Genomic DNA, 60,948 nt, shown 5'->3' with positions numbered 1-60,948 from the left:
GTATCTCAAGAACAGGAACCCATATGTGTCCAAAGACTGAATGTAGAGCGGCAGCACATACACTTATCTCTCCATTCTCTTCTATGGGAATTATGAAAATGGTTAAAGAGGAGCTTTCATGAGTTGGGGCACAGGCAGTTTTATATACTGCTAGAAAGCCGACAGTGCGCTGAATTCAGCACACTGTCGGCTTTCACGATCTGTGCCCCGGGTGAAGAGCTAAAACAAGAAAGAGAGAGAGCAGCACCGAGCCGTATCTAGTGTAGTATTTTGGTTGAGAAACAACACATTGGAGGTAAGTAAAACTCTCACCTGGAGAAGTTGTGAGAAATTCACAACTACTTCTAGCGCCCAGGAACTGATCACAGGGGGTTCCCTCCCTGGGTGGAAAGCAGCGGCAGATTTCCCGTCACCGGTGGTGAGAAAAAAACAATGCAAAGACCAAAGAACGATCTGCACTTCAACCGTTCAATAAATTTCAATCTTTTATTAGTTCGGACACACAATGCGTTTTGGTCACAGGTTTGCCCTTTCCCACGTGTAATGAACTGGAGTTGCTTCAAATAACACACAGCAAAAAAACTTAATTTATACATATTCCGTAGCAATATAACAATACATAAAATAGTTGTAAAGTGCAGTGTAATGGTTCATGGAATAGTAAATATAAATTATATTTACTATTCCATGAACCATTATACTGCACTTTACAACTATTTTATGTATTTTTATATTGCTACGGAATATGTATATATTACAGTTCATTACACTTGAGAAAGGGCAAACCTGTGCCAGAAACGCGTTGTGTGACCGAACTAATAGAAGATTGAAATTTATTGAACGGGTGAAGCGCAGATCGTTCTTTGGTTCCACCCGGTGAAGAGCTATCGGTGCCGGTACCGTAGCTCTTCACTGTCAGTAGAGCGTTCCTGACAGTGTACTGTACTGTGACAACGGTGACAAACGCATCCTCCCTATCCGCACAGTACTCATCCATAGACGAGCACTATCACTCATGTCTCCCCTCCCAGTACCCACCCACATGCTCCTAAGCCATAACCCCCGCCTTCTCCCAGCATCTCTAATGGGAGTTGGGGGTGCGCACGGAATGAGAGAGAAGAGGAACGAGAAGAACGGGGAGCGGCAGCGCTTCTGTGCAGGTAAGTTGAGCGATCGGGATTGGAATTCCGTTCCCGATCTTATTTAGGCAGGTTCAGAACCCGATCGCGAAATTTACTCGATCGCCGATCGGGATTCGATCTTTTCCGATCCTGATGGCTCAACCCTACTACCAGATCAGCAAAACAGTGTCAGAGGGAATATTTAAAGGAATTTGGAGGGAGAAACTCGCCTACCTTCAAAACAATCACAAAATTAGCCAAAAAGTTGTAGGCAAACATCAAACGTGAAATCGCTGCTATCGACAGTGACATGTTGCAGACGACATTCTCAAATATGAAGCGTTGCGTTCCCTTGTGCGCAGATGTTGGGCGAGGACATTTACAACACCTTTTGTAATGTGGATTTGTTCTCCACTAAATACAGGTATGTTCAGTTCTCACAGCTCGCCTTTACGTTCACGCGTTCGCAATTAATTTGAATTTTAATTTGTACTCCCGAATAGGACACCCTGTGGTTGGATACTTTAGGTAAGTAAGTAAGTAAGTAAATAAGACATGGACTTTGGAGACTGGGCTTTGGAAAGCAACAGTCTTACAAGAACGCATTACACCATTCTTTCAGACAGATATAGCAATCCTGTGATTGTTTTGCGTTGGCTCCACAGATGTCTTTCAACCATTCTTTAACCGGTTAAGGACCAGGCCCAAAAGTATGTTAAAGACCAGGCCTCTTTTTTCAAAACTGACATGTGTCACTTTAAATGGCAATAACTTTGAGACGCTTTAACTTACACAAATGAATTTGAGATGGTTTTCTCGTAACACATTATACTTCATGTTAGTGGTAAACACTAATCAATATTTTTGCATTTATTTATAAAAAAACTAGGAAATTTGATGGAAATTTGAAAAAAATTGCAATTTTCAAAATGTGAAATTCTCTGCTTTTCAGGCGGATAGTCATACCACCCAAATACATGAATAAATATTATCTCCCATATCTCTGCTTTATATTGGCATCATCTTTTGATTGTATTTTAATTTATTTTGGACGTCACAAGGCTTACAAGTGTAACAGCAATTTTCCAGATTTACAAGAAAATTCTCCAAACCAATTTTTTAGGGACCACTTCAGTTCTGAAAGTAATTATAAAGGCCTGTATAATAGAAACCCCCATAAATCACCCCATTTTCAAAACTGCACCCCTCAAATTATTCAAAACAGCATTTGGGATGTTTGTTAACCCTTTAAGCATTTCATAAGAATAAAAATAATATGGCAGTGAAATTTAGACATTTCATTTTTTTTCACTAATACATTCATTTAGACCCAAAATTAACACATTCACAAAGGGTTGAAGGAGAAAATGCATCTGACAGTTTATTGTGCAATTTCTCCCGTGCACAGAAATACCCCACATGTGGGTGTAAACTGATTTTTGGGCACACAGCAGTGCATGGAAGGGAAGGAGCGACACTGGGTGTTTGAACAGCAGATTTTGCTGGAATAATTTTCAGCGCCATGCCTTATTTGCAGAGACCCTAGAGTACCAAAACAATGGAAACCCCCCAAAAGTGACCCCATTTTAGAATCCACACCCCTCACAGAATTCATCAAGGGGTATAGTCAGCATTTAGACCCTACAGTTGTTTCACAGATTTTACTAACATTGGGATGTGTAAATGAAAAATTACTAAAATGTCACTTTATCTCCAAAGTTTTCATTTTCACAAAGGGTTAAAGGAGTAAAAGCCCCCCACAGTTTGTTAAACAATTTCTCCTGAACACGGCAATACCCCATATGTGGCCATATTCTGCTGTATGGGAACATGGCGGGGCTCAGAATGGAAGGAGCGCTATTTGGCTTTTGGATGGCAGATTTTGCTGGAATAATTTTAGGTGCCATGTCGCATTAGCAGAGCCCCTAGAGTACCAATACAGTGGAAACCCCCTAAAAGTGACCCCATTTGGGAAACTATACCCCCCACAGAACATATTAAAGGGTAGAGTGAGCATTTTGACCCTACAGCTGTTTCACAGATTTTATTAACATTGGGCCATGAAAATGAAAAATTACTTTTTTTTCAACAAACTGTCAATTTAGCCCCAAATTTTTAATTTTCACAAGAGGATAAAGGAGAAAAAGCTCCATAAAGTTCGTTACACAAATTCTGCTGAACACAGAAATGCCCCATATGTGGTCATAATCTGCTGTATGGGAACATGGCGGGGCTCAGAATGGAAAGAGGGCTATTTGGCTTTTGGAGGGCAGATTTTGCTGGAATATTTTTCAGGTCCCATGTCGCATTTGCAGAGCCCCTAAAGTACCAATACAGTGGAAACCCCCTATAAGTGACCCCATTTTGGAAACTACACCCCTCATAGAATTTGTCTAGGGGTAGAGTGAGTATTTTGGCCTCACAGGTGTTTCACAGATTTTATTAACATTGGGACGTGAAAATGAAAAATTACTTTTTTTCCCAATAAATTGTCCATTTAGCGCCATAGTTTTAATTTTGCAAATAGTTTAAGAATTAAAAGCCCCCCACAGTTTGTTACACAATTTCTTCTGAACACGGCAATACCCCATATGTGGCCAAAATCTGCTGTATGGGTACATGCTGGGGCTCAGAATGGAAAGAGCGCTATTTGGATTTTGGAGGGCAGATGTTGCTGGAATAGTTTTCAGGTGCCATGTCGCATTTGCTGAGCCCCTAAAGTATCAATACAATGGAAACCCCTCAAAAGTGACCCCATTTTAGAAACTACACCTGTCAAGGAATGTATCAAGGGGTATTATCATTTTGAGCCTAAAATGCTTCCCAAAAATTAATGTACAAAATGAAAATTGAAATTTTTAAAAATATGCCATTTCGGTGCCCAATACGTTGCACCCACTTTGTGTTGTCAGAGACCTGCACTCCTAAAACTATTAAGTGGGCCATCCCGGGGGTCAAAAAATTATATATGTGGGTGTAAACTGCTGCTTGGGCACACAGCAGGGCTCAGAAGGGAAGGACCACTGTGCGTTTTAGCTTTTGGGATACAGATTTAGAGGGACCCTCTGGGCGCCATGATGTTTTTGCAGAGCCCTGGAGGTTCCAGTAAACTGGAATTCACCAAGAAGTGACCCCATTTTGTAGGGGCAATTTTAGGGTCTCTGCAAATGTGACGTGGTGTCCAAAAACGAAGAATCTAAATCTGCACTCCAAAAGCACATATTGCTCCTTCACATCTGCACCCTGCTGGGTACCCAAATAGCAGTGTATGCCCACATGTATGACACTGGTGTACCCCGGATAACGGACTTAATGCCATATGTGGGTAGAATCGGCTGTTTGGGCACAACCGGGGACAGAAGGGAAGGAGCGCTATTTTGGTTTTTGGAGCACAGTTTGGTTTTTTTTGCCACTTTTGCAAAGCCCCTGAATTGCCAATAAAGTGGAATCCGCAGACATGTCACCCTATTTTGGACACTAGCCCACTGATGGGATTTATCAAGTGGTGTAGCGAGAATTTTTAACCCTTGAGTGTTGCATTTATTTAGTTTCCAGAAATGAAATCGCAACTGATAGAGAAGTTAAAAATGAAAATTTTACAGATTTGCCATTTCAGTGTGCAACATGTTGTGCCCGACATGTCAGCAGAGACACTCCAAAAACTGTTAAACGGGTATCCCAGGCACAACAGCTTTTAGAGCGTTCATCTCTGATACAAGTCGGGCACAATATATTAGGCACTGGAAAAATGGTCATTTTCACCTCTCACAATCCACTACAGTTATAGTTATATATATAAAGTTATAGCAACACTTGGGGGTTAAAAATGCTGTCTGTACCCCTGGATAAATCCTTCAGGGGTGTAGTTTCCAAAATAAGGTAATTTATCAGGGGATTCCAAATTACTGGCGTTTCAGCTCTACAAAAGTGTCATGGCATCCAAAAACCAAACCGTCTGTGCTCCAAAAACCAAATGACCCTTCTTCCCTTCTGTGTCCGGCTGTGCCCTAGTATCAGTTTATACCCACATATGACATTATGTCCGTTATCCGGGGGTACACCAGTGTCATACATGTGTCATACATGTGTCATAAACTGCAGTTTGGACGTACAGCAGGGTGCAGAAGGGAAGGAGCGCTATGCGGCTTTTGGAGCACAGATTCAGATGTTTGGTATCTGGACGCCATGTCATGTTTGTAGAGCCTGTAAGGTACCAGAAAAGTGGATTCCATGGGGTACCAGGAGTGACCCCATTTTGAAAACTGCACCCCTCAAAGAATTTATCAGGGGGTGTAGTGAGTATTAGTATCCCGGACGTGACTGCACAGCGGATGGCGAAGAGGGAATGTATAAGCTGTGCGGAGGACATTGCAAACACCAAATTCCCTACTATGTCCCCATAGCTCCTATGATTGGGGGAGTCACTCTGGGGGTCACTTTAGGGGTCACTTCTGGTGTCTGTTCCCTCATAAGCTGTAAATCTGGGGTGTCCCCTGATATCCGCTCACACAGCTTATATATTCCCTACATGACGCACCCAGTTGTGTTCTAATAATTTGGCGATTTTTGAGGGTTTTTGTCTTCACATTGTGAGATGCTATATTTTCTTTATGTTTCTGGTGACGCGGCCATATAAGGGCTTATTCTTTGCGGGATGAGATGCATTTCGTAATGACACCATTTTTGGGTGTCTACATCTTATTGAATACATTTTATTAACCCTTTTTTGCTGGATTTAAAAAAAAAAATTGAGTTTTACTTTTTTAATTTTGCGCCATGCAGCGTACAGTATAAGTAACATGTTCCCTTTATTCTGCGGGTCGGTACGGTTACGGCGATACCTCATTTATAGTATTTTTTTATGTGTTACTAGTTCTGCAGAGGAAAAACACATTTGGGGACATAAATCAATGTTTTTTGCATCGCATCTTCTAAGAGGCGTAACATTTTTATTTTTCGGTTGACAGAGTTGGTTGAGGGCTTATTTTTTGCGGGACAACCTGCGCTTTTTATTGGTACTGTTGTCGGATGCATATGACTTTTTGATCACTTTTTATAGCATATTTTGTATGGTGAGATGGCGAAAAATCATTACTTCCGGCGAGTTTTTTCCGTTTTTTTTTTCCGGCGTTCGCCGTGTACATTAAATATTATTTCAGTTTTATTGTACAGATTGTTACGGACGCGACAATACCAAATATGCATTGTTTTTATTACTTTTTAGTTCTTTTTTTATATAATTCATTTTCTATTGAGAAAAAGGGATTTTTGGGCTTTATAACTTTATTAATTTTTTTCATACACTTCATTTTATTTTTTTTACATTTTTTTTTACTTTTTCATGTCTCCATTTAGGACACTTCAATCAGCAATACTTTGCTGATATAGAATGCCATGTGAGACACAGCCTGCAGGTGTCCCACATGGCATTCCGTAGCAGGATGTCAGGCTGTGTAGACGCACAGCCTGACATCAGAAGGTCCTGGCAGGATCACCAGGTATGTGGGGGCTTCGGGCAGTCTGGGGTCACTGGCCAGACCCCAGACTACCTTTTACTGCTATCGGCACCCTCCGATCTCGCCGCGGGGGGTGCCGATCTGATTCAATTGTCGGCGGATGCCTTTCGATCGCGCCGTGATGTTTCACGGCGCGATCGAAAGGGTTAAAACGTCCAGTCGGACTCAGTTCCGACTGGACGTTATTGAGGAAGGGGTTAGGTGTTAGTAACACCTAACCCCCGTCCTCCCCGCACCCATCCCCCCGCGAAATAGGTACCTAAAGACAGGACGTATTTTTACAATAGTCCGGTCTTTAGGTACCTGGACCGCAGGCCGTAATTTTACGTACGGCGGTCCTTAACCGGTTAAAAAGATCTTCATTTTTCTTTAGTACAAGGAACTGACCCAAGACAACATAGGCCTAGAAAACAAAGAAATAGTGCGTTAAGACAAAACATAGCTTTCATGATTAATTCTATCTGTATGGTACCTGCCGGGATTCTGAATCTGCCCAGCCCTGAGATATCCTGAACAGAGCAGCTGTAATAATATGTTTATGGATGAGAATACATGTGCTGCAAAATTTCAATCTTTCCTAAATAGACTTCAAGCGATGGACCCAGGCTATGTCTGTGTTTATGATCTATACATTGCATAGTTTGATCTCCCATTTGGGCTGTAGGTGGAGAAACATAACTTATATCTAGTTATATCATTGCCTGGAGATCACACGTCGTCCTCAAACCATGACAAATACACAGTCCAGTCACACTGACGTGACCACCTGTCAAAATCCAGAATAACCACCTTTTGCAGAGCGGACCGCAGTGAGACGTGCAGGAAGAGAGGGGCTGTGGTGATGATGTTCATTGGGATGTTGAGCCATGCCGATTCCAGTGCTGTGGACAGTTGCGCTAGGTTACACAGTTGAGCATCCATGGCGTGAACAACCTGATCGAGGTGGTCCCAAAGATTCTCAATTGGGTTAAAGTCCGGGGAATTTGCTGGCCAAGGGAGTACGGTAAACTCATCCTGATGCTCCTCCAACCATGCACGTACACTGACACTGTGAGTTTTATGACATATCGCATTGTCCTGCCGGTAGTGCCATCATCCTGAGGAAAAACAATTCACATGTAGGGGTGAACATGGTCTGCAAGGATAGATGCATACTTGTGCTGATCCATCGTGCCTTCCACAATGATGAGTGCACCCAGATGGCTGACGACACGTGCCTTCTGCGATTGGTTATTTAACGTTGACGTCAAAAGTAGGCGGTGGTCACATTAATATGACCGGACTGTGTATAAAAGTCAAGTTACAGACCAAGTGAAAAAGGCTTTAAACAACATTAGGCCAAGTTCATAAATGTTAAATAATAACATTTAGATTCTGTGTCTAAATCCTGAAACTCAGCAGTCTGTAAACTGGGCACCTGGCAGAAACAAACACATTTACTCCCCCTGTAACACTCAACATGCTGCACACAGTGAATAAAATCTTACCTTCTCAAAGCCCTTATCTTCAAGTCTTCCACCACGGACATCACCAATGCCGGGTAAAGCCTTCACAGACTTCTCACTCATGGGCTCTGACACAAAATCTCGATGTTTCTGAGATGTGGTAGGTTTATCTGCTGGCTACATATAAGGAGAGCAAGAAAAGTCTTCAAATATCAGGCGTGCACACAACCAAACATGTATAAGCAAGAACAATAAAAAAAAATAATATAACAATCATAAAAAGATTTTTTTTCTTTCCTAGATAAGAATGTCAGTTTCTCATGTGTAGGACCTGTGAACTATAGGATTACAACAGATGATAGAATGGGATGAGCAAGGATGACATCATAACATATTAAATCCCTTCCAAATACCTTCTGCCTCCACACTTCCTCTTCCTCTGCAAGGGTCCATTCACACAAATACAAGAAATACACGAATAAAGAATACACGAGTAACAATAAGACTCCCATTGACTTCAATGATATTTTACACGTGTATCTTGACGTGTTTTTCAACATGTTTTTTTACATGTGTAAAAAAATGCCATTGAAGTGAATGGGAGTCTTATTTTTTACACGTGTATTTTGCCAAAATGAGCCCGTGTTTACTCCGCTCATGTGATAGTTACACTCTTCCTATGGCTGAATGAGTTTCAATACATTAACATGAGACTCTCATACAGATGAGATCTGGACATAGAGGTTCCTTTTTGAGATGAGCGAACACTAAAATGTTCGAGGTTCTAACTCCGATTCGAACAGCCGCTCACTGTTCGACTGTTCGAACGGGTTTCGAACCCCATTATAGTCTATGGGGAACAGATACTCGTTAAAGGGGAAACCCAAATCCGTGTCTGGAGGGTCACCAAGTCCACTATGACACCCCAGGAAATGATGCCAACACCTCTGGAATGACACTGGGACAGCAGGGGAAGCATGTCTGGGGGCATCTAACACACCAAAGACCCTCTATTACCCCAACATCACAGCCTAACAACTACACACTTTACACATTCCAAAAAACCTCTATCAAAGTGGGAAAAGACCTGGAAACCTTCTTTACTCCCCAAATGGATGGACACAAACCCCAATTTAAGCTCAACAAACAGTAACAACCACCCCTTTAAATCACATTCCCCATGACAACCACAGATGGAATAGACAATGGGAAATCCTTCAGTCCCCACCCTGAACTGTCATTGTGGATGTGTGTGTGTGTGATGTGGTAAGACCTTCCAAAATTCACTTTTATGGCTCTTAACATGAGCCCTTCCAAACAAAGTTACAGGACCTTAAGCTGAGCTACCAGCAGAGATTGAGGCCCTTGGCATGAGTAGAGCCTTGCACCAGCAGTGTTTTTGGCCCTTGGAGTGAGTAAAGCCTTGCACCAGCAGAGTGTTAGCCCCTTTAAAACTCTTTGCCCCTAAAACAGTGGTTCCAGAACCATCACTCTCATTGTGTTGGATTGATGCAGTGGATTGGACTGAGGACCCAGATATTGACCTTGATTTTGATTGGGAAATTGATAACATTTTGGCATCAAGTCCTGGGGGTAACTTTTATTTAGAGGACCGCAAAGGTGGAGAATTGGCTGCAACTATTACTAGCGGTAATGGTCCTCTAATATCGGACTCTACATTACCTATACAGGGTTCTGATTAGGTGTTAATAGTCCAAACAGCATGCTCCAGTACTTTAGATGTAGATCAGAAACCACTTTCCCTTCCAACACCAGAGTTAACCAAGCTTCACCATCATCATCCTGCTGAGATGGAGCCACTAAAGGAAACCTTGCCTTCAAAGGCATGTTCTGGAGCTGCGACTGAGCCAAATCTAAACACAGAGTCCTTTTGAACTGAACAAAATTCACCAGCAGTGTTTTTGGCCCTTAGGGTGAGTTGAGCCTTGCACCAGCATGTGTCCCGTAACATCAGGTGGGCCCTAAGTTCTGTGCTTTGCACAAAAGTTCCACTTGACCACCGACGCGTGGATAAGTGCATACGGCCAGGGACGCTACATCTCAATCACGGCACACTGGCTGAATGTAGTTGAGGCTGAGACCGGGTCGCAAACTGTGGCGGCCTGCCTTCTCTCCCCGCCCATTATTCGTGGCAGGAGTGCTGAAACACCACCCTCCTCTTCCTCCGCCGTTAAATGGACCCCAGCTACGAGCTGGAAACGCTGCAACACTGGCGTGAGGAGATGTCAGCAGGCCGTGCTGAAGCTCATCAGCTTGGGGGACAGACAGCACACTGCCTCTGAGGTCAGGGATGCCATCGTGGATGAGATGGCTATTTGTTTTTCCCTGCTGCCCCTGGGGCCAGGCTTTTTTGTCTTGTCGGAGGGCTCTGGAGCTTGCCAGCCTCCAACACGTTCCATGCCTGGCCCACATGTTCAATGTAGTGGTGCAACAGTTTTTAAAATCATACCCCAAATTAGTGGAGCTAAGGGTGAAAGTGCGGCGCTTGGCCACCCACTTTCACAAGTCTACACTACCCGCTGCTAGCCTCAAAACACTCCAGCAAGGCCTACATCTGCCCGAACACCGGCTGTTGTTCGTCGTCCACACACGCTGAAACCCTACATACCATATCTTGACCAGGGTGTGTGAGCTGCACAGACCTTTGATGGAGTTCCATCTACAAAACCCAAGTGTTCCTCAAAGTCAGCTCCCTCAGTTTCTGCACCATGAGTTTCCATGGGTGGCAGAGTTATGGCTAGAGGCAGAGGCATGCATAGGGGTGATGTCTAGGGGCAAAAGCAGTGTGGATGTGGAGGCAAGCTAAGCAGCAAAAACTGGGGATACAAGCAGAGGCATGGACTGGGGTGATGTCTGGGGGCAAAAGCAGGGTAGATGTGGAGGCAAGCTAAGCAGCAAATACGGTGGCTACAGGCAAAGGGATGTCCAGAGGCAGCAAGGGCAAAGATGCAAAACTCTACCCTGTTTCAAGAATTTTTCCTAGGTATGGGACATGTTAATGGCACCCCCTGGGCAAACTACCGCCACTGAGGGGCCTAGTGTCACCAGGAGGGACAAGTATAGGCGCATGTTGCGGGAGTGCCTGGCCGACCCCAGCTCTGTCCTCTCCCATCCCTCTGCGCCCTACACTTATTGTGTCTCCAAGTTTGATTTGTGGCTGGAACTTGCGCTGTTCGCTTTGGAGGTCCTTCCCTGCTGCCAGCATGCTATCGGAAAGGATCTTCAGCGCAGCCAGTGGCATCATCACCGATAAGTACGGCTGTCTGTCAGCTGACAGGCTGACTTTCATCAAAATGAACAGCCAATGGATAGACCCATCATATACATGTCAGTTACATGACAAATTTAGTGCAGTTTGCTCACTTTGCAAGTCTAACATGAGTAGGGGATCTGAAGAGAGCAACCTCACCACCTCTTGCGTCCACTATCATTTGGAAGGCAAGCCCTGGGCTCAGTGGGAGAGAGCAAACACAGGACAATCGTCGCCCGGCGTTGCCGACACTGCCACTTCCACTGTTTACAGTGCTGGTGCTGCAGGCCAGACCACCAGCCTGGACACCTACATATCTGTCTCTGACATTTTGGGGAGTTCACCACCATCCACCCTTGTTGCCTGCACCATCATGCGCCTCTTCACAGCCACTCCCCATCTCCGAGGTCAGGGATGCCATCCTGGCTGAGATGGCAATGTGTTTTTCCCTGCTACACCTGGGGCCAGGCATGTTTCTGTTGAGTGATAATGGCAGGAACCTGGTAGCTGATCTGGAGCTTGCCAGACTCAAACACGGTCCACACATGGCCCACGTTTTCAACTTGTTTATGCAAAGGTTTTTTGAAACCTACACCATTGTGCTTGATATACTGGTCAAAGTGTGGCCACTTTCGTAAGTGAGAAGTAGCCTCGGCTAGGCTGAAAACATTCAGAGCACACTCCTCTCATCTTCGCACCGTTGGCTGGCGGAGGAAGACGAGGGGGGTGGAGTGGCATTAGATGTCACTGTCCCACACGAGGCTTCAGTGTGCACTTCAGTGCATCCCATTGCTTCACCACAGATGGTGTGAAGGGGAGTGGAAAATGGAGGAAATGGAGAGTGACCCTTACAGTTGGGAACAGCAAAGTCATGCCAAGTAACACACTGGCACACATGGCTGACTTGATGTCCGGTTGCTTTTCAAGAGACAAACGCATACTTCACATCATGGAGAGCAAATAATACTGGATTTTTGTAAGCCTCGACCCCCGGTATAGGTCTAATGTCTGTTCCTTTGTTATATTAGGGGAGAGGGAAAAAAAAAATTGCAAAAATAATTGGCACAAGCAACTGGTGCAGAATATGATGGAAATGTTTCCGTAAACCCTCTTGGGCGTCAGAGAGGATATTTCCTCCATGAGGCTCACAACTTCCATCCACTGCACAACCATCAGGGGAACACTGTACAGGGTCTGGTACACGTTAATGTTTCCCCCTCCCCTCCCTGCGCAAACTACTGCCAGTTAGGGGCCTAGTGTCATCATGAGGGAAAAGTATAGGCGCATGTTGCGTGAGTACCTGGCCAACCACAGACCTGTACTCTCCGATCCCTCTACGAATTACACTAATTGGGTGTATAATTTGGACCTGTATCCCTTGGGTTGAGCGTACATAGTCTGACAATTGGTGTGTATCCCACTTAGGTTTTGTGGGGACACACCATGGAATGCTGGGTTTAGCGTACATAGTCTGACAATTAATGTGTATCCCACTTAGTGTTGGTGGGGTTACACACCGTCACAACCTGGCTAAAGCTTCTATAGCCTGACAATTAGAATGTATGTATGCCAAGGTTTTTTTGGGGGGGAGGGGGGGGGGGGGTTACACGCTGTCACAACCTTAGTGAAGCTTCATTAGCCTGAGAATTAAAATGTATGTATGTATCCCCAAATAATTTGGGGAATTAACACCGACAACCTTGGTGAATATGGCAAGAGCCTGAGATGTAGGGTGTATGTATCCCCAAATTATTTGGGGAATTAACACTCAGAACCTGGCACTATATGCCAATAGCAACAAATGAGGGTGGTATGAAGGCCCCAATTTCTTTGGGGAATTAACATTTAGAAACTGGATGAATATGGCAAGAGCCTGAGATGTAAGGTGTATGTATCCCCAAATTATTTGGGGAATTAACACTGACAACCCAGGTGAATATGCCAATACCCAGAAATTTTAAATGTATGCATCCCCAAATAATTTGGGGAATGAAAACAGTCACAACCTGGGTGAAGCTTCATTATCCTGGGATTTTGAATGTATGTAGAGGAAATCTGCTTTAAGGGGATTAAACACCGTGAAAACCGTGATGCTGCATATATGCTCTGAATATTCCAGTGTATACAAGTTAGGTGCGGGGGGGGGGGGGGGGGCACATGGTCATACCCTATATACCCTTAATCCACATTCTATGGGCTGAGCATTTCAGTGTATACCAGTTAGCTATGGGGGGTGGGGGGACACACTATTAGTACATGGATTGAGGGTATATGGGCTGAGCATTTCAGTGTATATCAGTTAGTTCCAGGGGTACACTGTTAGAACGTGGATTAAGGGTATATAGAGTATGTGGGAATACACTTTCAGTGTATCCCACTTAGTATTATCCCCACCGTGGAAAGCTGGGTAGCGCTGATGCAGCCTGTGAATCCCACGTTAGCGTTAGTGGGTAGACACTGTGACATTCTTTTTTTGATTCTCCCTTCAATGTAGCTCTTAAAAGAGCTGTTGGTTGTCTTCTCCTCTCCCATCCTATCCTATCCCTGCCTAGCAGAATCTAATCCCTACCTAAATTGACGGAGACCTCCGTCTGTGACCAAGAGAAAGCTATGACTGACTCGAAGATGGCCGCCGCTGTTCTTCTGAATCAGAGGTCACATGTTTTCGGCAGCCAATGGGTTTTTACTATTTTTTTCATTGTCCCTGTTGTTGAAGTTCCTGTCCCACCTCCCCTGCGCTGTTATTGGTGCAAAAAAAGCGCCAGGGAAGGTGGGAGGGGAATCGAGTTTTTAGTCAGTTTACCACGCGGTGTTCGATTCGATACGAACATGGCGGACAGCGTGATATCCGATCGAACATGTGTTCGATAGAACACTGTTCGCTCATCTCTAGTTCCTATTTATTTATCAAAGTATATCATGCCAGTACTAAACATCTATATATCAGGGCTTGTGAGGGTAGGTTCACTGTCAGGGATTTGAAACGGAATTCTGCCCCAAAATCCATAGCAGATTAAGCCTCGAATTTGCCTTCCATTGTTTTCAATGAAAAACAGAGATTGCAGCAGAATGCTGAAAAAAAATCAGAGTTCTGCTCGAACTTCCTGCAGATTCTGTGGCTCGGGAGTCTCTGGTGCCTCATCAGGGCCTAATCAGCCGAGGAAAGCTGCAATGGCCTTCCGCCGCGACAATCCCACAACCTCCCCGCTGCACTTGACCACTGAGTCCAATCAGCGACCTTAGTGAAGAACACATGACATCACTACCTGCGATGTCCCAGGGTCTCTTCCTGATGCTGCAGAGGCCACTGATTGGCCTCAGGGGAAGGGATCTGGGACGTCACAGCCGGCAAGAAGAAGAAGACAGCCCAGCAGAAGGACTGCACTGCGAGGACACTGAGCACAAGGGACCGGTGAGTATATGGGTTTTTTTTTTTTTTTCACCTCTCCCAGCCTATTTTAAAAATATTATTTTTTTCCTAGACAACCTCTTAGATATGGAGAAAACAGGCGTTCAACATCTTCCCAACTAACTCAACCACCCTACCTGAATTATTTAAGTTAATGGTTCTCCAGTCCCACAAATTCATTGCCTTGGAGAACATTTGATTCTGACTTGTTGTTTCTGCCTCAAATCTGCTGCCTCCAACTCAAAAACATTAATTGAATTTGCTCTTTCCTCACCTTTGAAAGTACAGAAATTAGACTACTCCCATTAGCCGATACCCTTTTCAGTGGCCTCCCAGGTAATGCTCTCACTCTCCAGTTCAATCTTAGCTCTGCCACTTGCTTAATCCTCCTCTGCCAATGCCGTCATACCACTACCCATTGCCCAGCGTTGTGAGTTTAAAATACTCTATACATCTCTACCCTAATCTCCCGCTACCTCTCCACACATCATCTCCTATCCTCTCAAGAACTCCTTCACTCCACTCTTATTTGTTCTTCACACAACTGTCTACAAGACTTCTGCACATCATCTATATACCCTGGGAACCGCTCCCACAATCGCAACCTTCAAGAAGCCCACACCACCATCTGAACAGCTTCTACCACCTTGCTGTCTCCCTTCCCGTATAGATTGTAAGCTGTTCGGAGCAGGTCTATCTCTATCTCATTGTGCCAGCTGGTCACAATGTTAGTTTATTGTACTTGTTCTTGTGTATTTAGTGTTTTGTACGTAAGCCCCTCTTCAAATGTAAAGCACAATGGAAGGGCTCGTTCACATCTGCGCCCGGTCTCTGTTCTGCAGGTTTCCGTTTCCTGCACAAAACAGAGGCAGGAGTCGGAAACCTGCAGGACTCTTTCATACCCATTCATTTGAATGGGTTTGAAAGATGTCCGGCCGTGGGCGCCGGTGAGTGTTTTATGCTCTCCGCCGTGAAACCGTTTTTTTAAAACCAGACAGTCGGACATGCAGTACTCTGTGTCCGATTTAAAAAAAACGGTTTTGCGGTGGAGAGCATAAAACGCTCACCGGCGCTCACAGCCGGACCCGGTCTGACAGCTTTCTGTTTTCTGCATGCAGAAGACGGAAAGCTGAGAACGGACTAGCGGAAGCAAGTTTAGTTTTATGATCTTCATAAAGAATGCTTCACGCTCTCTTTTTAAATAGGGGGCAGTTGTACTATTTCTGAAGGCTCAGGGCATGTTGGGAGTTGTAGTTTCTGAAGTGGTATGACTGCTTTATGAGCTAAATTCTACTTCTTTCACATTCTGTCAACAGAATATCTAAAAGGTGACAACACATTGGTGAAACTGGTCCTTCTGGATTATGTTTAGCCTTAGGCTAAGTTCACAAGTGGGCTCTGTCTCCCTCTGGGAAATGCAGAAAGAAAAGTCCTGGAAGGAGCCCTTTTTGGGCGCAAACCTGGCAGACGCCATAAGGGTATGTTCACACTGCAGAATCTGCATTCCGCTCCGGATTAGGCCCAAATTAATGGGCCTAATCGGGAGGAAGCCTCGCACAGCGGCAAAAAGGGTTATTTTGCTTCTTTTTTCCACTACTAGCTAGCGAAAAAAAAGAAGCGAGCGGCTCCCATTGAAGTCAATAGGAGCCGGATTTGGCATCGGATTTTGAGGTGGATTCCGGGTCAAAATCAGCTGCCAAAACACTCTGTGTAAACTGACCCTAATAGTCTATGGGGACAATGAGATTTTAAAGGTAACCATATTTTTTAAAGGGAACCCCCGAACGGAAACCTGAACGCAGGTGTGAACCTAGGGTTAGGAGAACCAGTGCAGAAGGAATGAAAGCCTTACAGCTAGTTAAAGCTAAAGCTTTTTTTCAGCAAAAAAGGACATCAGCGGCACACTCCCATATAACATGCTCATTGACTGCAAGGAATAAAGTAAAGTACACAACAGCACATCATATCCTTCATATCTTATATACACAGCTTACAGCAGAAACCATAGAGGTACACGCACTGGTAAACTCACCTTCATGGCCATGTCAGGTACCTTCACGTCAGGCAGTCACACTATAGGCAAACGCTTCCAAAATGTACTTTGAAAGTAAATGCTAGAATGGTGTAGTTACAAGAATGTTCTGTAGGCACCACACCCTGTGTCCACGTCAAAGGGTTCGGGTTTGCAATTTTCTACACTAGATATATTTGGTCCTAACAAAATAATAAATATGCTCCACCGTTCAGTATAACTGCAGAGACTAGTCTTTGGGATATAGATGGGAGTGTTCTTTGGAGATCTTCATGTATAGGGGATATTGTTTAGAATCTATATAAATAGTGAGGTTCTGGTCTGTAAGTGTATAGATGGGGAGGTCTGGTATAGATTCCGTACAGCTTGTGGGTCATTTCTCAGATCTATATAGATGAGAGGTCTTTTTTTTGGTATTCTGTATAGATGGGGTACAGTGGTGAACCTAGCCTCTCTGCTGCCTGAGGCAGATGATCGAAAGACGGGGGGTGGGGGGTGGGGGGAGTGTGTGGGGGGGTGATCATCTTTTGATCGTCAGCCAAAGACAGCAGGGGGGGGGGGGGGGAGGAACATTGCAATACATACAATGCAGTAATACTCACAGGAGACGTCTCCCCACATTTCCAGTCTCTTCGCTTTGGACCGATATGACCACTTCTTTCAGCTGTGACTTGACTCTGTAAAGTTTGAAACATAGACATCTTTGACTCCTCAATTCTCCCACAGCGGCCCCTGCAGCCTATATTATGCCCCACAGTGGCACAATAGAGGTTGCAGCGGGGGCTGCTGTGGGGCATAATAGAGGTTACAGGGGCCACAGTGGAACCTTCAAGCTCTATTATGCCCCACAGTTGCACACCCATGAACCATTATTATACTCAGGGGTCTTTTCAGACCCCCGAGTATAATAATCGGAGCCCCAGGGGAGATGAGGGAACATAATAAACACTGTTGCTCACCTCTCCGGGACCCGATGTTAAAGAGGACCTTTCATGGGTTTGGGCAAAGGCAGTTCTATATACTGCTGGAAAGCTGACAGTGCGCTGAATTCAGTGCACTGTCGGCTTTCCCGATCTGTGCCCCGGGTGAAGAGCTATTGGTACCGGTACCGTAGCTCTTCACAGTCAGAAGGGCGTTCCTGACAGTCTGTCAGGAATGTCCTTCTTCCCAGCAGCGCCTATAGCGCTGTGCTGTGCGAGCCCCCTCCCTCTGCTCAAAGTACTCGTCCATAGAAGAGCACTATCAGGAGGGGAGGGGGCGTTCCTCCCCGCTCACACAGCACAGCACTATAGGCGCTGCTGGGAAGGACATTCCTGACAGACTGTCAGGAACGCCCTTCTGACTGTGAAGAGCTACGGTACCCGGGGCACAGATTGGGAAAGCCGACAGTGCACTGAATTCAGCGCACTGTCAGCTTTCCAGCGGTATATAAAACTGCCTGTGCCCAAACCCATGAAAGGTCCTCTTTAATGCTGGCAGGCTTTGGGCCTATATGGTAATGCCCAGACATCATGTGGTCTGGAATATTACCATATAGGCCCGAAGCCTGCCCTAGCAGTACCATACAGGCCAAAGCCTGTGTTAGCAGTAACAGGCTATTACTACTAGCACAGGCTACGGGCCTGTATGGTACTGCTAGGGCAGGCTTTGGGCCTATATAGTAATATTCCAGACCACGTGACGTCTGGGCATTACCATATAGGCCCGAAGCCTGCTAGGAGTAACATCGGATCCCAGAGAGGTAAGTAACATTGTTTATTATGTTCTCTCACCTCCCCTGAGGCTCCGATTATTATACTCGGAGGTCTGAAAAGACCCCCGAATATAATAATAGTGGTAATGGGATCGCGGCCTGCCCGGGCCTACTCACTGCCGGCCTTCGCGGCCTATAGTACAAGCGGGGGCGACAGTGAGCAGGTCTGGGGAGGTTGGTAAATAGGCCGCTACCTGCTGGAGTATTCTAAAACAAAAAAAGAAGTTTTATACTCACCGATCTTGTTGTTGTTCCCGCCGCCTCCGCAATCCTATTCTCCTGCAGGCTAACGTCTGCGTAGGCAGCGTCACTAGGCCGCGGACGCACGCTGATACGTCCTCAGACGTCTAGGTATCAGCGAGCGTCATCACGTAATAACGCCGCCCACGCTGATACCTAGACGTCTGAGTACGTATCAGCGTGCATAGGCGGCCTAGTGACGCCGCCTACGCAGACGTCTGAACCAGCGCAGAGAGAAGCAGCTCTCCTGCGCTGGTTCGAAGTAAAAAAAAAAAAAAAAAAAAAGTCGCCCGTGCGCCGCCCCCCTCCCGTGTGCCACCCGAAGCGACCGCCTCAGGTCGCCTCATTAGAGGTGCGGTCCTGATGGGGTATAATCTGGTAATCTGTATAGATGAAGCCTGTTCCGGGGGGCCATTGCAGATGGCGAGATATGGTGTGTGGTCTGTATAGATGGGTACCTGTATCAATATTTGTAATGGTCCAGGCTGACGCCCTGTGTAGATGGGGTCTGCTCTGGGAGGAGTTTCATCTGGGATTCTTTATCTTTTTTTCTATAGTGGTCCGATTGCTGATTTTGTATAAATGGAGGATATAACTGAAAGCTTTGTAAAGATATGGAAAACTGGTGGATTGGGATCTGGTCTTGGTGTTTGTATAGAAAGAGGGTTTGGAGTGTCTTAATAGGATTTTAATCAGGTCTTCTATAAGGGTGGGGAATTACGCTGTAAAGTCTGTATTAGGATGCATTCACACTGAGTATACGCTCACCGATTCTGAACGTGTAACTCGTTCCGAATCAGCGGCGTTAAAACAGATCCCATTGCTTTCTATGGGAGCCGGCATACGTGCGCTTCCCATAGAAATGAATAGGCTGCTCCTTTCCCTGTTGCTTTCAATGTAATACGCGCGTAGGTAAAATATAGAGTTTGGGATATACTCACCATATAAGACTGCCCCTCTTCTGTGGGGTACCTCTTTTTAATGCATACTTACCCCTTAGCATACTCTTTAATGCTTTTTTTATTTGCTTTCCAGTCCCGAATAGTATTCGAAAATATAGTTTTGAATACCTCGCTCCCATAGGAATGAATGGAAGTGGCCGAACACCAAAGGGTTAAGCATCGGCCGCTTCCATTCATTAATATGGAGCAAGGTATTCGAAACTATAGTTTCGAATACTATTCGCTCATCTCTAGTCCCGAACCATCTTTTATGTAAAGGGGGGTTCACACTACCGCCGCTGTCCGCCCTGGGACTTCCGTCCTAAACACCGGAGAAACTGGACAAGGTGGTGGCTTGCCAGCGGTCATTCATTTGAATGGGTTGTAAAGCAAACCACCGGTGTCTGTATGCGGCCTCTCCACCTGGATAACGTGTTTTTTTTTTTTTTTTACAGGGGCCAGATTTACCGTAGAAACACCATTTTGGGGAATGTTTATTGCTTAGATCACCTTTTATTTAAATCAGAGGTGAAACAGTGAAAATATAATATAATATATAAGGGGGTTTGGCACTTTTGATTTTTACGTTCACCGTACAGGAAAAATATTTTATAAGTAGACTGGGCATTTTTGGACATAGGGGTAACTAATATGTATATGTATCACAGTAGTTTTCTGCTTTTATATGTATTCTAGGGAAAGGAGGTGATTTAGAACTTTATTTAAAAAATTTTTTTTATAGATTTCCAGAGATATCACTTGTTGAAAACAGTCAGGATTAGGATATTTATATGCAGCTGTACAATATATAGGATAGAAATATCCTAATCATGACGGTAATTCACATCTCAAACACTGGGCAGACAGACACATATAGAAAACACATCTCCATGAGGAAACGTAAAGACAGCTGCGACTCATTTCAGTGCTTACTAAAGTAAAAAAAACATGAAAAATGATGCCAGAATTCTGTATTATTTTAATGATAAAACCAGAACAAACATGTACCATTTGAAGGGTCATAACAGCAGGCAAATGTTCTCATTATAAAACTTGTTCCCTCCTATGGCTCCTAACTGGTGACCACACAGATTCTGTTTCCATGTGTTCATCTTAAAAGAAGTGAAACTTTAACATAACCTATTAAAAGCAATGACATGCACCAGCGTAAAGAGGATGTCACCAAGCACAAACTACTCAACGTTGTCCATTTGATTCTTGATGTGTCCCAGATCAAATCCATCCACCCATTCAATAGATATGGCCCCTGGAAAAGTATATGTAAATTGGATCTTATCCTACAAAAGGGCAGGAACCTTTTGAACGGGCGGTGGCCGGATTGTGAAGATAGGAACGCCAAAATCATCAGTGGCTTTTAGTATTTTGTACTTGGTGACAGATCCCCTTTAATAACAAGGTTTACCTGTTAATATTTTGCTTATATTTTTATTACATTCCCAATTCTTCTTTGAAGTCCCCTTACCTCCATGTAGAAATTTTAGATGACATGAAATGTTTAACTCATTGTAAAATGTGGAAAGTGACAAAATTTGCTCAAAGTGCGTTTTAAAACAAAACCTACTACAGGCTAAGGTAGCGCTGCACAGTAAGGTATAGCATGCATACATCTGCATTGGGATCATTGGAGAGATTCATGTATTATCTGACTTACAACATAGGATACAGTGACACAGCACCACTACTGCAGAGAAAATCATCTGCCATGAAATAGTGTGACGCAGTTAGTGTAGAATAATACGCCGCAGACATTAGTAAAAGGCGACCAGGTTCACACCTGTGGATTTCCAGTGTGCGGTAAAATGCAAGCGATACTTATGCACAAGCTGTAAAGACACCTATGCAGAGTTTCATACTGTACTTTGCTCACAATGCATGCAAAATCAGAATAAAAACTGTACTGTGTGAACAAGGACTTATGAGTGTGTTAAGTTTGTGTCAGTTTCAATTTCCGATTGCCCCATCATATATGTATTTAAAAAACAAAAAAACAAAAAGTATTTGCAGTATTCGTGGCTCTATCCATAGGATGTCATAAATACCGGATTGATGCATTGCCGGCTGAGAACTAGGCCCCATATTTTCCAAAAATTAAATGTAGAGGCGCAGCCCTCCATTCACTAGTATAAGAATTACAGACGTAGTTTAAGCTGCCTACAATGCATGTGTCAGGTATTTATGGAATATCCTATGGATATAGAGATGGGAATACCCCTTAAGGCCAGGGACCCGCGTAGCATAAACGCCGCAATTTTACCTCGCCGTTTTACAGCACCTGCAGAAAGCAATTTGCAGTGGACGTGCTTTGATTTCAAGAACCCGCAAGTTTTTGTAAATCGCAGCATGTCAATTATGCCTAAGGGAATGCTGGAGTTTTCCGTATGGGTATTATAGGGAAAACTCTGTGAAACGTACTGCAGGAAAAACCGTGATGCATTTACGCTGCGGTTTTTCTTGCAGTGTGCTACGGGGGGGGGGGGGGGGACCCTTCGCCTTAAATGAGTTTTGACAACAATAACAAGTCATCAAATGACATAGCAGTAAAAAAAAAAAAAAATCATTTTATCTGCAGTATGGGGACACAGTCACAGATGGCCAAAATGACATTATAGAAAGACTTCCCAATGGACATTCTGACGCTACTGGAAGGCTGGGAGATTTTCAGATTTTTCAATAGGAGCAATCCAATGTATCAATGTATGTCCGTCTTGTTCATAGTTGGATACTTTAGGTAGAAATAAGACATGGCTGCTCGTGGACTTCAGAGGCTGGACATGGGAAGGCAACAACAGTCTTACAAGAAAGCATCGCACCATTCTTTCAGACATGAGTAGCAGTCGCGGGATTGTTTTGCGTTGGCTCCACAGGTGTCATTTAACCAATCTATAAAAAGATCTTCATTTTTCTTTAGCACAAGAAACTGACCCAGAACAACATAGGCCTAGAAAACAAAGAAATAGTGCGTTAAGGCAAAACATTTTCAGGATTAATTCTATCTGTACGGTACATGCCGGGAGTCTGGAACTGCACAGCCCTAAACAGATCATCTGTCATAATATGTGTATGTATAAGGGGTCTACTCCATGAGGACACAAGTGCGCAGTACGTTCTCCCATATAGATCCTCGCCCTGTATGGGGAAACGTAACGGATGACTAGTTATAGTAATGTCTGGAGATCAGGTCCTCCTCAAACCACAACACACATAAAGGTAAAGTGGAGCACCAAGTAAAGGTAGAAAAAAAATTATTAGGCCAAGTTCATAAGGTTCATGGGGATTTAGATTGTGTGTGTAAATTCTAATACTCGGCTGACACCACACCCCATACACGGTGGAAAAATCCAAACCATCCAACAAGTGAGCTTAGCCTTAGGGTGCATGCACACTACGTAACGCCGGGCGTGTATGAGAGCCGTACACGCCGGCATTACAGCAGACTGCCGAACACTTCCCATTCACTTCAATGGGAGCGCTCGTAAACGCCGCTGTTACAAGCGCTCCCATTGAAGTGAATGGGAAGTGTTCGGCAGTCTGCCGTAATGCCGGCGTGTACGGCTCTCATACACGCCCGGCGTTACGTAGTGTGCATGCACCCTTACACAGCGAATCAAATCTTACCTTGTCAAATCCCTTATCCGCAAGTCTTCCACCCAGGGTATCACCAATGCCGGCTAAACATTGCACAGCCTTTTCTCCCATGGGCTCGGCCACAAAATTTCTATGTTTCTGCGATGTGGAAGACATCTTTGCTGGTTATACCTAAACAGAGCACGATCACGTGAGAACTCTTATTATAGGCACTGTATGAAGAAATATGGGAAAGCAAGAGAAAGAAATAATACAAGTTTCATGAAAAAAAGGTCTGATTTATTTAATGTTTCAGAATGGGGTTATAAGTACCACAGTAGAGATGAGCAAGTACTATTCCAAACGGCACGCACCCATAGGAATGAATGGAAGTGGCCGGCACACAGACTTTGCTTAACCGCCTGCGTCCATTCATTCCTATGGGTGCGTGCTATTCGAAACGGGAGTTTTGAATAGTACTCGCTCAGTACACGCAGGCTGACATCATTACCTATCAAATCCCTTTGCAACTACTCCCATCTCTACCTTCATCTTCCCCTGTATGTCCCTCCAGGGCTGCTGAAAAGAAAACCAACTCTATAGAAAGGGGTTGTGCCACTACCAACACTTATCTTGTGTTGCTGCCACTCCATTCACTTCTATGGGGCTGCTGTGACTACGACCTCCAGCAACCCCATAGCACTGAATAGTGCAGCAGGCACACAGGCCCCACTGGGAGCTTTCAGGGAGACTTCCTCTTCTCCCGATCACAAGGTGTTCCCGCCCGCTCTCCGCTTACACGTATTGGGAAGTCGCCAAACGAGGAGTGTGGTAGAGCCTTCAGCATAAGAAGGGATATTGTGCCAAATATACGACATAATTACTCCAATCTATGCTGGAAAGCAGGTGTAGATGGGTTTATAAATCCCCCCATTGATCACAGAGGGGCTAGTCACACATCTGTTTCATTGTCTGTTATAATGGGATATGAAATAATAGGAAATTTCCTATTTTTGTCCATTTTTATGAACATCAGACTCAAGCCTATGAGGGATCCATTCATTTTAAATTGGCTTTATTCGCATATGCATTAGTCAGTACATATATACTATAAGCAGCCCGCCTATATACTGTTCTGGTATGCAGACGGACCATAACAACGGACAGGCCGGCGCTAGTGTGAGTCTGATATTACAGTTTGTATGTAAGTAGCCTTAAAGAGGACCTTTCACCATATCTGGGCACATGCAGTTCTATATACTGCCGGAAAGCTGACAGTGCGCTGAGTTCAGCGCACTGTCGGCTTTCCCGATCTGTGCCCGGTGTGAAGAGCTTACGGTCCTGGTACCGTAGCTCTTCTATGGTCAGAAGGGCGTTTCTGACAGTTAGCCAGAGACGTCCTTCTGCCTCGCGGCGCCAATCGCGCTGTACAGTGTGAGCGGGGAGGAACGCCCCCTCCCACTGCTCACAGCGCTCGTCCATAGACGAGTGTTATCAGGAGGGGAGGGAGGGGGCGTTCCTCCCGGCTCCACAGTACAGCGCGATTGGCGCCGCGAGGCAGAAGGACGTCTCTGGCTAACTGTCAGAAACGCCCTTCTGACCATAGAAGAGCTACGGTACCAGGACCGTAAGCTCTTCACACCGGGCACAGATCGGGAAAGCCGACAGTGCGCTGAACTCAGCGCACTGTCAGCTTTCCGGCAGTATATAGAACTGCACGTGCCCAGATATGGTGAAAGGTCCTCTTTAAGTCCAGCTGAAGGAGTTAGTGTTAGTAGATGTGGACATCAAAGTACTGAAGTGTCTCTTCTGTCAGCAACAATGGACAAATTAAAAATTTTTATTTTACTTTATTGCTAGAGATGAGCGAACACTGTTCGGAACAGCCGTTCTGGACAGCACGCTCCCATAGAAATGAATGGAAGCGGCTGGCCAAGTCTGTGTGCCAGGTGTTTCCATTCATTTCTATGGGAGCGTGCTGTTCGGATCGGCTGATCCGAACAGTGTTCGCTAATCTCTACTATAGAGAAGTTATGACGGCGACTTCCGGAGCGCGACCAAAGATTAACAGGTCGTCTTGTGACTTTTTCATTCAACTACAAGCTGCACAAAATAGAAACTGCGCAGTGTAGGGCTAGTTCACACTGCGTTCTTTTTGCCAGCGGATTATGATGCAGAATTCATTTCAATGGAGCTGATAGCTTTTTTTTTTTTCCCCCGCTAACGTTTTTTTTCAGCTAGAAGAAAGAAAAAGCGACAAGACCTATGTACAGCCGGAATCCGCTTGGAAAAACCCATTGATGGCAATGGGAGGCGGCAAAACCGTGACGCGGTTTTTGCAAAAAACACTAGCGTTTTTCAAAGAAGTCCATACACTGTGCTGGAGCAAAGAAAAACTAAAAACTCCTTGGGGTTTCCATTGGTTATTCGTAAAGGAGCACAATGTGGCCTGGCACAGCGTTATCTAAGACTCAGTCTGTCCAGTGACAGCCGAGGTGCAGTACCGCTCACACCTCCATACTTGACAGAGGACTCATCAGTCCCATTCACACAGCGCGGTCATGTGAGTAAACCCCGGCGGCACAGCCACACCTCACACCCCGTACACACCGCTACCCTCCGTATACGCGCCGTACTCACCTTCCCGCCAAGCAGTCACACACTACAGCGAGCGCTTCCGGACAAAACTTTGAAGAACATTCAGCACTTCCGGCGAACACAGGACGTCGCGCATAGGCACAAACCAGCTCCTGAGCAATGGCGGCGCCCACTCGTGACGTCACCGGAAACTCCCCGCCGCCATGTTTGTGCTCCAATAGAATCTACGCGAGTTATCCCTTGTAACCCGGAAGCGGCAGGTAATGGCTCCCATGCTCAGAGAACATGTGTAATACTTAGTGGTACGTGTAAACTTCACCCGGGCCCGGCTTTATGGGGTCGAGTCTCAGTATATCTGCGTGATGTGTCGCACGTCAGTTGTGTTGCTGCTGTTGTGTGGATGACAATGTCGCGCACGTGCACAAGTTCAATTCAAAGAATGTTCCAAACTCTTTAGACATAGGGATCGGCTGTATCATGTCTGAAGCGCAGTGTTAACATCTCTCAGGGCATGCTGGGAGTTGTAGTTTGCCAAGTGGTGTGACTGCTTTATTATCTATATCCCAATTCTTACACGTTGTGTCTTCTAGGTGATCCCCCCTTGCAATGTTCTGAGGAAGCAGAGGAAACCCCTGGAGACCTACAAGAGCCTTCACTAGTTACACCTAATACAATGTCAAAGGCCACCAAGAGAAAACATGTGGTGAAAGAAGTCCTTCTGGATTATGTCCAGCCTACCGAGAACCAGCGCATCGTGAGAGTAAGTCCTAGGGTCCGGGAGGCTCCACATAAAGGGGTGACCTCTCGGCGGCCCAGAAGATTGGATGAATCTCTGCAAGTCCTGGTCATATTATGTGATATGGGCACGTTATATACTAGCCAGTGTATTGTACATCACAAAAAGGGGCATGACTCGCACATGTGGTGGCCATGTTATACGGAGGGGTGTGATTTCTCCCCTTCTGGATAAGTTATTGTGTGTGGAAGGGATCTAGGACGAAATCACACCCCTCCGTATAACATGGCCACCACATGTGCGAGTCATGCCCCTTTTTGTGATGTACAGTACACAGGCTAGTACATAACGTGCCCATATCACATAATATGACCAGGACTTGCAGAGATTCATCCAATCTTCTGGGCCGCCGGGAGGTCACCCCTCTTTGAGGAACAACACTAATTCTGGTCAATACATTAAAGAGGTTGTCTAGGCGAAATAATATTTTCTAAATAGGCCCGGGGAGATAAAAAACAAACAAACAAAAACTTCCCTGTCCCCGATGCTCCGGTGGCCTTCCAGGGTGGGCCGCCTTGTTGATGGATTTCTCACTGGCTGTGACAATCTAGATCCCTTCCACTTTCTACTCAGGCCACTGATTTGGCCTAAGCAGACACGTAACTGCTGAAGCCAATCATTCGCCTCAGGAAGGGAAACGGCGACCTCACAGATAGTGATGTCTCTGGTTCCCTCTTTTTGAGGCGACGTGGGTTTGGGTATTCTGCTGGAAGAGAACAACAGAGCTGAAGGACCAGACAACACAGCGGGTACAGGTGCATGTACAATATGAGTCTAAAGCTGGGAGTGGTACCTCAACTGTGGAAAACATTTTGTGTGGTACCAGTACCAAAGAAACCCAACCCGATGGGCTACAATGACTACCGACCTGTAGCACTGACATCCCACCTGATGAAGGTCCTAGAGAGACTGGTCCTGACACACCTATGCCCTCTAGTGTGCCCCGCTTTGGACCCCCTCCAGTTTGCCTATCGACCAGGCATTGGGGTAGATGACACCATCATCCACCTTCTTCACAGAGCTCTCTCTCACCTGGAGAAACCCGGGAACACTGTAAAAATAATGTTCTTTGTAGAGATGAGTGTACACTGTTCGGATCAGCCGATCCGAACAGCACGCACCCATAGAAATGAATGGAAGCACCTGTGACGCCGGCCGGCCGCCAGCAAAGTCAGCGTCACAGGTGCTGCCATTCATTTCTATGGGTGCATGTTGTTCTGATCGGCTGATCCGAGCAGTGTTCGCTCATCTCCAGTTCTTTGATTTCTCCAGAGCGTTCAACACCATTCAGCCAGGGTTATTGAAGGAGAAGCTGAACCTTGGTGATGTGGACCATCACCTGTCCTACTGGATCCTAGACTACCTGACAAACCGTCCTTAGTATGTGAGAGCCCGGGACTGTGTGTCTGACACTGTGATCTGTAGTACGGGGGCACCACAAGGTACAGTTCTTGCCACATTTCTCTTCACACTGTACACTGCTGACTTTAGGTGCAACTCATCCAGCTGTTACTTACAGAAGTACTCCGATGACTCTGCAATAGTTGGCCTTATCACTGATGGTGACGATAGGGAATACAGAGACTTAAACCGGGACTTTGTTGAATGGTTCCAGCAGAACCACCTCAGGATTAATGCTGGGAAGACCAAGGAGATGGTGGTGGACTTTAGTAAATGGAGAAGTGTTTCGACCCCGGTGGAGATCCAAGGGACATGTATTGAGATAGTCAGGACCTATAGGTACCTGGGTGTGCTCCTCAATAATAAACTAGACTGGGCTGATCACCTGGAGGCGCTGCACAGAAAGGGTCACCGCAGACTCTACCTGCTCAGGAGGCTGAGGGCCTTCGGAGTCCAGGGGCCACTTCTTAGGGCCTTTTTCAACTCTGTGGTTGCTTCAGCCATCTTTTTCGGTGTGGCCTGCTGGGGGAGCAGTATATCAACCAGGGACAGAAATAGACTTGACAGGCTGATCAGAAGGGCCAGCTCTGTCCTGGGGAGCCCCCTAGACCCAGTACAGGTGGTGGGTGCCAGAAGGATACTGTCTGTGGTGACCTCCATGCGGGAGAATAAATCCCACCCTATGTATGGGACCTTGATGTCACTTGGCAGCACTGTAAGTGACCGTCTGCTTCACCCCAAGTGTGAGAAGGAACGCTATCACAAGTCCTTCCTCCCAACCGCAATCAGGCTACATAATCTACATCAGACCAAGCGAAGATCACTCTGCATAGAAAACTAATGATTATGAAGTCTTCCTTCTTTCTTCTCTTCCTTAACTGTTATGGACTCCTAGTATATCTTCTCTTCTCAGCATATGTGTGTCTACGTCTGTAATATATTACTGTTTATTATCCTGTATCTGTATTACTATGCTGCTGTAACATGCTGAAATTAACCCACTGCGGGACTATTAAAGGGGCTCTGTCAGCAAAATTATGCTAATAGAGACCCACATATGCGTGAATAGCCTTTAAAAGGCCATTCAGGCACTGTAAATGATATATTATTAGCATAAAAATATATATGCAAAACTTACATGCACCATGGGTGGGGATAAACGATGCGACGTCAGCTTCGGGCACGCCTGCGTCTTCTGTCCTCTTGTAGTAACGCCCTCTGGTTCTGTGTCTTCCGGCTTCTTCTCTTCAAATCCCGCGCCTGCGTAGTAGCGCTTCCCTCCGAAGCGCTACTGCGCAGGCTCACTCGCCATTTTACTTAATGGCAGTTCGCGAGTGAGCCTGTGCAGTAGCGCTTCGGAGGGAAGCGCTACTACGCAGGCGCGGGATTTGAAGAGAAGAAATCGGAAGAAGACACGGAACCAGAGGGCGTTACTACAAGAAGACAGAAGAGGCAGGCGTGCCCGAAGCTGACGTCACATCGTGCATCCCCGCCCATGGTGCATGTAAGTTCTCCATATATGTTTTTATGCTTTTATTTATAAACGGGACTGGGATTTAATATAACATTTACGGTGCCTGAATAGCCTTTTTAAAGGCTATTCACGCATATGTTGGGCTCTATTAGCATGATTTTGCTGATAGAGCCCCTTTAAAGGATTATCTTATCTTAAAAGTAAATCCTCGCTGGAAAGCCTAAGCTGTGCATCCTACGGGATTAAAGCACAAGGCCAGAAAGTGGTCACTTCAAATTCTTCTTCGCTTTTTGCTTCATAAATGGCCCTTGCACACGACTGAGTTCTGTCCGTGTTTGGGCCGTAGTACCCAGACTGAACTCGACTGTGTGAATTGAACTCTCCGCTTCATGGCCAGTTATGGCGCAGTGAGCTCCTGAACAGCCCAGTTGCTACAGTGAGGAAATGACATTTTGTTACTGTAGAGATCGGGCAGTTCAGGAGCTCACTGCACCATGGCTGACTACGACTACTGCAGTGGGTTCTGTGCACATGGTTGAGTTCAGTCCGGGTACTATGGCCCACACACGGACTGTTTTCCACGGTCGGAACTCTGTCCTGTGCAACTACTTTAATGGTGTTGAACAGGCACAAGCAAATAGTCACATTTATCACGTTTTGTTTAAATTCTCTTATTTTAAGGTTTTAGGAAGTCCTGGCAATAATCTTCATGAAGTTGAAACCGCTGAAGGAGACCGGTTCTTAGCCAGTATGCCCACAAAATTCAGAAAGAACATCTGGATCAAGAGAGGTAAAACCTATGTATATATCCGAAGGTCTAAATTCAGATGTGCCGGGGTAATCTAATGGATTTTTAGACATAGCAGCTTATTTGTCTGTCGCAGTTTTTGTGGATTTACTGCTGTTTTTTCCATTGACTTCAATAGGGAAACAGTCTTGAAACAATGAGGCAGATTCATTAAAAAAAAGTCAGAAAGAAAACCTGTCTTTGTTGCCCATAGTAACCAATCGCTGCAGCTTTTACTTCATATCCTGTTTTTGAAAAATGAAAACTGTGCAGCGATTGATTGCCAGGGGCAACAACAACAGATTTTCTTTTAGTCAGTTTCAAAAATTCTTCCCTTTGTCCTTAACCATTTCTGGACCGCCCATAGACTATAAACATCCGGATAGTGGTTGCCTTGTTCTGACAGGACGTACTGGTACGTCCAGTCAGAACACAGTAGCTGCACGGAGATCGTGCAGCTGCTGAAGCTGGGAGCCGGCTGTAACTTCAGCTGGAGCTCCCAGAGAGATGGCAGGGAAGGTTTATTCCCTTCTTCCATCTCGATTGCTGTGTATACAGTGCTCAATGAGTGCTGTATACACAGCTATGAGCGCCGCCATGATGCAGCCACCCTCTGACCCGGCGGTCACATGATCCGCCGGGAGCAGTGTCTTGCAAGAGCTGCTGGGTCCTACAGAACCCAGATCAGCTCTGTACACAGCGTGTCGGAGGCTGTATTAATCCTGCAACTGAGGCTAAATGTAGCAGCCCCAGTTATAGGAGAAATCAGCCTCTGTAACAAAAAAAAAAAGGGATCAGATGTCCCCAAAGGTCCGTTATCACCTTATGGGGACACAATCTGAAAAAAAAAATATATATATATATATATATATATATATATATATATATATATATATATATATTAATTAAAAAAAGTTTAAAAAAATGTAAATAAAATGATAATAATAAAAAAAAAAATAATAATACGCTAATAAAACGCCATTATTAAAGGTTATAGTCCCACCCCCGACGACACCATACAAAATAAAAGTTACCGTAACGGAGAGGAAAAACTATTTTATAAAGTTTTTCAGTGACACTTTGTGTTATTAAATAAAAAAATAAAAAAATAATAAATTGAAAACCAGACACAATTTCCCTCCTATTATGTTTATATTTTCCCGGATATAAAAAAAATTAAAACACATTCGAAAATAAAAACAACTTAAAAATAAAGCCCTATGTGTCCCCGAAAAAAGACACAAAAATTAGTTGACTGAGACATACGAGAAAAATGTTACAGCCCTCAAAACCGCACATACATAAAAACCCGAAAATGTGTCTGGTCCTGGACCACAAATTGGCCCGGTTCTGAAGTGGTTAAACTGATGCTAAAACAAAAAAAAACTAAACTGTGGCAAGAATGCATGTATGTATGTATGTAAAGAAGAGGTTTATTTTATAGAAAATGGGAGTCCAGCGCTTTGTCCTTGGATTAAACCCAGTGTTATGTACCCTGGTGCACTCCACACACTGCTGTAATGTCCTCGCTGTATTCCCAACCACCATGGCATGCATTGGATTATGCCGCAATATGGGTTTTTTTGTGAATCTGTAAGAAAAATGTAGTTTTTCCTCTGTATGGGTTCAGATGAAGAAGCAGTGTGGGATCTATGGGAAGGATATTCCACATCTATAGTGCAGTTAGGCCAATGCACCCTTAGTGGGCTATTTATGTAAATCTGAGTTCCTGCTTTAAAATAAGTATGACCGTTCACTTGTCCATCATATTATAAGTTCTCATACAACATTTTCTCCCGCTTAGGTGACTTTGTTATTGTTGATCCTATTGCTGAAGGAGAAAAAGTCAAGGCAGAGATCGCCTTTATTATCTATAAGGATCATCAGCGCCTACTACAGAAAGAAGGCCTGTGGTAAGACGCCTCGTCTACTATTCTAAGTCTGTCTGCTCATCCATTCACTAGTTTCCTCCAGTTGTTGTTTTCTTTCTTTTCTATTTTAAAGGGATTCTCTCATTAGAATCGCTTTTTGTACAAATACCACATCAGAATAGCCTTTAGAAAGTCAGGCCTGTTATATGATTTGTGGAAAGTTTCCATTTATGGTGCGTTCTTATACATTATACTTATGAAACAAAAATGCTCAGCTGTGCTGTTCTGCATGAGACTTATTTTGTTGCAGATTTTGCTGCGTTTTTTGAGTCAGATTGAGAAGAAGGTAGAAGTATAAGAACGACCGATATATTTCCCATTCCTTTTGTAGCAATTCTTGGCTTTGGCTCAAAAAAATACAACAAAATCTGCAACAAAAAAAGCTCAGTTTCTGCAACGTGCGGCCTCAGCAAGCTGGTAAGCTTGTATTCTTCAGAATATATAGACATTGCCTTTACCCTGAGCGATTGGTTATTATGATTACTAGAAATCTAATATAAATGCAGATCAAATAATATGCACAGTATAAAAAAAAAAAAAATTGTGAAATGACTTGGGAGTTATACTTTAAAGAGGACCTTTCATCTCCTGGGGCACATGTGGTTTTATACACACATCAGCCCACTGTCGGCTTTCCCGTTCTGTGCCCCCGGTGAAGAGCTGTCAGTGCCGTTACTGTAGGGCGTTTCTGACAGTCAGTCAGGAGTGACCTTCATCACAGCAGCGTCTATTGCGCTGTACTGTGAGGGTGGTGAGAAATTGCTGGGCAGTAAGCAATGCCATAGATGCTGCTGTGAGGAAGGGCATTCCTGACTGACTGTCAGACGCCCTTCTGACAGTGAAGAGTTACGATATCGGCACCGATAGCTTTTCACCTGGGGCACAGAACATGAAAGCAAATAGTGCGCTGAATTCAGTGCACTGTCTGCTTTCTAGCTGTGTATTACACCACATGTGCCCCAGAAGGTGAAAGGTCCTCTTTAAGCCTAAATGTGTCGTAAAACATAGCTATATTTTTATAGGTAAAAGGGGAACATACCTTAACATATCTTTTCTTTGTACCCTTGAAGGCCATTAGGTTTCAATAAAGACGGTGCAGAAAATTCAGCTCAGACAAAAGAAAGGTATGTTTTTTTATTTTGTGACTATATTTTCTTGCTGCATTTTCCTTTTCCCTTTTCAGTTTATAGAGAAACTACTCAGAATTCCTCTACTAAAAGTTAACATGCTGTAATTTTCGAAATTGCGTTTTTTTTTTCTTCCCGCAATGTGTGGATGAGATTTATGAAATCTCCTTCTTTTTGCTAGTACCATGAAGTGCAACTTTTTCTTTTCTTGACTACATGGGGCCTTAGCCTGATCATCAGCGTGTGATTGGTCGAGGACCTGTGGAAGGGTCTGGTATTACAGTTTAGTCCTCACACACCTCGGAGTGTGCAGCTGAGGCTCTTCTGATGTCTTTTTCCATTTCTATCCTCTTCCCTCCTAGATGACGGATATTTGGCAATTTTGTACATGTCACGTGACATTTTTCAGTCATTTTCGTAGTGAGAGGTATACATATCATTTGCAGGGACTCCATTTATACGCATCACATACATTTGACAAAATCCACTGGTGGTGCATTTTTTTTGGCCGCCACTGTATTTGGTCTTTGTACTGTAAGGAGAACGGTGTCACACAGGAGCAGACAAGGGGTGCGATTCCGAGTTCTGACACTGGCTGCCTGTGATCGGAGTTCTGAATCACGCCCCTTCCTGGATTTACCATCTCAGGGCTAGTTCACATGGGGCCAAAGGGGTGGATTTTGACAGCGGAATCCACGTCATAATCCGCCCCTTTACAATGGTGGTCTATGGAGACCACTAGCGCTCTTTTTTCCGCTATCGGCAACTGCCGATAGTGGAAAAAAAGAAGCGAGCTGCCCTTTCTTCAGGCGGATTCCGCCTAGCAGCCGCCACCTCCGGCGTCGGCCCATTTATTTGAGCCGACTCCGGGGTGGGGGAAGCCGCGACATCGTGGCAGGCGGGTTTTGACCATATTTTCACTTGGCTCCCCGAGTCAAAATGTGGTCAAAATCCGCCCCCCGTGTGAACGAGCCCTCAGGAAACAGTGAAGGGTTGTCTAGGATCAAGACAGCTCTATGTTCTGGCTCTTTAAAGTGAATGACTGGTAGCAGACAGCTCACCTAACACTGCCCCTTTAAATATAAACTTGCCCACATGTGGCTAACCATGCCCCTAAATAGCTCACCCTGCCTCCAATGGGGCACTCAGTAGAACATTATTGGGATGGATGCTTTACAGTGAAATATGTTTTTGTCAATTTTACTCTTAATTTAGCAATAAAGGAGCAGAATCCCAGAATTCCAAAGATGATAAGTCTGGGGCTGAAGATGATGACGACGACGACTCAGAAGACGACAGTGACCTGTTTGTCAACACTAACCGTGTCTACTATGAAGACAGCGAGGAGGAATCTGAAAGTGAAGAAAGTGAGAATGAAGAAGAAAAAGAGTGAACATTTGGGACTAATATAATGTAATAATTTGAAATAGCAAAGACTCTGGTGCCTGATAGACATGACGGTGCGCAGCGCAGGGGCAGCCGTCGGGCTCTCTGTTCTTTGCATCTGTCACCAACTGATTTACTCAGAGACACACGGCCTTCAACTCTTCAAGTGTGGTACATTTTTGAGCATTGCTGAGATTTTGGCAGCTTTGGCTGACCTTTCTGTATGCATTCCCATTATTGCGGAGGAACAAAAGCATCACTCACAGTAATATCTGTTTTTGAGCCTCAACTGGAGACTTGGGATAAAAATATTAATGACCTTTTCTAAGAAGGTCACCAATATCATTAATAGGGGTCTAACTCCCCAGGACCTCAGCATGAATGGGAGCTGATCTGAAGCACCCTGGATCGGCCTGTGCTGCACCGAGCTATCTGCTTCCTGCTCTATTCTCTGTAATGTCAGCTGCTCGGTGGAGAACCCTTTTAAGGTTATGAAGAAAGAGATGACATTTGACTTAAGTGATTAAAATAATTCTTAAAACAACCTTAAATTATGACTCATTAGATGTCATCGTATATACACCTGTCCTTGCATGTATGTGTGCATGTGCCCTTACAGACGTGGTACCAAAATCTGTCATCTTCGCTATATATTTTTACCAAACACACCTCCAAGAATCTATCTGGTACACTGATCTGTGGCCATACTGCAAAACAATAGCATGACCAAAAAAAACCATATAAAGCCATGTGTAAGGGGGATTTTGTGAAACCCTAATTCACATGCTTTTTTACTTCTACTTAGTTTTGGATTCTGCAGATCTATGACAAATCCACAATGTATGCAAACCGTCTTCCTCTTTCTTTGCGGATCTCCTTGATTAAAAAAAATCTGATGCTGTTTTGTGTATATCGCTGTTATAAAGAAGTGAACAATTTTATTAATATGGAGTTATTGAGGTTATTTAATATACATGGGGGCTGGCGTTATTATTAGAATGACCTAGCCATAGAGAGAGATGGAGAGGAGGGGGGTAGGCGCAAGTTCTGGTTCCAAACACATGACCCGAGGTCCAAATCTGCCTGAAATCCCTTGAAAGAAAGCCTTGACTCTTACAACGCTCAGTGCCTGAAAATGTACCATACAGATCTGTTCACACTTAACTGCTTTTCAATTTATTTACATTTTTAAAGCTATGGTCACAGTGCTGTGTGACCGTTCACGCTTTTCGCTCTGCGTTTTTTGGGTAAAAACCCAGTGGACCCTATTATGGTCTATGGGGGTCTGTGGGTAACCACTTTTTACGTGGATTGGGTTTCCGTTTTTCAGGTCCCCAAGTGGCCCAAAGAATGGAAACTTCAACACTAGTGTGAACCTAATGTAAGTCTGTCTTGAAACCAATTCAACATAATAACACAACAAACAGGTGAAGAGAGTGCAATAGCGGCACACAAATCCGGATACAAAAACTTTTATTGAACAAGGTGCAGACACGTATCAGCTGTGAACAGACAGACCGCAACGGGCCGTTTCGCGCTGCTATCGCGTTTCTACAGGATTGAAGTGCAGGAGCGCAGAGCAGCCCATTGCTGTCTGTTTGTTCACAACTAATACCTGTCTGGACCTTGTTCAATAAAATGAGTTTTTTTTATCCAGATTTGTGTGCCGCTGTTCCACTCTCTTCACCTGTATTTTGGATGACATCGCTCCCGTGTGTCCAAAGCATCAGCAACTCAGCGAAGTACTCCTACTGCACATACGCTTTAAACACAATGTGGCAGTGCCCACTACTCCTTTTCACCTTTGTGGCAAATAATATAATTGGTAGGCCAAGCTGCTGACTCAGTGTCCGCTGTTTTTCTACAGTACAACTTCTCATTGACAAACGGCCGACAGCCATGTTCAGTCACCAGAAGTAAATCTCTAACTCATTAAAGAGGACCTTTCACCTCCTGGGGCACATACGGTGTAATACATCGCCAGAAAACCAACAGTGCGCTGAATTCAGCACACTATTGGCTTTTCTGTTCTGTGCCCCCGCTGAAGAACTATTGGCACCGGTACTGTAGCTCTTCAGTGTCAGAGGGGCCTTTCTGACAGTCTGTCAAGAACGCCCTTCCTCACAGCAGCATCTATTGCGCTGTACTGTGAGAGGGGGCATTGCTTACCACCCAGCCATGACGCTGAGCGGTGAGGAACGCCCCCCTATTCGTGACAGTACTCGTCCATACACTTAGGGGACTCTTTCCTGGCCTCCACACAGTATAAAGCCCATTTGCACACTAAAGGTAGTCCTCAACTTACGATGTTGATCCGTTCTTACGCGTCATAAACCGAATTTCGACGTAAGTCAGAAACATACCAAACGCCGCCGCGTAGGAACGGATCAACGTGATTTAGTGTGCAGCAGCTTGGAACCGAGGAAGACTGTACTATGTACAGTACAGTCTTCCTCAGTTCCAAGCCACTGCACACTAAATCACGTAATGTACAGGGAGAGCTGGCAGCTTGCGTTTATGCGGGAGCTTACTTTTTCCTCATAGGAATGTATTGGCCAGCATTGATTGGCCAGTGTACAGCATTCAGCCAATCAATGCTGGCCAGGAGGCGGAGTCTAAGATCGGACCACAATGGAGACTGAGATCTTAGACTCCGCCTCCTCACAGACGAGCCTCCGGCAGAATCAGCGTTGATTGGCCGAATGCTGTACACTGGCCAATCAACGCTGGTCAATTCATTCCTATGAGAAAAAGTAAGCTCCCTTGTAACAGCAAGCTGCCAGCTCTCTTCCGACGAGCAAGGACGAGCAGCTTTCTGTTACGAGGGAGCTTTACGATTTAGCTCATCTCCAGTCGTAACCACAAAACGTCGTAACCCGAGGACTACCTGTATAATGTCCCAAAGTGGCCTCCACCCAGTATAATGTCCCATATCGGCCTCTTCACACAGGGTTACGTCCCACAAATTATTACTATACAGTGGGAGTCTTTTCAGACCGCAGAGTATAACGATCAGAGACTGAGGGGAAGTGACAAAGTTCCTGGGCCCTGTGGCACCGCTACTACGCCAGTATTTATGTCACTGCACATTACGATGTGTTTAGAAAGCTCCTTAATGTGTGATACAAGGTGTATAAACTAATATGGTGCATTCTACCTGACATGGAGCCCAATAATATCTGTAGCTGTGTTACCCCTATGTTTCATAATATATCCATAAGTCTACCATTTACTAAATCAGTCATTTCTAGTTCCCCCTTACCGCCAAAAAGGAGATCCTTATAAATACACAAGGCATCAGTATTAGGCCTCCTGCACACGAATAGATGTAGTCTCTGGGTCAGTGAAAACAGCATGGATTGGTATTGTGTGTTATCCGTGGTTTTCACTTACCTGTACAATTAAATGAATTGACTGGGCCACAAATATGGACAAATATAGGACCTGTTCCATAGTTTGCAGCTCTTCATTTGGGCCTGGACACACAGCTGCAAAAACTACAACTCTGTGTCTGGGCCCATTGAAATGCATGTATCTATACTTTGATCTGCAATTGCACGTAGCTGAATATGTGGATGTTATGCTTCTGGCTACCTGTGGCTGCCACTATGTGGAACATATGTCATTACTAGATACAGTAATATTTTCAACTCAATAATAAGATAATTTGCAGCTCCCATGATCCCTTGTGGCAGCTGCAAAAACCCTAACAGCACACTATATAGACAGAAACATTGAATCATTGTAATCAGGTGTTTTTATTCTGTCCCATTGACACAGATGTATAATATCCTGCACCAAGCCATGAAGACTGCCTTGTCTGTTAAATGGATTGTTCTAAAGAGCTCCATGACTTTGATGCTGAACCACCGTGACAAGTTAGTTTGCAAAATGTCTTCTTTCCTAGAAATTCTAAAATAAACTGTGAGTGGTATTATTGTAAGGTGGAAGTACACCGCAGCTCAGCCATGAAGTGACAGACAAGTTAAAGTTATAGCACTGAATGCAGAGGCGCATAGTGTATAACAGTAACTGAATAGCTTCAGAGTGTAAACTTCAGCAGAATAATTGTGCGTTGCGAGTTTTGTGGCATGAGCTTTCATGGTTAAGCAGCACATGCAAGCTTTACCTCACCAAGCACAGCACCAGTCATTGGATGGAGTGGTGTAAAATATAACTCCCTTGTAAATGAAGTTATGTTCTTGGGAATTCGCCTTTAATGCTTCAGCATATCACGACATTTGTTGGCTTTCAATTTTTGTGATCAGTTTGTCCCTTTTCTGTTCTAGCATGACTGTACCCTAGTGTACAAAATAAAGGTAGGTTTGGTGTGGAAGAACCTGACTGTCCTACATAGAGCCCTGACCACAATCGTATCAAATATACTTAGGATGAGCTATAAGGAAGATTGCAAGCCAGTGCCTGGCCTCAAACTGAAATGGAGAACAAACTCCTCATTGTAACTCGATAGGCATTAACCCCTTCCCGCCGATGGCATTTTTTGATTTTCGTTTTTGACTCCCCTCCTTCTAAACCCCATAACTTTTTTATTTCTCCGCTCCCAGAGCCATATGAGGTCTTAATTTTTGCGGGACAAATTTTTCTTCATGATGCCACCATTAATTATTCTATATAATGTACTGGGAAGCAGGAAAAAAATTCAGAATGGGGTGGATTTGAAGAAAAAATGCATTTCTGCGACTTTCTTACGGGCTTTGGTTTTACGGCATTCACTGTGCAGCCAAAATGACATGTCCCCTATATTCTGTGTTTCGGTACGGTTCCAGAGATACCAAATTTATATAGTTTTAGTTACATTTTGAACACTAAAAAAAATTCCAAAACTGTGTTAAAAATTTTTTTTTCTAAAAGTCGCCATATTCCGAAGGCCGTAACTTTTTTATATGTAAGTGTACGGGGATGCATAGGGCGTCTTTTTTTGCGGGGCCGGGTGTACTTTTTAGTTCTACCATTTTCGGGAAATGTTATTGCTTTGATCACTTTTTATTAAAATTTTTATCAGAATCAAAACAGTGAAAAAACGGCGGTTTGGCACCTTCGACTATTTTTCCCGCTACAGCGTTTACCGAACAGGAAAAATATTTTTATAGAGCGGGCGATTTCGGACGCGGGGATACCTAACATGTATGTGTTTCACAGTTTTTAACTACTTTTATATGTGTTCTAGGGAAAGGGGGGTGATTTGAACTGTTAATTCTTTTTATATTTTTTTTAACTTTTTTTTTTTTTTTGCATTTATTAGACCCCCTAGGGGTGTTGAACATCTGCAAAACATGGCCCGACACTGCTGCTTATTGAATGACAACGCAAGAGCAGTGTATGTAGGTCACATGACAGGCACCATGTTTCGTCACAAGCAATGGATGTATTACTCTGGCCCATAGTCTATATCACTCTACAGTGTAGAAGGGTAAAAGGGGTTACCATCTGGTATAACAGAAGTTAAAGGAGAATATTAAACGTGTATATTCTAAATTTTTTTTATTTTTATTAAGTTTTCTATCATATAAAGTAATAAAGTAGACAACCCCTTCAAGACTTTTACAAGCATTCTGCTTACAAAAAAATATATATAGTTGAGGTATTCTTCTTTGGTGGGTACACTACTATTAAAGGGAGTCTATCATTGGCAGGATCCATTTTTAAATAAGCATATTTTTGCATAACCTTTAGAATGGCCATTCTAGACATACCTTTCATTCATTGATCTTCGCAGTCGATTTTTAATTAACCCGGTTTTCTTGATACGCCAATTATCCTGCAAGGAGCACTGGAAGCGTTATCACTACTGTGTGTTGATATACGTTCAATGAGAACAAATTATTTATAATCCCTATAGAATGTATACTATTGTTCTGGTACCTAACAGGTGAAACGAAGTGCTATCTGTGAGCTATTGCTTATTTTAACCTCTTCTCTACTGGATATAGATAGATAGATAGATAGATAGATAGATAGATAGATAGATAGATAGATAGATAAAAAATTAGAACAGAAGGCAACACAGGATAGTAACTAGTGCTCCATGACACGTTTCCATTACACACAGAAAGCATTCTGAATCTATAGGGTTTCATATTAAAACACATTTATTAGAGGATTTATAGACAAGCGGTTGATGAAACTTCTCACAACTGGAGCATGTCTGGATTCCAGCACACCCCAATCTTATACAACCTAGTTTACAAAAAAAAAAAAAAAATCCCACCAAATTCCCAAGTTGTGATGACCGTCTGCAGCACATTTCATTGAAGGATGTCCTGGCCATTCATATATCCACACCAGTCTGGCATGCTTAGAAATATACGCTTCTATTGTGTGCAGAGGTTGATCATATTCATCTGGTCCTGTCAACTTTCTTTTCTTTAGTGGAATTTCAGAGATTTAATACCACTCATTTGATAAGGGTGTTCCTAAAGGTGAGAAACAAAAGAGAAAACTAAGAAGAAAAGCACATTCTTCACTCATTTCATTAAGTTACAGATTATTGTCAAGATTACGGCAATAGAGGGAACCGGGAGCTTGATGTGTGACCCAAAGTCAGAAACTTCTCAGAAACCCAAAGGTTAAAAAAAAAAAAAAAAAAAAAAAAAAACCCCAAAAAGAACAAAGAGAACCCAGGCCAGAAACTGAGCGAGAATGTTTCAGAACCCAGACCTCAAATTTTCAAACAAATTTTGCGTAAATCAGTAGTACAAGTTAATATAAGAAATTTCTACCCTGCCTATATACAGAAAGCTTACTATCAACCTGCTGTATACAATCACTAGGTGTGTGCAGGACACTAACCATCTCTCCTGGGAAATGGAGACTCCTATGTTAAATTTACTCAGCTCTTTACTAAGAAATCCTGCCTTAAATTACATAAACTTATTTATCCCAGAGCTCAGTATCTCCCCATCATACGATGCCCTCAGCTAAGGCACCGTACATTACCTGACAGACTCCCTCTAAGCAATGACTGTATACTCTTTATACATGGCACTTAATAATAATATGGAATATGCTCTCCCCCTTATTGCAGTAGTGAGTCCAATTTTTAATGCTTTATCTTTGCAAGTGTTATGGAACACCGCACCTATAGCAAAGATCCGTCCGTCACCTGCACTGCTCCGTTTGTATTATTTTCAGGGAAACAATATATACACAGTGTATTATATTCATTTTTGCCTCTAAAGAGGAGATAGATCTTATTTTCAGGGGATGTCTTATTTTTCCTGAACCTCTCGCTAAACATTAGGGGGGCAGTGCAGCTGTAGCAATGACTGCTAGGTCTTATTTTCAGGGGAGGCCTTACATTTCTTAGCTTCTAAGAAATTACAATAAGTCTTATATCCAGGGGATGTCTTCTTTTCGGGGAAACACGGCAGTGGTTGCAGCAGCGATGTTACATCGACAGGACTTCTATAGCCAAACATCGCTCTCAGCTGTATAAGGACTGGCTGCAGTGGTCCCATCCATGTGACACTGCCGCCACTATAATAATACATACACACACAGCCCAGTCCAGATTTCTGGGCGGCACCCCAGACAAAGAAATCTGAGACACCCTGGTTCCCTAGGTTGAGCTTTATGGTATTCTTCAATATAAAATGTAAAAAAAAAAATAAATTACAAAATTTTTTGTCACTTACGATGTCATGCTCTTTCCACTTCCACTGAGCACAATGTATGGTGTCTTCTGGGCTTTCTGTTTTTCTTGCAAAAGGGCTACTGTACCGAGAGGAGTGTCACTAGAACTCATTTTCTTTAAGAGCTGATGAAAAAAAATGAAGTCAAATGTTACCACTATACATATACCAATATACACTGGCATCAGCCATGATGTGACACTACAGAAAATATTACTAGGAACTGGTACAATGGTTGGCATTTGTATTATTTCCTAGTTGGTTGCTGCCAATGCTGCCCAGCTGTCGAGGCCAGCACAGGCTTCAGCAGCTTCTTAGGATCATTTCTGCAATGCTGGTGTTGGAGGGGGTAAGATATGAGACTGTCCAGGCTGAAGTTTGTATGTGTAGTCAATTACATAAATGTGCTATATATTTCATGTTTAACTCTTTGTATGCAGTCATTCTGATCAGATTGGCATCCTGTGAATGTCTCCTTTTCCAGCATAAGGCTCCACGGGCCAGAACCGACGTACTAAAGCGCTGGGAGAACAACTGTGGCGTGAACACATTGCGGTTCTTCCCGCAGCACTTTGAACAGAAAGTTCACAGAGTTTTCCTCCGCGGACTTTCTGTTACAACTATATCTATGGGAAAGCCGCCGGCGTTTCCGTAGGTATAATTGACATACTGTGATTTTCAAAACAGCAACGTGTTCGCGCTGCGATTTTTTCCGCAAAGTGGATTCGCGTGAATTCCATCCACTTTGCAAGTACTGTGCAACGCCGTGATTTTTCCCGCAGCCAAATCGCAGCGTTTCCGGCCCATGGGGTCCCAGCTTAAAGAGGAGGAGTATGAACTTTTTTTTTTTTTTTTTTTTGCTGAAAATGAAAGTGATGAAACATTCTGACTGAATTGCTAGTACTATATGATCAGATTACTCACCGCTTCTTCATCCAGTTTCTTCATGCGTTTTTCCGTTTTCATTTTACCTGAACCTTTACCATGGAACCGATGCGACAGTTGTCTAAAAGCCTGTGTTGAACAGAAGATATTAGTACATTAGCATCCTCCTGCAGTCCTCAGATCAATAGTCAGGACTGGACAAAAACTTACCTCTTTTGGACACAGTTTTCTGCCCGTTTCATCCACATATTCAATTTTGACATCTGGTTTGTAGCCTTCTTTTTCTTTAAAGTCCTGTGTGAAACCTCTGTACTCTTCTCGCCTGCTGTACTTGTCATCTATTGCCCTGTTTCATAGAGGTTGCAAAAGATATGCGTGACTGTTACTAAGCATTTGCCAATCAATGGATGAAGTTGCATGGGGAACAACTTTATATTAATGACTATGGATTTAGAATGGGATGTTGCAAAAGTTCCTGTGGTTCTAACGTGTAGGTGTTCCAAATACTTTTATCCCTATAACATATGTTCAGCTACGCCACTAACTGCCCCCACAACAGCATATGCAACAGAAATTATTTTGCTGCGGGCAAAATCCGAAGCTTTGTGTGTGAGCCGACCCCTATAACTAACTGGAAATGATAATGGGCCAATAAGAATCCATGGTATTTCCACCCTGTGGTGAAGGCCTGAGGTCTCCTCACTGCCGTTTTACATTGCAGTTGATGGATTAGTTGGCAGGATGGAGAAGGCGAGAGAAACAGTAACCATGTGGGAGAAAGAAAGTGAGGTGGTAGCACATGTGATATTTCATGTATGACACATGTATGAAGGAGCCTTCACATATCAAGCAGTTCCCAAGCTCTAACAGTTCTATAGCACGCTAAATATACTACTTACATTTTGTCTTCTATGCAGTACACAGCTGATGGAAGGGACTTATTGGGAGCTTTAACACGTGCAATCTTTTGTACTGTTGTTTCTAGTAAGCCTGATGGAGAAAATATATATATTTCAATAAAGCATAAAGTACTACTACCTTCCATTACTACAGCTCCTACCATGTTAAGGAATCTAATTGTTTTCTTAAGACTGTTGTGATTCTCTACAAGATAAATCAGTTTTTACACTTATGACAGGTCTGTATTATTGTATTGCAGCTTCTTAGCTCTAGCTCTGTACTGTAGTATTTCTCTGTTCTTCCTCTTACAAATTTATGAATGAAAGGAGTAATCCTATTTGAGCATTTATGGCTATTATACATAGGATATGCCATAAACGCCTAAGAGAGCCTTCACACGGAGTAAACGTGCGTGTATTTTTGCAAAATACACGTGTAAAAATAAGACTCCCATTGACTTCAATGATATTTTTTACACGTGTAAAAATACGCCCTTAAAATGTCATTGAAGTCAATGGGAGTCTTATTTTTACACGTGTATTTTGCAAAAATACACGCACTTTTACTCCGTGTGAAGGCTCCCTAATAGTTGTGGGTCCCACCTCTGGGCCCTGTATCTATCTTGGGAACAGAGCTCTGTACAGGAGTTGCATAAATAGCTGGATATGTCTATGGGGTCAGGGGATAATCATACACATCAGGGAGAGTGTGTGCCTGCATAGGCAGTACAGAGACTCACAAGTCATTCTTGCTCCACTAGGGATTCTGGGTAAAAAATATGCAAATCTATTCTCCAGGATGTAATTAGGAGAACAGTGCACTCTGTACGCCGTCTTCTAGAGAGCATCCTCCTTGACATCATGCATGATTCAGTTAATAAGTCTACTATCATGATGCGGATTTAATTGCCAAATTAGTGTGTGTGTGTGTGTGTGTGTGTGTGTGTGTGTGTGTGTGTGTGTGTGTGTGTGTGTATATATATATATATATATATATATATATATATATTAAAATAAAAAAAGGGATACTCCAGAATTATTGTTCTATAGGCAAGTACAGTTTTTCAATGGATGATTTACAGTGTGGCTCTTTAAATGGGAACTAAGTTGTGTATATAAGTGTGATTACAGTTACAGCCTCATACAAAATGACAGAAAATTACATGCAAAGGTGTACAGTACACTTTAAAGAGGAACTTTCATGTCCTCATTGATGTGCTGTATTATATGCCGCTATTATGAAGACAGTGTGCTAAATTAAGCGCACTGTCTTCTTTCTAGTACTGTATCACATCTATGAGAACATGAAAGGTTCTCTTTAAAGTAAAAAAGAAAAGAACATATTACCCACCCTGGCCAATCAGATCCCTTCTTATCCCTGTCTATAATCTGCCATGGCTAACAGCCCTCATTTGTATTTGTTCCTGTCTGTATGAAGGTCTCTCTTTATATATTCTATTATTGTGTCTCTTACCTTTGTTCTGACAGAGATGTAAAGCAGCAGCAAGGCCCCTGTTCACGATGGGCTCTTCATCCAAAATGGTGGTGGAAGACGTGGAATACTGACAATAAACATATAAGTTAGGGCTCGTTCACAAAGTCAGACATGCAGTACTCTGTGTCTGGTTTAAAAAAAAAAAGTTTTTGCCGCGGAGAGAATAAAACGCCCACCGGCGCTCACAGCCGGACCCGGTCTGACAGGTTTCCGTCTTCTGTCTGCAGAAGACGGAAACCTGAGAACGGAGACCGAATGCTGGTGTGAACCCAGCGTCAGTTGGGTTATGCTAGAAGAATACTATGCTTATAAATAATTGATTTTTAATAAATATTCAAAACATTTGCACCTGCATATAAAGAAAATATTCACAATGTGCTATGGTCATATTCCATTCTGAAATATACAATGCTAGAATAGTAAAAAGGTAGGATGCGACAACTACAAAGTGTCCTCTCACTTACATCTTGCTGGTTTTTCTCATCATCAAGGTTCACCATACTCCAACCAATGTTTTCTTCACCTTCAGAATCACCGTGTTCATTCTCAGACTCCTCCTGATCCTTCTCGAAATCCTGTGAAAGACAATAAGAATGTGAATGATCCTGCACGGTGATAATAATCTGTAATAAGTCTAGTGCAGAATATTTGGCCGCTTTAAGCCTCATGTATGTACTTTAAAATTCATGGTTGAATTCAGGGTTTACGACTTGAAATGCTAAATTTGCAGAAGTCCTAGGAAATCCGTACCATTAAATCTTCTTGATCTTCCCTGTTCCCTGCTAAACCATAGGTTGGTATCTCTCCGAGAGTTCTGCAGAATTCTGAGGTTGCATTAAAAACAATGGCTCCTTTCTTATCGTCGTCTTCCTCTTCATCTAGGCTTTTCTGAGTGTTAAGCTTTTTCACAATCGTTGCGATCTTAGGAGAGGAAACAGAATCCCGAAACAAAGAGGATGAGATTAATGGAGTTTTACAAGTTAACAAGTCTAAGCCATAGAATGAGAAAATGTAAATTAAAAGGGGTTGTTCTAAGATTGAAAGACTAGGACAGACGACGTTCTTACAGTGTTTGATTTGTAGCAATACAAATACAGGAAGAATAATGTCCTAATGTCCCAAATTAAATGGAGCAGTGGTGGGGTATGAACACTGTGACTCAATTCAAACTCTATGGGAGTGCCGAAGACAGCTAAGATACTCGCCTATTTTTAGCCGTACCAGAGACCCTAAACAGAGCAGCAATGCTCAAATGGGGGACACGGGACCCTGGTACTCTCTAGGAATTAGATCCCTACCATCACTGCACCTATCCTTTTCATTGCAGGCACTGATACAGGGACACTACTGATTACACAGCTACCATTTTGCTATAGTTTGTGCGGGCAACGGTAGGCCCAGAAGCAATGTAAGTTCTTTTAATGTTATTACATGACTGTGTATAGCAGGGGTAGGGAACCTTCGGCTCTCCAGCTGCTGTGAAACTACAACTCCCAACATGCTCCACTCACTTCCATGGGAGTTCCAAAAACAGCAGAGCAAGTATGCATGCTGGGAGTTGTAGTTTTGCAACAGCTGGAGAGCCGTACGTTCCCTACCCCTGGTGTATAGCTTTTCTGAAATGTATTCAGAAAGTAGACAACACCATTCTGTACAAAAAATAAACTTATTTATTAACACCACCGAGAAGCCAGATTTTTCATTCTTCTGCTGCATTAAATCAGTCTACTCACCTTTTCGCTACTATCTTTCTGTTGCTGAATTTGTTTCAGTCGTCTACTTTTTTCAAGCTGTTTGTGCAACTCCATTTCTAACTCATCCTCCTCAACCACCACCGGAGTACCTGGACCCTCTTCTGTGAAACAAGGAGGAAAGAAGCAAATAAGATGATTAATAATTTAATAGTGAAAATATTAAGAAGCGGGGGGGGGGCATCAATACATTGGCAATGATATTAAGGTATAAAAAGAAAATGGGTTTAGGGCGCAACATTCTTACCCTCATCGCTAATGTCCATACTTTCCACACGCACATCATCTGACTGGGGCATGACCGTTTTTAACTCCACATCTTGCCCTTCATCATCTGAATCAATGTGCTTGCGGCCTCGTCCACGAGTTCTAAGACAGAAAACATTAAACTTGTATAATCTTCCTGCCAATATTACATAACATCCATCATAACTTTTAACTAACCCCATACCCAATATACAAGGATAAATGAAGGGTGTTCATGTTAAAGGGGTTTTATTAAGGACACTTATTCCTTACTTTGTGAATTCCATACCTTGAACCAAAGTCATTCGCACGGGTATCAGGTTTCATAAGTAACAGGTTATCATCCAGAGCAGACTTCTCCTTCTTACGGATCTTTTTCACACGCCTTTTTGTTTTCTTGAAGGATACCTTTGTAAAAGAGAGAAGCATTTATGGACCACTCGCAGCTAGATTGTTTAGATTGAACACTGATATCAAAGGGGTTATCACAGTCCAGTATTTGTTTATTTTTTTAAATAAAACACACTCCCCCATCTAAATTCCCAATGGTGGCTGGGCTGCTGTGTATAGGTCCCCCCAGCCGACATCAGTGCTGATGTCCCATTTGGGTGGCTACAGCTAAATCCCAGGCCTCGGCAGTGACCTCTTCACAAACCACACGAGTGTTGAGAGCAGTCTGTTACGTGCCTTTTGTGAAGAGGTCACCTCTGAAGCCTGCGACTCATATAAGCGAGACGACACTGCTGAAATCAGCCAGGGAACCTGTACACAGCAGCTGCCACATGGAAGACCGGAGTAAGGAGAGTCCATTTTACCAGATACATTAACATGTCTTAGGGGATAATTATATATACACACATTTTAGGACTTTTTACTGCACATTGTATCTTTAAATTACATTTTATTCTCTTGTCTCATACTTCCAAAAGGTGGATACTTTACTGCTATATTGCAGTGTACGCCACACACTCTTTTCTAAGCATCCACACCAATATGTCAAGCAAGTATGTCACAAAGTTTTTTAGCCCAAACAAGTAGAAATGAGCGAACACTATTCGAAACTGCCGTTTCAAAAAGCACACACCCATAGGAATGAATGGAGGCAACCGGCAAAGTCTGCGTGCCGGCCGCTTCCATTCATTCCTATGGGCGCGTGCTATTCGAAACGGTAGTTTCGAATAGTGTTCGCTCATCTCTACAAACAAGGTATGCCACCTTTATGCCAGTGGCTAGTTGTAACCATAGTTGTAAATCTGTGCCACTATGTGCATAGTCTGCAGAGCCTTAGTTAGTAGCCCCGAATAAGTTTACTGCTCTTAGAACACTATATATTTCTTTTTTCATGAAGTGCATGAGTTTTTTTAAGTGCAGTAACAAGTAGCACGCTACCTAGGGTTACCTGCCAGGTCTCCACTATGTAAAACAGAGACCCCCAGCAGCTATGGTGCCTACTCAGCTCCTGAGCGGGCACCATATTTAAAGTCCTGACATCCACTCTATTATTACAGTGGACGTTGGGAACAGGTTCAACAAATATGGCACCATTTTTCAAACTTACCATTTCTTCTGATGTATAGTACTCAGATGCAATTCTCATTGCTGGAAGTTCGAGAGACTGTGCCTGGTTGTGCAGAGTTTGCCGAATATTCTGTAGCTCTTTTTCCCAGGATCCATCTGCTGTGCCGCCACTCTCCAATCGGAACGATTTCTTCTTTTCCCCTTCTATCTCCTCATCATACTTAGAAAGTACAGACTTGTGTCTGAACTAAATGAAAGAAACACACATTGCATAAAATATAGATAGCAGATGCAGCAAAAATCTGATTCTTTAAAAGCATACCTCCAGTTCTAAACAACTTTACATAAATTGTTTTGATTAGATGAAACTTTGCAATAAAATCTTATTACCCGTTTCCTTCTCCACCTCATACAATTCTATGAAGCAAGAAGAGGCTGAGCAGAATTCTCCTGCTGGTTGGTTGATTTATTGCCTATCCTGTGTATTATCAGCTTATCATGTACAACTTAGCAGTGTATAAAAAGAAAGGAACAGCAAAGTGTAGCTGCAGCACTTATTTGAGTGTCTTTTCTAATTTCCCTCCTTCATAAAGTACTATGGAGAAAGTAACTGCCTGAAAAGTAGAGAAGAAAACATATTTCTTCAACAAGATATATTGCAAAGTTTCTTATTTTCACCTGTACTTCATGTATTGGGTTGTGAGTAGAGATGAGCGAACACTGTTTGGATCAGCCGTTCCGAACAGCACGCTCCCATAGAAATGAATGGAAGCAGCTGGCACGTACACTTTGCCGGCGGCCGATCGCTTAACCCCCCACGTGCCGGCTACGTCCATTCATTTCTATGGGAGCGCGCTGTTCGGAATGGCTGTTCTGAACAGTGTTCGCTCATCTCTAGTTGTAAGCAAAACTCAGGACAGGATTGTTTCGCCGCCTAAAAGAGTTAATTAAGTTAATAAGTAGTATTAAAGGGAATGTGTCGTCTCCCACATGTTAAACAGGGCAAAGTGCCATGTAGGATGTTTAAACAAATCCAGTGATATTATTGCTGGGTAACGTCATTTCAATGATGCCAAGAATGTTTGCTTTTATTCACTATGTAAATAAGGTACCTGCAGCACCAAGGGGTGTCAAATCCTAGGCCCAAGCCCCATTCTTCACTATGTCTCCCTGCCCAGCTGTGCCCTGCAATCCTTACACTGAACACAAGCTCACATCATCCCTTGTGTTTAGTATGAGGACCTAGGAGGTAGTAGTCTGCACTGCACAGGTTAAAATCTGCTGGTGAAAACCACAGCAATAATGGACATGTACAGGTCTCTTTGCTCTGTAGGTTTTTACGCAGCATATGATTCAGATTTTTTGGGATCCCATTGAACACGCTGTGAGTGTAAACTGCCACAGTACAAGAACTTTGGACTCATTATAAAACCTCTCCCTTTATAAACAGGAGAGATAGAATCATCAATTGCTTGTATTAAAGATTATTGTACATGCAAATCATTGATGTCAATGACAAGCGATGAGGTAATGGGGGAATTTTCTTTAGATGAAAAACTGAACATCAGTAAAATAGAGGGCGGCAAACTCACCACAACCATGTCATCGACAGACTCCTCTTCCTCATACGGTTTGTAATCAGGCCTTTTCTTCTTCAGCTCCACATTTTTCTCAGCTTTTTCTTTGTCTATCATGTTTACATTGACCAAGACATCAGATGCGTCTTCGTCAAGAACACCTATGTTAAAACAAGACACAAGAAAACAATGTATATGAAGGTACAGAGCTTTGGTTTACAAAGGACTTTTCATGTGAGCGAATAGCATTCAAATTACCTTTGTCTTTCAGAGTCAGTATTACAGATTGCCCCTCGACAAAAGATTCCAAATTGTGTTCTACAGTAAGACCTTGTAAGTCCTGAGATGAGTAATCCTAAGAAGAAGAAAACAACAAACCGGTGAACGTTGTAGGAATTGATATGGGAAGAAGCTGTTGTATTATTAATGAGACAGCACAGCTAACCTTCTTTTGCCCAAATTCTTCCTCTACAAGGTTGGAAACACCAAATTCTTCATCCATTTCTGCCAATAGTTTTGCCTGTGCGAATAAAAACAAAGGTATTAAATCTCTGCTTAGAAATAACATCCTGAAAGGGGAAATATCAACTGTGGCTATATATATATATATATATATATATATATATATATATATATATATATATATATATATATATATATATATATATATACACATACACACACTTACATATATACACACTCACACACACTTAATATCTGATTGCTTTGTTGTTCAATATTATACAAGTTTGTTTGTACCAATTTTCTGTGAAAAATTCTAATAAAAATTACAGTTCAAAAAAAAAAAAAAAAAATTTACAAGAAGAGCAGAGGAGAGCAGATTAGGAAAAGAAATGACGCCATTCTGGCCAAGTTTAATCAGGCTCTGGCTACAAGCACATGATACGGGTCAGTAAGAAAATGGCACGGACAACACATGGATGATCTCTGCATGCCGCCCATACACCTCAGTAATGAGACCTGACTGCTCACGCTCCTCCCACAGGGACCCTAATATACAGTCACATGTATGCAGCCATAAGAAAAGACTGGGTCGGTGTGTTAACCATTAAAGACACAGCTAAAACACGGCCGTGTGCTTGGGGGCCTTAATTGGGGAAGTAGCCAAATATGTAGAATTTTATTGACGATACAATATGAAATGCCCTTTTGTAATTGGTTACTCTTTAGCATCTTTAAATTTACAATACTCACTCTCTTTTCAGCTTTCTCTTTTTCTGCTTGAAGTTTCCGACTGCGTTCAATCCAAGCAGCTGTATCATCCAACCATAGTTCATCATCTCCCAGGGATTTTACTTTGCTGCAATTGAAAAAGAAAAAAAGAGAGAACCATGGAAACAGTTGACTTTTTATGAAAAAATTTAATAAGAATTTTCACATTCTTCAAAATTAATGGCAGAAATGTATGTAAAGGTAGGTTTGTAGAGTCGGTAAAGATTCGAGACACATGGGATTTATGTTGCGTTTTTTTGGTGCAGATGTTTTTGAGCCAAAACCAGAAGGTTCCGTTGCCCATTCCTTTTGAGTCTATTTCTGGCAACAAAAACTCCATCTGCGTCTCCATTCATAAACAGTGGAATTTTTCTTACCCTAGTTTCTGGTTTAGCATTCTCTTCTCTTTAGCAGCTGCGAGTTTTTCTCGGAGCTCCTGCTGTTGCCTTAAGATTAATGGGTTAATGATTGTGGCTGCAACCGGGTCTTCTTTAGTGCCGCTCTCTGCAAAACCAACAGTGATCCGTTTATATAAGAAATATGCTTTAAGCGAGATACTTAAGGAAATAAGTCTAATACATACGTACCAGTTTTAGATGTATTCAGCTCTAGAGGTTTTAATCCAAGTTTTGCACGAAGTTTACTAGAAAAAATAGAATAAAATTATAACAGTTTAAACTGAATCATATTGGAACCTTTCTGCAGCTTTAAACATTCTAGCAATAAACTGGAATTCCCTTCAGCTCAGGCTAGGTTTATTACCAAGTTCCTTATACATGAATTTTGTCAAAAGGAATGTAAAACTATATTATTTTCTTTTCTTTCTAACACTTAAAGAGGACCTTTCATCAGACCGGGCACATGCAGTTTTATATACTGCTGGAAAGCTGACAGTGTGCTGAATTCAGCGCACTATCGGCTTCCCCAATCTGTGCCCAGTGTAAAGCGCTATCGGTCCCAGTACCGTAGCGCTTTAGTGTCAGAAGGGAGTTTCTGACACTTAGCCAGGGACGCCCTTCTGCCCAGCAGCGCCTATCGCGCTGTACTGTCAATGAATTTGCCAAGTCAAAGAAGCACATTTCTGAATTAGTATTTTATCAGAGTCACAAAATGGATTGTAGCCTTGACCTAGATTGTGATATATTCCATACCACAAGCTATGATCATAAGAGGCCCTTGACATTTTCTGACCCTCTTGCTCCCTGCAATGTGGAGGCAAAGCTTCAGTACTTTCTTGCCTCTCGCCACAGGTTAGGTCAATTCATTTGGGCCTAATAGGCGACAAGCTGTAGCGGAGTACTGAACCACTGCTTCCACATTAGAAGGAGTTGGAGAGTCAGAAAAAGTCAACGACCTCTCATGAGCTGTGGAATCTGCTACTGAATCAGCTGCGGAAGGTCGAACACTTTTTCTGCCCCATCTTCAGGGTGGAATCTATTGTGTGACTATAACCATATGAGGAAGCTTGCACAGGTTACTGCCATCGCTCCCTATGCCAGCTCACCTGGATGCCAGTGGGCACATCTGCCTCCGAACTTGTGAGCTCAGCCAACATTTCTTCACTACTCTCAGCAGCTACCCCTTAACTTTCACATTAGTCATGACAAGCCAACCAGTATTTCCTCTGTAGTTACAGCACATCAGCAAATATCAGGTCATGGTAGCAAAGAATGAGTTTCACTTCACAAGTGTATAGAGAAAGATATTTGTAAACTTACTTCGTTTCCTCAATGCTTAAAGATGAATCCCCACCTGAAGACTTTGGCGCAATACCTGTATATTAGGAAATTACATGTGGTCATTAGCCGACTCAGTAATACGTGCTGTTACACAACATACCAACAATGGTTAGACAACATACTAAATACAACTAAACTGCTTGTATCAGTCTCATCTCTCCTCTGGTACAATTTTAATATATTAAGAGACAGGATTAAAGCAGTTTTCCAGTCCTAGGCTAAGGCCCCACGTTGTGGAAACGCAGCTTTTTTTGTTGCAGCTTTTGCTGCATTTTTTGAGCCAGAGCCAAGAATGGCTATAGAGGGAATGGAAAATATAAAGGAAGTTCTTACACTTCTACCTTCTGCTCAGTCCACTCCTGGCTTTGGCTCAAAAAACCGCAACAAAAGAAGCTGCATTTCCGCAACATGGGGCCTCAGCCCTAAATGGATTTTTCATACTGATGACTTAAGTTAGCAGTATCTGAACGGCAGGGGTCCAATACCCAGGCCCCACACAGATCAGCCTGAAGGCTGCTGGAAGCTATTGTTGTGGATTGGGAGCTAGTGCAGCGTGCTCCTATGCAAGTAATGGGAGTGGTTCAAGTAAACAAGTCTGCAGCTTTGATCTTACTACTTGAATAGGGGGAGGCTGCCCATGTTCCCTGTTTATTGCAACAGATTCTCACGCCTGTAGGCTGCTGGAACAGTTGAGGTGTGCAGGTTCCAGGTGTCAGACCCCAAAAGATCACATATTAATGGCCTATCATGTGGATGGGTCAACAGTATGAAAAATCCATTGGAGTCACCTACTTTTATGAAAGTGATGGCCTATCCTTAAGATGGGAACTATTGCAGATGTGTTGTTTGTATGTGCCCACGGCAGGTAAACAGTGCCAGGACCTCTCTCTCTTTCATAGCAGTGGTTATGAATTACAACAGCAGTTTAACATACACTTGGATAGGATACCACTGCAATAACTCATAACAGCAGGTACAATAAAGATGGCGAGTGAACACTGTTGCCCCTGGCATATAAACAATGCCAGGAGCTATATCAACTATGACTGCTGATTTGCCAGGGCCCTAAAGGTCAGACCCTTGATAATCAAAAATGGATGTCTTGCCTTAAGGATAGGTTGTTTTTTTTTTTGTTTTTTTTAAGCAGACTACGCCATTAAAACAAAGACATGAAAAAAAAAACATACATTCACTTTACCAGAAGTGGGGAGGGGGGAAACCGACCACAATATGTGAACACACTGTAATGTGGAACAGGTCAGGGATGGGCTCTGTGGCCGGAAATGAAAATTCTCTGCAGGTGTCCTATAGGACAGAGAAATCTTCCCACAGTGGTGGTGTGCACGCACATCAATGCTCCCTAAACATAGGACATTTGCAGGCCCCAATTCTTTTGATCACTGATGTTTTATCGGATGGCCCCCCAGTGAGCAGACATTTATCTGAGGCACTTGTGTTATGCATGGGAGACTTAACAAGGCATTTGTCTCCATTCTGCAAGTCATTATTTACTAGACTGCATTCATTTACATCTAAATGTGTGTCTGCTACTGAAAATGGCACAGAACAATAACCTCTAGTTCCTACTCACCTTGCTCATAATCAGGGTCCATTTTCTCTTTTTTTATCTTGCGGGACTCGATATCCTTACTTGGCCTGGACCTTCCATCCCTGTCCCGAGTTTTCTCCCTTTCTCGGGACCTTTTTCGTCTTTCTCGTTCCCGTTCCTTATGCTTGTGCTTCTTATGCTCTCTGTGACGATCTTCACTTCCACCAGCTGCATATGATCCATCACGATCTCGGTCCTTCTCTTTATGTTTTTTAGAGGAACCCATTGCTATGAAAAAATAGAAAACCCATTATATTATACATGTGCTATGCAATACATCATTTTACCGTCTTGAACGATAGGTTCACAGTAGTTCAGGTTCAATAGTGCAGGTGAGAGGAACAAACAATGTACGATATAATTTACTAAAGAAGAGTCTATATAGAGGACTTGTCACAGTTTTATGTTATACTAGGCTCTGCCCGCGACTTCGTCTGCAGGTTGTTGGCGTCGATGATCCACCTATATTTAGCAAATTGCTGCCATCGATAGTTTGCCTGCTGTTAAGCTGTCCTGCTGCTGAACTTGTTCCTCACACCATGCCTGTGATTGTTCCATCTCAGCAGCTTGCTGGGACACCATATAATGAGTGTGTTGTTGATGATCCGCATGCTTTGGGAGCTGTCAAGCTGGCCTGCCACTGGACTCGTTCCTGGCGCTGTGCCCGTGATTGTTCTGGCATCTCAGCAGCTCGCTGGGACACCATATAATGAGTGTGTTGTTGATGTTCCGCATGCTCCGGCGTTTCCGCAGCTCTTAAGCTGGCCTGCCGCTGAACTTGGTTCTTGCACTGTGCATGGGATTGTTCCGGCATCTCAGCACCTCACCGGGACGCCGCATAATTAGCGTGTTGTTGACGTCGATGATCCCCCCTCAGCTGCGCTTGAGAAGAACTCTGTGACTTCAGGATACCTTCATAGCTCTCATTGTTTGCGACAAATTATATTCTCATTTCCAGGCATGTTAAAAATTGGCAAACTGTCAATTTGGATTAAAGGTGTTTGCTCATGTCAGTGTGTCAGCAGTGCCTGAAGCTGATCAGATAATATGCAAAGGTGTCTACACACTGAGGGTTAAGTGTGTTTACACAGAGAGATAATAGCCCTGGCTGAGATAAGCTGCTACTAAGAGCTGTTTAAAATAGTATGTTAACCTAAATTCATAATAGTCGTGAAGCCATGTCATTTACGAGGACAAAAAGTAGCCTATTTTTTAATTGAGGTTACAGTCTATCTATGTGCCGAATTCCATTCAAATCCATTCAGCCGTTTCTGCGTGATTGAGGAACAAACACACAAACATCCAAACACACAAACCTTCACATTTATAATATTAATTAATAGGAAGGATAATATTAATAGGATTAATAGGATAATAGGATTAACCTGAGTGGGTCGGTATTAGCCATTAAATGGGTTGGCCACTTTCAGACCAATATTGACAAACAAATGTACAATAGATATACAATTTACAATACTTTCTGTATCAATTCCTCACGGTTTTCTAGATCTCGGCTTGCTGTCATTCATTCTGTTACTTCTAGAGGATAAAACTCTGACCATGGTCATGTGATTTACGATCCTTGGTCATGTGATGAGCACACAGGTGCACAGCTGATTACCAGGCTGATGTCTGATAGAAAGGAAACAATATCAAACAAATCTCCTAGGTTTCAGGGTACACGCTTCAGTAAGTAAAGAGCTTCAACCTGTTTGCAAGTCTTCCCAAAGTAAAACTCCCTTTTTCTCCTCAATATATCTCTCCCCAGTCTCCTCCCACAGCGACGTCATTAGGGTTGCTTCACACTAGCGCTCGTATTCCATCTGGAAGGAGTCCATATGGACACACCCGGATGGAATACAATCTCAATTGGAAGCGATGTGCTGGCAAAGCACAAGGACCCTATAGACTATAATGGGCTCCGTGTGCTTGCTGCGCACTGCCCACACCAATCATGTATTACAGAAGGCTTGATATATGTATGGTTTCAGATGAATGGGTTGTTTATGGCAACGATTTGCATCAACGCAGACTTTTTTTTTTCCCTATCTGTATTTTTTTAAAAACACATATATGCTTGTATGAAATAGGATAAATGACCCCCGGTGACATAAACACTTCACTTTTTTTTTCTACTACTATAAATGGAGTATCTATAGGGTCCCCAGTTACAGTTAAATAGAGCTTTCATTATTAAAGTCAGCAGCACAGGTGACCTGGGTCTAAGACCCTGAAGCTCTGCCATTCTGGGAGGTGAATGGTAATCAGACGACATCAGGTCCATTAGAGGAAGGGGCTCCATCTCTTTCTCTATCCTATATAGTGATAAGTCACTTCTATCTTCTCTCCAGACCCAATCTACAATGGGGAAATTGCAGGAGAGTTAGTGGGGTCATCTCATTACAGACACTTCTACCTTATCCTGTGGTTGTGTCACATTGCTGGGGATCCGACCAGTGATCAGGACAATCCTTCCCTGTGAATGAAGCAGCAATGTGATCACGTGACCAGCGCTCTACTCACTACTATGGCTCTGTGATGTGACACTTTACCCTCAGTGTCTGTAAAGAGACAACCCCTTTAACCGTAGAACCTGCAGCAGCTAATGTCTATAGACAGTGGATGATCTCTATCAGGTTACAGCTGTAGTTCCCAATGGGAAGGTTGTGACTGAGAGCTACAGAACAGAGCCGGAGGAATATTCATTCTGTATAGACTCTCATACCCCATCTTTGGGCAGCGCGGCTCTCACACATGAGGTTTACCTAACATGAGCTGAATGGGCTGCAGTTTATATGTACAGTCTGCTCTGTGATTAGGATATGTACAGCATTTCAGCACAGGGAGGCGCTGTTCAGTGTCTCCTGCCATTGGTTTCTGTTTGGAGATCAGTGAGTAGATACAGACAGTGTTAGAATGACATTCACAGCAGATCAGTGGATGGGACTGGGCAGGAGACACAAAGCACTGATGTGTATGACCTGAGCAGCCTCGTCTGCTTGTACGCGCTCCATAGACATCAATGACACTGGTGTAAGTACTGATACATTACAACACACACCCGGCACGGCAGCGGCTCAGCCCTGGAAGGTGACAAACAATCTACAGACAAGTAAACCCGACCCCGAACACACAATCCACTTACTTACAGCGGCGTCTCGGCTCCGTTCTACAAGATGGCTGCCACTGTAGTCGCGCTAATGACGTCAGCACAGTCTCCGGCGCTGCAGAAATAGGTAATACGTCAAGTGTGCGCAGAATTGTTCTACTTCCGGTGTAGTCTGCGCCTTGTAGCCGCCCATAGCTAACAGTTCCTCCAAGACGTTTCTTAGTAGTCTCTGCCTGTTACTCTCTATCTCCCTCATACATTGCATGCACAGATATATGTAGGGAATAGAAATGCAGTCACAAGAACAACCCCAGATCTGAGCACACCAGTCTTCTCCAGTAGTGTGTCTAGTACATTGGCTGAGTTCACGCAGAGTTCTTTGGTCAGGAATCCGCCTCAAAATCAGCCTCCAAAAAAGGGAGGCTTTTTTTTTTGTCGGCTGATTTTGAGGCAGATTCCTGACCAAAAAACTCAGTGTGAACTCAGCCTACAGTTCTGGACAATCTCTGTTACAGGCTAAATGCATACCTCCCAACTTTTGAAGAACCGAAAAAGGGACAAAATGCGCGCGGCACGCCGCGGCAAATTTAGCCCCACCCACTTTTGTGTGGACTCCGCCCATTCTCATTAATTTTTCATGTGCCCGCACACAGTATAATCCTCCTACTGTCACCCGTAAATGATATGTCCCACCTCTATCTCTCCCCCAGTTTCATATACACCCTTCATCTGCCCCCAGTTTCATGTCCCCCCTCCATCTCTGCCCCCAGATTCATGTCCCCCCATCTCTGCCCCCAGATTCATGTCCCTCCATCTCTGCCCAAAGATTCATGTCCCCACATTTCTGCCCCCAGATTCATGCCCCCACATCTCTGCCCCCAGTGCCATGCCGTCCTCTCCTTCATCTGCCCCCAGTTACACTTTCCACCTCCACATTACACTTACCTTCTCCTCGCTCCCCCGCTGCTCTCTCTCTCTCACTGGCGCACAGTTGTAGACACGATGTGACATCATCACATCGCGTCTACAAGCCAGTAGGCGGCGTTCAGCGGCGAAGCAAGGAGCTGACCTGTGTCAGCTCCTTGCTTCAGCCGCGTATGTGTTCAACTCAGATCTGTGTCCTCTGGACGCAGATCTGAGTTGAAATCGGGACATACCTCCCTCCAACCGGGACCGCGGGACATGTCACCGGAATCGTGAATGTCCCACGGAAATCGGGACGGTTGGGAGGTATGGCTAAATGGGCCATATTATTTTTAGTTTTTGATCCTTTAATTTTTTGAGGTCAGGGTGTCATGTCCAGATATCAGATACATGTGGTTTTCCATACTTATTATAATTATCCATTTTGTTAGGTTTTTCATAGGAACCTATCAGCGGGTTGCATTACCCCTAACTTTTTGGACATTTCAAACAGATGTCGCCCAAATAAAAACTATCATCAATTGATGGTTTTACCTCGAGTCTGACTATTTTAGGACACTCCCCATTGTACATGCAATGCCCCTTTTTTATACACCACTGAATTTTGGTTTGGTTATTCAGCATACAGCTAATAATATATCCTTTAGACAATGGCAGCGCAAGCTGTGATAACATGGATACAGAATAATTGATGTGAGGTGCACACCACCTCCTCACCTCGCCCTCTCTCTGTAGGTGTCCCCCAGGGCTCCGTCCTAGGACCCCTCCTGTTCTCCATCTACACCCTTGGCCTGGACCAACTCATAGAATCTCATGGCTTTCAGTACCACTGTTATGCCTACGACACCCAAATCTACATCTCTGGACCAGACATTACCTCCCTGCTAGCCAGAGTTCCAGATTGTTTAGCGGCTGTAGCCTCCTTCCTCTCCTCTCACTTTCTCAAACTCAACATGGAGAAAATGGAGTTCATCATTTTCACCCCATCCCATATGGCCCCTCCACCCGACCCATCTATCAAAGTTAACGGAACCCCACTTACCCCTGTCCCACAGGCCCGATGCCTTGGGGTAACCCTGGACTCTGACCTATCCTTCAAGTCACATATTCAAACCCTCAACACCTCCTGCCGCCTCCAGCTCAAGAACATCCACCGAATCCGCTCCTTCCTCACCCCGGAAACTACCAAGATGCTCGTCCAGGCCCTCATAATCTCCCGCTTAGACTAATGCAACACCCTTCTGCATGGACTCCCAGCTAACACCCTCGCCCACCTCCAGTCCACCTTAAAGGGATTCTACCACTAAAACACTTTTTTTTCTAGTTACCACGTCGGAATAGCCTTTAAAAAGGCTATTCGTCTCTTACCTGTGGAAGTGCTCTCCGCCGCGCCGTTCGTTCAAAATACCGGTTTGTACCGGTATGCTAATTAGTTCTCTCGCAGCGATGGGGGCGTCCCCATTGCAGCTCGAAAACCGACCGCACCGCACTTTCGCGC

At 43.7% G+C, this 60,948-nt stretch overlaps 4 protein-coding genes across 6 annotated transcripts; 1 reads left to right on the top strand and 3 right to left on the bottom strand.

Annotated features, from left to right (window-relative positions):
- Window positions 1-1,696: 1,696 nt before the first annotated feature.
- LOC142213296 (barrier-to-autointegration factor A-like) lies at window positions 1,697-16,849 on the bottom strand. Its single transcript, XM_075281612.1, has 4 exons — window positions 16,795-16,849; window positions 8,125-8,259; window positions 6,989-7,019; window positions 1,697-1,808 (listed from the first exon to the last, which is right to left on the bottom strand). Exons 1-4 carry the CDS (start codon window positions 16,804-16,806, stop codon window positions 1,714-1,716), a joined length of 273 nt encoding a protein of 90 aa, XP_075137713.1. The 5' UTR covers window positions 16,807-16,849; the 3' UTR covers window positions 1,697-1,713.
- Window positions 16,850-20,684: 3,835 nt separating this feature from the next.
- Window positions 20,685-26,051, bottom strand: BANF1 (barrier to autointegration nuclear assembly factor 1). Its single transcript, XM_075281611.1, has 3 exons — window positions 25,954-26,051; window positions 23,365-23,505; window positions 20,685-22,687 (listed from the first exon to the last, which is right to left on the bottom strand). The coding sequence occupies exons 2-3, from the start codon at window positions 23,488-23,490 to the stop codon at window positions 22,541-22,543; spliced, it is 273 nt and encodes a 90-aa protein (XP_075137712.1). The 5' UTR covers window positions 23,491-23,505; window positions 25,954-26,051; the 3' UTR covers window positions 20,685-22,540.
- A 114-nt stretch (window positions 26,052-26,165) lies between these two features.
- EIF1AD (eukaryotic translation initiation factor 1A domain containing) lies at window positions 26,166-35,760 on the top strand. The gene is made up of 6 exons (XM_075281605.1): window positions 26,166-26,213; window positions 26,502-26,671; window positions 30,264-30,372; window positions 32,174-32,282; window positions 33,371-33,424; window positions 34,643-35,760. The coding sequence occupies exons 2-6, from the start codon at window positions 26,585-26,587 to the stop codon at window positions 34,818-34,820; spliced, it is 537 nt and encodes a 178-aa protein (XP_075137706.1). The 5' UTR covers window positions 26,166-26,213; window positions 26,502-26,584; the 3' UTR covers window positions 34,821-35,760.
- Window positions 35,761-40,905: 5,145 nt separating this feature from the next.
- On the bottom strand, window positions 40,906-58,630 carry SART1 (spliceosome associated factor 1, recruiter of U4/U6.U5 tri-snRNP). Of its 3 annotated transcripts, none has more exons than XM_075281571.1 (21): window positions 58,563-58,630; window positions 55,400-55,645; window positions 53,788-53,842; window positions 52,657-52,712; window positions 52,447-52,573; window positions 52,052-52,157; window positions 51,282-51,356; window positions 51,095-51,191; window positions 50,852-50,997; window positions 49,300-49,506; window positions 48,031-48,149; window positions 47,743-47,864; window positions 47,478-47,599; window positions 46,495-46,665; window positions 46,209-46,319; window positions 45,724-45,811; window positions 44,250-44,340; window positions 43,561-43,696; window positions 43,390-43,479; window positions 42,469-42,590; window positions 40,906-41,247 (listed from the first exon to the last, which is right to left on the bottom strand). In XM_075281571.1, the coding sequence occupies exons 2-21, from the start codon at window positions 55,641-55,643 to the stop codon at window positions 41,229-41,231; spliced, it is 2,304 nt and encodes a 767-aa protein (XP_075137672.1). In that variant the 5' UTR covers window positions 55,644-55,645; window positions 58,563-58,630; the 3' UTR covers window positions 40,906-41,228. The 3 variants fall into 3 exon arrangements, with proteins under 3 accessions (XP_075137672.1, XP_075137674.1, XP_075137673.1); XM_075281573.1 differs by having other exon boundaries at window positions 47,478-47,596; XM_075281572.1 differs by having other exon boundaries at window positions 58,567-58,613.
- Window positions 58,631-60,948: the final 2,318 nt, after the last annotated feature.

Source organism: Leptodactylus fuscus, chromosome 7 (genome assembly GCF_031893055.1).
Source record: "Leptodactylus fuscus isolate aLepFus1 chromosome 7, aLepFus1.hap2, whole genome shotgun sequence".
Lineage (NCBI taxonomy): Eukaryota > Metazoa > Chordata > Amphibia > Anura > Leptodactylidae > Leptodactylus > Leptodactylus fuscus.
This window is presented reverse-complemented; position numbering and strand designations above follow the sequence as displayed.

Bases quoted from the DNA above. Each gene is read 5' to 3' on its own strand.
- LOC142213296 (XM_075281612.1), bottom strand. The intron at 7,020-8,124 runs GTAAGATTTTAT...GTCTTGGGTCAG, and splicing joins AAGATAAGGGCTTTGAGAAG to TTCCTTGTACTAAAGAAAAA. The intron at 1,809-6,988 runs TTAACCGGTTAA...GTCCTTAACCGG, and splicing joins AAAGAAAAATGAAGATCTTT to TTAAAGAATGGTTGAAAGAC.
- BANF1 (XM_075281611.1), bottom strand. From the start codon at position 23,490: ATGTCTTCCACATCGCAGAAACATAGAAATTTTGTGGCCGAGCCCATG. The intron at 22,688-23,364 runs GTAAGATTTGAT...TTTGTTTTCTAG, and splicing joins CGGATAAGGGATTTGACAAG to GCCTATGTTGTTCTGGGTCA.
- EIF1AD (XM_075281605.1), top strand. From the start codon at position 26,585: ATGTCAAAGGCCACCAAGAGAAAACATGTGGTGAAAGAAGTCCTTCTG. The intron at 30,373-32,173 runs GTAAAACCTATG...TCTCCCGCTTAG, and splicing joins GAACATCTGGATCAAGAGAG to GTGACTTTGTTATTGTTGAT. The intron at 33,425-34,642 runs GTATGTTTTTTT...CTCTTAATTTAG, and splicing joins TCAGCTCAGACAAAAGAAAG to CAATAAAGGAGCAGAATCCC.
- SART1 (XM_075281571.1), bottom strand. From the start codon at position 55,643: ATGGGTTCCTCTAAAAAACATAAAGAGAAGGACCGAGATCGTGATGGA. The intron at 52,158-52,446 runs GTAAGAAAAATT...TTTCAATTGCAG, and splicing joins ATGCTAAACCAGAAACTAGG to CAAAGTAAAATCCCTGGGAG. The intron at 49,507-50,851 runs GTGAGTTTGCCG...TCTTTCATTTAG, and splicing joins CTGTCGATGACATGGTTGTG to TTCAGACACAAGTCTGTACT.